General features: G+C 33.7%; 1 long non-coding RNA gene across 1 annotated transcript; it reads right to left on the reverse strand.

Moving 5' to 3' along the window:
• Window positions 1-19,633: 19,633 nt before the first annotated feature.
• On the reverse strand, window positions 19,634-51,521 carry LOC116592347. Its single transcript, XR_004286456.1, has 3 exons — window positions 51,463-51,521; window positions 20,144-20,276; window positions 19,634-19,877 (listed from the first exon to the last, which is right to left on the reverse strand). It is a non-coding gene; the product is annotated as an uncharacterized LOC116592347 (long non-coding RNA).
• Between the last annotated feature and the right edge of the window lie 20,568 nt (window positions 51,522-72,089).

The raw sequence follows: 72,089 nt of genomic DNA on the forward strand, positions 1-72,089 counted from the left end.
ACAAATATATATATATATTATATATAATTTTATATATATAAAATATAAATATATATATAAATACATAATACATAATACAAAATACATATATATATATATTTAAAGACAGACTACAGAGGGAATTATAATTATTGGAAAATAGGACATACTTATATTACTGAATCAAACATATTTCTTTTTTTTCATTTTGTCTTTGTGTTGTGGTCCTTAATGCAAAATATGGTAAAATCAAGAAATCAGGTAGAAATATGATTATTTTTACTAGATAGAATCTTAGTGATCATTGGGATTTTGCTTGGAAATACATCCTACTTGAAACAAAAAGAAGGAAAAAAAAACTTTAAAATAAAAAACCACTTTGGAGAACAGTTTGAAACAGATTGAGGGACACCTGGTGGCTCAGTGGGTTAAGCATCCAACTTGTGATTTTGACTCAGGTCATGATCTCAGGGTCATGAGAGAGCCCCGCACTGGGCTCTGTTCTCAGTGTGGAGTCTGCTTGAGATTCTTTCTCCCTCCCCTTCCATCTGCTTGCATTCTCTCTCTCTCTCAAATAAATAAATAAAATCATGAAAAAAAGAAACAGGTTGAAAAAAATGTGGGTTTGAAATAATTGAATTATATATCAACTTATTATCTTCATACTAGGTGAGAAATAAACTGAAACACTATTTTATTGTTAAATATTAATTTATTTCTTTAATCCTTATATTCATATATAGGATTTATGTTTGGCAAATGAATAAAATGTCAACATAATCAATTGAAGAGTAAATTGTTCATCCAGCACTTTGTAGAAAACCTAACAGATAATGGTGTGTCAACCCAGGACACATTGTAGTTTAAGATCTAAACTTTATATAAGCACATGCACAATTACAGAATAAGACAGAGATAGTAAGCAAAGAAGAAGAGAGGGGAAGAGAAAAGAAATGGATGAGTAATTCTTTTTTTTAGTGACTTAATCTTTGCCTAAAAACTTAATTAAGAAAAAAGCCATGTCTATGACATATCATAGTCCTTTGATAAAATATTAGTCCCTTTTATTGTTGTCGTTGTTGTTACAATTACCTTAACACCTTTGACCTGTCTGTCCTTTGGCATATAACTTGAGACCACTCTCAAGCTCTAAAATAATATAATATATAGACCTAAAATATTTATTAGCCCTATTTTGATACAATGTAATTTATTTCTTAAGTTTTGTTAAAATATTATTTTCAGTCCAATGGGACAAAAGATATTTAAACAAATTCTTTCAAAATTGTTGTTGTTATAATCCATAATTATATGACAGCTATCAGTTTAATCGTGTGATTCTTTGGAGACTCATTGGCTTTTATTCTTTCTTGATAGGCACTGTACAATTAATAGTGTGGTTTACCGTCAATATTCTATGGGGATTATTCACAAACACTCAATTAGTTAACTCATACAAAGGGATGAAATTAAATTTGATAATTATCTTGTTTTGCTAATTGTTTTCCAGACTTCCAGATTGCATTTTGATAAGCCTTTTCATTTCAATTCCATCAGCTTTTTTGAGCAACTAAAGTTAGTGTAAAGAGAAAGCTACTTAGGTCCTGATAAAAGAGAATACTTTTACAGAACAAAATTCTTTAAACATTTTAATGGAAGGCAGGCAAACAGAGCTGTGAAGAACTCCCTCAGGTGTTATAAAGCAAACATCCATAACACCCTCTTGAAATTTAAGGCAGGGGAAAAAAAATCAGAGCATCAAAATACACCTATGGGAGTTGTCAGTAGTTTCTTGTAGATTAGCCGTTCAAGAGGTAAGAATACAATCTTATTATATAATTATTATTATAATCTTACAATATAAGATGTAATAGCATTTGCTGACTACTGAATAATAAGAAAATGGTAACTTTATTTGGAAAACAAATGCTTAAATCTATTTAAATAAAATATTTATAATACTTTTTGTTAAGCACAATGAAGAAAATTGATATACAATAACTTTAACCTATGAATGCCATTTTTAACTGACTTTAGGGAATTTTTCCTGCATGTATCTATATGTTTTATCTTTTTGGGGGGGAACAAATACATGTTTTGTCTATTACCATATGATTTATGTAAAAATATGCATATGCCTAATTATTAAAATAACAGATTATGTTATCAATTGGTATAGACAAGCATAGTGCATCAGTAATTTCTTACCCCAAAGATATTATGACACAGAAGTACAAGGGCCAACTTAATTAAAGGCTGTGATATCCCTATCTAGGTTGAAGTGACACTGACTCACAATACATAATTAAATCTACTCTATGGTGATCTTGACATGAGAATTGTTGTAGACCACTTTCAATGATCCTTTTAACTGTGCGTTTAAAAATATAGCTGTTGGTTTTTAGAGATAGGGCACTGCAGTCACCTACTTAAAATAAAATAATTCCCATATAAATATACTTCAGTGTACTTAACCATAGTTGTAAAAGCAGCTATGATGACAAATATTTTAAATCATTTTAAAATATTCTACTTAAAAAACATTCCTTATCAGATGGAAAAATCACACAGAGATACAAAAAAGATAAGTGTGTGTGTGTGTGTGTGTGTGTGTGTGTTTTAGGGGCTGCCTTGTTTTTATTTATTCATTTACTTAATTTTAAATCCAGTATAGTTAACATAAAGTGTTAAATTAGTTTCAGGTGTACAATAATAGTGATTCAACAGCTCTGTATGTTACTCAGTGCTCATCATGATTTAAGTGTAGTCTTAATCCCCTTCATCTATTTCATCCACCTCCCCCACCTACTACCCCTCTGGTAACCACCATTTTGTTCTTTATAACTCAGAGTATATTTTTTTGGTTTGCCAAAAATGATTATTTTCTTAATGAATGGATCAAACTTAAAGAGAAACACAGTGAACACATAGTGTTTCATACACAGATGAAACACATAGTGTATTCATCGACAAGATTCCGGAAGCAGAATTTAACAAAGATTTACTTTTGTTAATTTTTATGCTCTGATGTTTTTAATGGTTCTTGATTCACCTTAAAATACCCAAGTACTAGGATATCAGAAGTTCCACAATGTATATCTAACTGCAAATACAAATGGCTAACATCCCTGAAGTCAGACTACCTTTCTTCTGATTTTTTTTTTCTTTTAATGAAGAGGGAGCCAAGATTTTCCCCTCTGAATTATTTGACTGATTTTGCAACCTCTTATTTTAAGAAAGGAGGATAACAGGGCTATTTCCCATGAGTGACTCCATCACTTCACTCATGACTAAACTATTTTTATAGCTTGGCCATAATCCAGAAACCTAAAAGCAAGAATACTGACAAACTCTTGGTGCATTTAGAACTGCCTGGCTGCACTCAAACCTTTAAAATTCACCAAAGGGTGGGTTGATATGTGAAAAAAAAAAAAAAGGTATTTTGGGTCATCAGGCCCCCTCAATGTTTCATATGCTCTGGTTTCAATAAGATCTCAAAGATTTCCCAAACCTTTGAAGTCTTATTTTAAAGAGTGTGCACATACATATACACACACACCCAATGTAACATAATGTGAATTTCTGAATCATCAACATGGAAAGCAATAACCTAGGCAGTATTTTGGCAATATACAGGGACAGACATTTGAAATTGCTTTAACTATGGCCACAGCAGCTAACTATATAGTTTACAACCTGTGCGGAGCATGCTACATAAATATGTGTATTCTTTCATGAAATACTCCCCATAGCCTTGTGAGGTATTTTAAAAATTATTGGACTGTAATTTTAGAATATAGAAGTATAATTAATAAAAATATAGAAATTATTATATCATTTAAATAGATATCATAAGTAAATAAAGAGAAAAATTTAAGTAACCCAAAGTCAAAGACATAGAAGAGTGGTTATATTAACTTGGGTAGTCTGATTTCAGAAACTGTACTTTTTTACAACTATATTATTCAGTTTCCCTTCTCTAATCCATGAGGCCATTTGTTAACAAAATATTTCATGTATTTTAAGAAAAAAGGTCCCAAATGTTAATGATTCTGATGTCAAAGTATGGTAACTCACAGATGTTTATTCTATTTACTTTAAAAAATATTGTATATCCTTTCTAAACAAGAGATATATGGCCTAGCTACAGATGTATAATTATTCATTCTTCTTATGCATTCTAAGGAAAATTGTTTATTTTTTACAGAAGTAAGTATGTTTTTTGAAGATTTTATTTATTTATTTGACAGAGAGAGAGAGATCATAAGTAGGCAGAGGCAGGCAGAGATAGAGAGGAGGAAGCAGTCTCCCTGCTGAGCAGAGAGCCCAATGCAGGGCTTGATTGCAGGACCCTGAGATCATGACCTGAGCCAAAGGCAGAGGCTTAACCCACTGAGCCACCCAGGTGCCCCAGAAGTAAGTATTTTTTTTTATTTAAATGTTCAAACCAGTTAAAATGTTTGTATCAAGTGAGTTTATGTAGTTAAATAAACTTCATAAAGCTTATCTAACTTTCAAAATTTAATGTTATGATTCATTTTCTAAATTGTGCTATATTCAAGGATAAAGGGAAGTTTTTTTTTTTTTTTCCCAATAAAGACCACATTTAACTCAGAAGTTCTATACATCTTATATTAATTTTATTAAGCTGGTTTTAACTCAAAATTAATAGGGGAATTAATGTAGGCCCATTTCAAAATGTTTTATCTCTAACATAAACACATTGTGGTTTATCATCTGTTATTATATGTACATTTCTGGTAGGATTATTTTATATACTTTGTTTAATGTTTACTGCACAAAATTTGATTCATGTTATTTTTGTCTGAGCTATGCTTTCTTATGGTTGTGTGACTAGAGTTACTGCTATTATGTAACTGATACCTCCTGTCACCTTGTGGTAGTAAACTCTGAATGCTCAAGTTAAAATATAGTTAGTTTTCAAAGTCTTATTACAATTTCCATAGAATTAAAAAGTCAATTAAAATAATGATAAAAGTATATTCTTGAAAAGGGTATTAAAATTGCAATGACATACTTCTCGAAGATGTAAAAGAATAACCTATATCCTACAAATAGAAGTTTTTGGAAATAAATACTAAGTTACGTGACTCTTAGAAAGCATTGGGACTCAATATGACAACTTCTGCAAGACAGATATAGAATTAACGCCGAAAATTACACAAAAGCATTAATTTTTATCTATTGACAATGACTCAAAAGTTTTTCTCATCTTTTGAACAACTGTACTTATACAATAGTGTGTAAGTTGTTGTACAACTGCATATTTTTGTAAAATCCTTAGGATTAATTAACTTTTATTAATGTTATTCATATTAGTGTTAAACATAATATGCAAGCTCTGAAGAAAAAACTAGAAATTATTTTACTTGGAGTAAAGTCAAAAGTTATTGATTGTATTCTAATTTTGATTTTGTCTGAATCATTTTGGGCAAGTTAATGAATTTCTTTGAATATAATTTTTTATCTGCCAAATTAAAAAAATAACATTGTCTTAACCTTAAAATCTGACATTTGATGTAAATATCACTCAAAAAAGTAAGATTGACAAAATAGATTTCAAAAAATAACCCAATCTTAGGGATCACTGCTGGTGCTATACATTTTATAAGTTTGGGCAAATGCATGCCGTACATCCATCATTATGTCATGCAAAGTAGTTTCACTGCTCTAATATAATTATTTTTTATGGTCTTCATTTCTTTGAAGATACTCTCCTTCTGCTCATTCATTGTTTCCATCTTTTCTTCCAGGTCATAATCGGCTAATTTCAATATCTAGGTCATAAAGTGGTTCTGCATTCATGTGTTTATGAGTTCCATTTGCTTGATTTTCATTTGTTTAAGTATGGAATGTTTACCATAAGTTAGGAATAGATTAACAGTAGGAACTGATACATATGATTACTTTACTTTCTTCACTACTTTGCTCATGCTTGAAAAGTCTGTTCCTTCTTATGTCTACTGACTGAACTTGGGAGATGATCATTCACACTTTACCAAGTGCAGGTTGATCTGGAAGTGGGCCATAGGTTTTAATAATTGAGCACACCTGCTATGATGTTGCCACAGCTGCCAGCACCAGTGAATTTGATCACATCAATGTTGAGTCCAGGGGTAGGGCCAGGATGTGCCTGCAAATTCATTAGGAATGGCCTCTAGTTTCAGAGAATGTTGCAATACACAAATACTATGCTAACCTTTCTGACTTGCAGTCTCAACTTCCCTGAACAAACAAAAAAAAAGTGGAAATATGGAAAAGACTGAGGTACTGCAAGATTTGGCTGGTGAAAAGTCCTAAAACAATTTTAAAAAATTAAAGTTATCCTTAACGGTAACAACATCTCTATGTAAAATTCATTTTTTAATAGCAATTACCAGGGTAAAGTGGTACTTTGCAACTGAAATTACAGGGTTAGATGAGGATGAGTTATAGAAAGTCCTCTAATATAACAAAATGTTATAGAGTGAAACTGTGTTTTCCCAAATGTTCTTGGTTTTTAAAAGGGGCAGTAACTTTTTACATTCTCCTAGAAAACAATAATTCATCTTTTCACTGATAAGGGAAAAATCTTTGCCACTTTTTTTTTTGTCCTTGATTTCTTCTCTTCTAAGAACTAGCAAATTATTTTTTATCTGAAATCCAGTTCAGTCATGGTACTTTCTTTCTGCCAGTAAGCTTGTTTTGTTTCGTTTTGTTTTTTTTTTACCCTTGAACAACGTTTAGTTTCACACATAAAATCATAAACTTTAAAGATTTATGAACACTACAATTCTGTGTAAAGAGAAAAGCTATTTGGAAAACTAATAATTATGCCAGACCCCATGGTTGATTTTATTCTTATTGACTTTATCAATTATTGTTTTATATTTTTCAAAAAGTCATTTTACATATTTTCTTATTGTTGCTATTTACCAAAATACATTTTGAAGAACTTTATGAGCTGCAAAGCTGTTAAAACTGTATGATTATAATTATATAAAGATTTTATGTATGTATATATGTGTATCTTTAGTTAAGGACAGAAATAGCACTAATGACAAAGTCTTCAGTCCTCATATTTCCAATCCCTATTTCTAGGATTAAAAAAATGACATAATTCTATACACAGAGGGATAGATAAACTATATATTCCAATATGCACAAGGTACTGTGGTTTTAAAAATTATCAAACTTTAATCCTATTGATATATTTTATATAATCTGCAGAAACAAAATTATATGTTTCTAATACACAATGAAATATATCTAGTATTTTGAAAAGAACATGAAATTTGTAGTTTAAGGAAGCTGAAGTTGGAATCCAGCTCTGCACTAGCTTGTGATAACTGATAACTTGTCTTATTTAAAATATGGATAATAAGCCTTATTGTTCAATATTCTTAGGAAAAATACATGAGATATGCATGCAATATGACTGATGCATATTAATTAATTACGATCCCATAAGTACTAGTTTTCTTGCCAATATAATTTTCAGCAAGTTCTATGATCCACGGTTAAACAAAACCTTTGTTAATACAAATAATTGTGTTAGAAAAATCAGAGGAGTGTTCTGAACACATTCAGAAATACAAAACATTAAAAGGTGCAATTTTTACTCTGGCATTGATTTTCTGTCTGCTTCTCAGCTTCTCCATGACAACTCCGGAAATATTTAACCATCCCACAGAGTTTTCATGTGGATTAACTAGTAGTAGGCGGCTTTATGTTACTCTATTAAGTATACTCAGGTGGTGAGTCCCCTATCTTACTAAGAAAATGATGTGATGCTCATTTAAGAAGATACAACATCCACAGTCACCACAGGCATTTTGAACTGCCTACCTATAAAGATAATTTATTTATTTAGCACCATGCATGCACCTGATGCCTCTTGTACCCGGTAACTTTCATATCTGGGAATAAATTTTCAGCAAGTGACCACAGTACATAAAACAGAGAAAAGGGCTTTCAGTTTTTCCTATGAGTCAAGCTGTTTGAAAGCTTCCCTTGTTCTTATTTTAAAAAGGGGTTTCCTTTCATTAATCCAGTTTATAGTGTGTGCACATGGTTTTATTGAAACAGAGTGCACTACTCATGAAAATGTCTATTAGACAAACAAATTCTTTCTTGTTTTTGGTCTGTGGAAAACTGAAGGAAAAGAAGAATTCTTTAGAGAAGGACTTTATGTAAAGTCCTCTGTAATTAGAAGACATGAGGCTGTTTAGAAGGTAGTTTGATGGAAAAAAAAAAAAAACATAAATAAATTTCTAGAGGTTAACCAAAGGAATAATTAATATATTCTGGCATTGCAAAATCAGATATGACAATGCCTGTGGTTTGTATGCTATCCTATTTATTTACATTACAGGAGAATTCAAAAAATAAAAAGTTACATTTTTTTGCTGCCATATAGTCATATATTTAGAAAAACTCCTGTCTTAATCACCTGGGCCAAATATAATAAGCACCAATAGTTTGTGTGTATTTGCCAAAGCAACCCTAGCTATTTGGTTGTTTTTCATTAGTTGGTTTCCATTGAGGGAAACTTCAGAGTCCATTTTTTCTAAACCGTTCCTTTTATCACATCTTGGAGCAATTCATCCTGTTTGAGTATTTCTTAGTGGGTAGTTCATTAATTTTCATGACATCTTTTATTGCTGAGTAGCTCTCATTTAAAACAGAATAAAACAAAACCATCAATTTTTTAAAAATTTTCCAAAACATACTTCCTTATCATTTTTTCTAAATCAACCTATTATCTATCATCTATCTATAAGTATATATAGATACTTAAATCTGTGCTTATGTAGCTCTATTTATATGTTTGTATCTATATCTTCATATAATATAATTGTGAGGCTGTCAGATTACTTACAAGAAAATTTATACACCAAAGAGGAAGGCAAAATCTGAAGTCCAATAAGTGAACATTTGACTGGATGAGTGACACATGAGATAGCTGATGAATTAGATTTTGACAGGCTTTATGGCAGCTACTTGCTAAATTTACCATTGTTTAACTGTGGATCATAGAACTTGCTGAAAATAATATTGGTAAGAAAACTAGTACTCATGTGATCTTAAAATATCTAAGAACATAATAGTAAAATCAATGATTTCTGTTGAATAGAAACGTTCTGTGTGTGGTATGGACTCAGAGACTCTGGGCTGATTCTACCTGTTAACAGAGACTACGTTGCCATATTGTCTGGGTGTCTTCCAGGTTAAACTGGCTGAGCCTGGACTATGTTAGTGGTTCTATAGTAGCAAAATTGCATCTGGAGACCATACGCACACTTTCTTTCTTACCAATTTTCACTTGGTTCTATTTATTGAACTTATAGAAGTGCTGAGTGAGTCGTGGCAAGCTGCCCGTCAAGTGAAAGGTGCCATCCAGCCTGGCTGAAGTCAGCAAAGGGACTCAATATCTTTGTACTAAGTGGCTGGTGGGCAACAGCTTTGCAATTTCACAATTGCATATGTAAGCAATAAAATCACTTTTATTAGATGTACAAAATTTTAGTTGTTAGGGATTGTTGGTCATTTTATTTAAGATGGGAATGCTTTCCATCTAACCTTCCACTGAGGTGTCCATTCAGACTCTGAATGTTTCCTATCCAAGTCTACATTAGTCAAAAACTTCCATTGCTTAGCTGTTCAAATTGTTGGTTCTTTCTTAAATTTTTACTTCTAGATTAAAAAAAAAAAAAAGTAGGAAAAAACTAGCCTATCTGCCAAGGGTAGAAAGAGGAATTAGATAAATAACATCCATGGGTTCTAGGTACAGGTGAATTTTTTTAATCAAATTAGAAATTTTATGGAATAAACTTAAAACAGCTTTCAGCTGTGATCTTATCATTCTATAACACTGCATGTTTCTGAAAAATAACATTTCCAATCTTTTTATGTGATATCTGTCTCTTGCGCTTCCCAGGTATTGAACTCAGATCTTTACTCTAAACCGATGACTCTCACGTTGGGGGCGGGGGTGCAATTTTGCTTCTCAGGGGCCTTTGGCAATGTCTGGAGATATTTTTCGTCGACATAACTGAGGATAATGAGTGCTACTGGTATGTAGTGTGTAGGGCCTGGTGATGCTGATGAACATCTTACAATAAACAGCATGACCCCATAAAAAATAATTTCCTGACTCAAATTATCAATTGTTACAAGGCTGAGAAACAGTGATCGAAGGCAACACAGAATTAATCTAATTATTTTAACATATATACCTTTAAATAGATATTATATAACATATATACCTTTAAATATTATCTTTATTTATGAGAGTGTATTAAGAAACAGGAAAATGACTTGAGGAGTGTCAGAGCTAGAAAATATTCCCTAGTTGAACCCAGATTTCACTGGATTCATAGCCAGTGCTTTACCTGCTTTATTCATTAGTATGTAAGACCATGCTTGCGTCTATGCCAAAGCCATCAAGAATTCAGAACTCAATCTGGACTCTCCTTGTTGCTAATTGGTTCCAAGACAGTCAACCAGAATGAGAAGAATTTTGGAAAGCCCTTCACCATATTTTTACCTCTCTAGCTATAGAATATATATAGCTATAAATGCTCTACTTATAATAATTATTGCTAAAAATAATTCAATATTTTCTTGCTTTTCTACTTTATAGGATGTCTGTCAATGACTTCTTATCTTCATTCTCTTTTAGATGGGAGGAGGGAATGAGAAGTGAAAACTATGAGTCTACTGTAGTTTACTTAAGTCTGTGTCTAGCAAAGGTTCATTCCTTGTTTTAAGTATTAATGCACCATTCCCTTATATAGGTATTTAATAGATCACTTGTTACAAATTTGCACGAGAATAAGACATAATTCTACAGGCCTATAGTGAATTTATACTCACAACTGTTAACTTTTCTTTAACTTAGTAAGTAAAGACTCTTTTTTCTTTTTTTAATAACTCAGCAAAGTAACAGAGCAGAATAGCTAAGCATAGTTAAATATCACTGACATTATCTGTGATAGTAAAGAAGCATTAGAGACAAATGTGGGACTTGCGTCAAATTCAATTTCTAGGGGGTATGAAAATTTCTGTAGGAAAAAGCTATGAGAGAAACTCAAAATCAGAAATGTAAATTGTCAAACATAAGCTACCAGTCTATTTTGGTTTGCACTGTAATGTAAAAAATAGATTTTTTATTAATAGAAAACAATTCATGAGAATTTTGGTAGAGTCAACTCAAAGTGACTCTTTAATCATAACTTCTCCACCGGGTCTGCGTTCTGTTTGCATACACATACATGCCAAAGTTTTAAAATTATTGTAAATATATTTCTTACTCTTCAGTATTTAATAATTTGTTCATGGAGACTGAAAGTTGTATTAAAATATTTCTATATTTTTAAAAAATACAGTCTGAAATTTCTTGTAAAATATCTCTTTTGTTTGATTAAAATTTTTTTTTTTGAAGATCAGTGTAACTCTTCAGGTATTTCCAGTAGTCTGTGTTCCCCTCACTCTTACTCCCACCTGCCCTCTAAAACCTTCTCCCTGATTCAGCTCAGCCACAGTCATGTCCAGGAAGAATAATTTTTTTTTTTTAAATGCTGGCAACAAAAGTGAGAATAAGAAGCAGCTGAGGTGGAGGCTATTTGGCAGCAAATACAAGAAGTGTAATGTGCTTTGAAGAAAATATAAGGAGCTCACCATAAGAAAGGTAGCTACCCTGAAGCAGGGAGTAATAGTAGTTTTCCAGAAGAGGGTTTAGGTTCAGAGTCACAGCTCTTGAATTTGCTCTACTCAAACTTGTCCCTTCAGGCTGCTGTGATCCGGAAAACTGAATTCCCTTCTGTCAGCATTATGAATGGTGCCATCGTACTAATGCTAGAAGACAATGCCCAAAGGCAAGTATTATTTGGCAATATAATTCAACATCTAACAACAGGTCATTTTCCCAACTCTCTTTTCATTATCTCCCTCAGGGAAAAAAAAATCTCTGGTCACAAAAAAATTAAATTTAATCTTTGATTTTTTTTTTTTAAATCTCTATTTCTACACATTTTTCAAAATATATCTTACTCGTTTTTCAAAACATCTATTCTATTGTGCTAACAACCACAATGGTGTTATTTGATCACTGATCATATATTTTCTTCTACTGATGATAGGATATGCTCTACACATATCTCAAAATACCATAATATACATTGATAAACTTTAATATAGTTTGCTTAAGATTTTTTAATCTTGAAAAAAGTAACATGCTCCTTTTAAGTTATTTTTAAATTCATATCTAATCTGTGAGTGGTCTATGAAAAAACAAATACTCATTGCTACAACAAACACACAGTGATAATCTACATATCATCCTACATTGCCTTAATCAAGAGATCAAATAGCTATTTATTGAGCATCCACAAAATTGCCTGGGGATGTGGTAAGAACAGAAGATGAAGAGACAAACAGTACAACATGTCTGCACTTAGAAAGATTATATACTCTTGTGGGAAACACCAAAAGCAACAACTACAACACAATGCATATACAGAACATCTATATTCATAAAATATTCTGTGAGCACAATAAAAGAATATATTTAATTTTAGCTGTGTGGGAAAGGAAAGACTCTGCAAGTATAGAAAAAAACAATCTTGCTTTTCCAGAAAAATTTGCAACCATCCTAAAAGCCTAACAAACTACAATCTTACTTTTTTGGTTTAACAACAACTCTGATATTATTAAGTAGACTGTTCAACTAAAATTATACAATCTTGGATAGGTAAAGTATCATTGCTTTGTGTGGTGTTCAGGAAACAAATAAAAATCACTATTTAAATGAAAAAGCTGGTGTTATCAATCATTTTCATGTCAAATTCAATGAAAAATACATCAATACAAGAGACTTTTTCTTGTTTGTATGTGGGGCTATTATATCAGAAGCCCATAATATGAGTATAGAATTCATTATCTTACTTTTTTGTACAGACTATTGTCTCTCAAAACAACTCATTTCATTTTGAGATAGCTGTAATTTTCAGTCCGGAGGCTTTTATAATTTTATTAAATTGTAATATGATGAGTCCAAATAAAATTGCACTTTAATTGTTTTTAATTTAATTTCAACAGATCCAAAACCAAGTTTAAAATGACATGTTTTCTATGGTCTTTTATATAATGGCTTACTCATATTTGTATCCATTCAGATCTAATTCAGTATCTAGCCAAAATCAAGCATTAGATATATGGTTATTTAAGCTTTTATAGTTTGTGAAAAATGAGAAATTGAGCATTTCAAGAAATTCACAAAGCTGGAGGTTTATATTTATGCCCATAATTTTAAATTGAAAATGGATAAGAAACAGCATTTCTCATTTGAATTTTATAAAGACAAACCCACAGCAAGGCTCAGGTACACAATCTTCAAGAGTACTACATAATTTGTTCAAACTTTTTTTTTTTTAACTTCTTCTCAGATTAAACAGACTTCTTCTTTATCTATTGCATCAATGTATTCATTGGCTGTCCAGACTAATCAGAAGTTGACTTTATTAATTCACTAATTTACCTAACTAATTAGTGACTCCTTGAAAATAACAGAATCTCTTGTTTTATGTAATCTGGAATTAATTTGGTGATACATAAACAGTAAATGGAAACTGAAATAGTTCAACAAAATTTAAAATAAAATGTTACCTTTATTGTCATAATTGACCTAATTTCTTTAACCTCTCAAGTCATTATTTCAAATGAAAAGAAGAAATACTTTTTTATTTAAAATAAATAAAAGTCAAACTGATGAAATATCAAAAGGCTTTTAGAATCTATTAATACTTGATGTTCTTAAAACTTAATGTTTTTAAGCTCAGATTATTTTTATTCATTATGTATATATTTATGTTGTTTTTATTTAAGGTCTTGGGTTTTAAAATAACTTCTTAAATTGCTTTTGACACTATCTTCTATTCAATTTCTTTTAGTCTTTTCTTACACATCCTCTTATTTGGAATTTGGTTGTCATGGATTACTTAAATATCTGCTAAACTAACTTCTCTAATTTTGGGGACAGTGGATGAATGGGTTGTGATCTTTGTTTTTCCTATTGCCATTTACCATGGCTTCCACTGCCCTGCTTTATAAGTCAACATACTTCTGTTCTTGTAGGTTACAACCATTTTCCTAGCAATGCCCCCGCCATGGTGTTCTTTTTGTTGATGTGGATATGACCCTTAAAAGAATTTTAATGAGGTTCCAGAAGGGCAAGTAGATAAACTGAGTTTGTAATCTTGAACCAGAATCCCTAATTACCAATTTAATGCTTGTTATTTTCATTTGTCTGTATCCTTGGCAAGAGGATCCTACTTATCTTTTCTCAGTACTTGGCATAGTGTTTGGCCCAGAGCTGGCATAAAATGATATTCATTTGAGGAATTAATATTTAACTGCAAAATGCTCCTTTACATTCTTACTGTTCTTAAGACCATGAAAGAAAGAAAGTCTCTATCTTAGGTGTATATTTGAATTCCTGTTCTTCTATAATTCCCTAATAGGGCATTCAAGAAAATGTCACCAAACTTCCTCTATTTAATCCCAATTTTGTTAAAACACATTTCACATTATGGACTTTGGAAGGGGAGTAAATTATGAATACCAAAATGAAAGTATTTTTAATGTGACTGAATTATTAAATGTTCCTAAATGAATTATGTAAGTGATCAAGAAATCTATAGATTTAGAATTCCAAACAATTCGACTTTGAGTTTTCTTTTTTTAAAATTTTATTTATTTATTTGACAGAGAGAGAGAGAGAGCGAGCAAGCGCACATGTGCACAAGCAGAGGGACTGGCAGTGGGAGAGGGAGAAGCAGGATCCTTGCTGAGCATGAAGCCCTACCCAGGAGCTTGATCCCAGGACAGTGGGATCAGGATCTGATCCAAAGGCAGATGCTTAACTGACTGAGCAACCCAGGTGCCACTTGAAAGAGGCTGAGAAGGAATCAGATATTGTGGGCAAAAATGAACAGATCAAAATTAAAGGCAAAATTAAGGCAAAATCATCATTAGTACAACTTAATGTTTGTGCTAAAAGATATATTAGTGTATTTTCCTTAGTTTATACTAAACTCCATAACATATACATCTATATGGAGTATATATTGGAGTATAGGAGATATATATATAATTCCTAAACTCCAAACATATATATATATATATATATATATATATAGAGAGAGAGAGAGAGAGAGAGAGAGAGAGATAGAAACGTATTTTTGAAAACAGAATTATAGTGACTATCATTTCTGGTGATAAAATAGTTCAGGAGGATGCTTGATTTTGTATTTATATTATAAAAAGAATTAAAGACATATCAAAGACAACCAAGACTCTGCTATTCACAAAAGGTAATTCTTGCAAATTTAAAATAGTCATAGAAACAAGCACTCATAAACTTGTCTAAGATTAAGCTGAACTTTGAAACTGCAAAGTTGCAGTTCTAAAAGATCCTGAGTTACCCTTAGAAATTATTAAGAGTAAAACTGATAAGCAAATTCAAAGTAAAAGGAGTCTTAAGAACAATAGCATAGCAATAGCTTTACACTACAGAGGTGACTATTTTGCTTTTGTCCCGAAATAATATTCTTAAGTAGTATAACCTCTATTGGCTATTTCGTTACAGCTATTTAGTATTTGGTGATACTTCTCCTAAAATTTGCTGCGTACTGTATTGTTCTCTCCTACTATAAGGATTAACATTTCCTCTATTAAACTTCTTCAATTCTGGTAGAGAGCCAAGACTATATTCATCTGTGTTCCTTGGGAGGGATCAACTATCTCAGCCCCTTTCAGCAGAATCAGTAGTTTGTGGGCCAACTGAGCCATAGCATTTAATATGAGATGTTCAATGGTGAACATCCAGTGAATATCCAGGAGTATTTTAAAATAAACTTTCCCATTATTTTTCTTTCAATTATATTTAGTTACTTTAATCTTGCTGGATAACAGAAGGGACATAGTTTATGAAAGCACACTGTCCTGGATTTCAACCCTGGCTCCATCATTTCTGTTATCCTGGAAAATTTACTTAACACCTTTGATATTCAATTTCCACTTTGTGAATGGCTGATATAATGACTGAATGATAGTAGAGTATTTAACACAATGATTGGCATAATAGGCTCATAAAACTTGCTATTTCTCTCCAGAATACCTAAGGCAGCATTTAACAACAACAAAAGCCTTGTTTGAATAGTCATTATCTCTGCTCAGGTGGGGAAGCATTTCCTGTCAAAAAGACATTTTGTAATGCAAACAACCAAACAACCCATAATATATTTGCCACTTAAAACTCTTTCACTTCCTTTACCATAACTCAGTGAAGTCCGTTCTACACGAGGCTGAGCTCTCACTAGTTTAAAACTGTGAGAAAATATTCTTGAATGCAAGGAAATCAGGAAATGTCTTAGTTTTGGCGTTAGCTCCTGAAAAAGATAGTCGTTAAGACTTTCCAAAGGACTTGCTTTAAAATAAATACATAACCAGGAATATCTGAGAAAGAAACTTTGCTCCATTGTAGAGAGACTTTGGTTTCTCTAATTGGAGAAACTAAGCAAGTTGCTTAACATTTGTAATGTGTGACTATAAGGGATATAAATGATGTGGGAAACAGAGGCAGAAAAAAATTATTAAATTTCCTGACCCACTGACAAGCCCTTGAAAAAGGCAGAGTGACATTCCTCCAGGGACTGAACTGCCTCCATCTTGAGGCTTTGCTAAGGGCAAAGGGCAATCCTAGCCTGACCCCTACCCCCAACAGGGATCCTGTAAGTCTACTTTAACAATTCCTCTGGAAACTTCCTTTATCTCTAAACCCTCCAAGATAGTGTTGATAATCATTCCCAAGCATATGGCCCCCGATATACACCTAAAGGGTCTCAGACAAAGGTTTTATTACCAGTAATGAATAACCTTTTCCCAACAATAGCTAGCCTCTCAAGAACCTGGAAACCTTGCTTCCAAAATTCCTTAGAGATTTATGCCATCCCTAACTGCTCCCATCTTGCAAGCATATAATGGACCACTCCTCACAGCCCCAGGACAGCAGCTCTTTCGGCCCATGGGTCCTGTCCCCGTGCTTTAATAAACAACCATTTTGCACCAAAGACATCTCAAGAATTCTTTCTTGGTCTTGGTCTCCAGACCTCACCCCACCGAACCTCAGTTATATCCCAAGACTTCATCATGTATATATAAATCTGTCTAAACATACTTATGAAACAAATATGTATATTATATATAGTATGTATGTAATGTCTCTACATACACTTATATATACATTTACAAAGGAAGAGGGAAGGAGGAAGAGAGGTGTCAATGCCTATCATTACCGTTACGTTGCACTCAATAACTAATAAAGGATAAAAAAAAAATCAAAGCAGATGAAGTCATAGGAGCAGGCAAACCACAAAGTGTCAGAACAAACAGCAGGTTTGATGTTTTTGGAAGATTTGCCTATTGAGAATGAAGATACTATTGTGATGAAAATTCTATTATTGAATCCAAACAGGATACTAGAAAATAGGAAAATAAAGTGAGAAAATAAAGTTGAATTTTAATGTAATGGTGTTTTTTTTATTTATAAAAGCTATGTATTTGATTTTTGGAGCAGTTTTAGGTTTATAGAAAAATTGAGAGAAGGTACCAAGACTTCCCATATAGCTCCTGCCCAATCCATGCAAAGCCTCCATTACCAACATCCCCTACCAGAGTGGTACATTGGCTACAATGAATAAAAAGCTATGTATTTTTATTGCTTAAAATTTAAAAATAATAAACCTTTGAACATTAGAGAAAAAGAGTACAAAGGAGAAGACAAAAATCACCTATAATGTCATGTTCCTAAAAAAGATGAAAATGTCAGTGTTTTCAATATGTGTGAGTACATATATGTGTGTATTATATATATATTTCTTCATCTGAAACTATTTATATATATATATTCTTTTATAAAATTGAGAAAATTACAGATAACTTTTTAAAAAAAATTTTATTAACATATAATGTATTATTATTAGCCCCAGGGGTACAGGTCTGTGAATTGTCAGGCCTACACACTTCACAGCACTCACCATAGCATATACCCTCCCCAAAGTCCATAACCCAACCACGCTCTCCCTATTACAGATAGCTTTTAATCTTTTTTTGTCACTTGAGATCTGTATTATGAACATTATCTTAGTTAAATTCTCTTCTAGAACACCATTTTTAATGATTTAGTAGTATTTAATTATCTAACTTATATCTTTGCTTTTATTTCTATTTGAGAGTAATTATCAATGAGATTATTCTTCTCAAATACTTGCTATCTTATAATAGGATTACTGATAACAATTTATTGTCATGTGACTTTGCATTGACTCTCAGTAAAGAAATTTGAATATAAGCTCCTTGCCCCTTCCTTCCATTAACTTGGACTATAGTTTTGGGACTTATTTTGAAAAATGGAATATAGGCAAAAGTGTGATAATGCTTCCGTTTCCAGAAAACACTTTAAGTGGTATCTAATTTTAAGCTCACTTCTCTGTCACTGATAGTGGAGTTTCTTCAGACTAATATCAAATGAGATGACACATCAAATCCAAAAGTAGCTCCTAGAAGCACAGCTGGCCTGTAGCCTCATGTGCATTATATAAATGCTTGTTTTTACAAATGAGATTTTGAGGGTTTTTTGTTTTGTTTTGTTTTTTAACCAGGTAAAAGTTGATGAATGAAATTATTATATAAAATGTTGTAGTGACACTCTTGTAGACTTACCTTTCTGTGCATTTCTTGTTTCATTGTTAAGTTTACATTCCAATAATCTAAACTGAAGCTTTAAAAGACACTTATATTTTTAAGGTCTTTAATTTGACTTGCTAAAATATATTCAGATATACATTAATCATCCTACTTCATCAAAATGTTTGAGAATATTCATTCTGTTGCATCTTAAAAAGGGGAAAGGGGTATTAAAATAAGTGCATATAACACGATCTATTTACTGATGATGGCATCTTTACAAAAATTAAAGTATGCACCTGCAATATTTTACAATTTTCATTTTTTCCTTAATTAGGCACTTATGTTTCAGAATATTCCTTGGGAAATGATTTTATTTGACACAGATGGTCAGATTTTATTGTCCCATTGCTGATTCATTCCCAGTTTGAAGGACCCCAAAACTTTAGGAAATATCAAAATGACTTTCTTATCCTTGCATGAAGTAACTGAAACATGACTCGTATTCTTAGCATGAAGGCATGTAATTGAACACTTTGTACATCAGAGGATGCATCCATTGCTAAAGATCCCAAGAACACCATTAAAGGGTTAACTAAGAGTATTGGGAGTGTTATACCACTAGTAAATGTCATTAATTCTTCACTTGTGCCAGTTTCAAAGTTAGGCCATTCTCTGTTTGATATACCTTAAGTACCATGTACAGTGTAAATAGAGTAAGAAATTATGCAGCCACAGAACCATAACACAGCTACTAAACTGGGGGTAAGTGGTCTTATTCTTGGTTTCAATCCAAATGATTCAGGCACAGCATGGTAAACAACAAAAAAGACATTGATTAAGTAAACATTATTTGTCAGCTGCTATGCCACGTGTTTTACAAATATTGACATAGCTCTTGTTCTCTCCCTCTAAAGATTCTCCTTCCCTGTATAAGAGAGATTAAAATGCATCACTCTACTAATAACATTTCTTACAGCTAGATGTGACCATTTAGTCATTAGCATCTGAGTTTATGCAATGTCCACAATTTCCATATCATGTTTTTGTATCAAAAAATCACATGCCTTACACCTCTTTCATTCTTCCCATGTGGTGAAATGAAGTCATGGTGTTGTGAGCAACAATAACCATGTAGGTGAGAATAGAGGCTATCAAAGAAAAAGAAGAGAAGGAAGTTAAATAGTTGAATCTTGAATACCTGTAGAACAAAGTAGAGACCCACTGTCAACCACTTGCCCATCTATGAATACTTACTATGAGAAAACAAACAAACAAACAAACAAACAAACTAACCTGGTTTAAAATACCTTATTTTGGAATTTGTTTTCTTAATAGTATGGTTTAATATTACTAATCATTCTAAAAACTATTCTCTTGCCATTTTTTAAAAATATCTAAAATACATAATACTGACTTAGAACTTGGGAGGACAGGAGGTATTGCAGACCGAGGAGCTGGTGAGTCTCATTATATTATGGTAAACATCTGGTTAAACTGCTGTTGTTCGTTAATCTTGAAGGCAGACCACATGCCCATTGAGACTATAGCTATAAAAGAAATGAATGAATATTCAATAACTTGAAGTCTTTCATAGGTTGGGAAGAGCTATTCAAATGTAATTAGCAGGAGATATTATTCTTGTTCAGATATTTTCTCTGAGACCTCTTATTAAGAATTTCAGCCAGATTTTGTGAGTCAGACCCATAGCAAAGATTAGTCTAAAGGAGGTGTTTCAGATGGCTTATTGCTTCACATGTCATCATTAAATCCATGATAGATAGATGATCTAAGCACTGAATTCAGTAAACAAAAGAAGAGAACTAGTAGGTCTGTGAATCACCAGGTTTACACACTTCATAGCACTCACCAAAGCACATACCCTCCCCAATGTCCATAATCCCACCCCCGTACCCCTGGGGATAGAGTATTATGCCTCCATCAGAAAGGATGAATAACCAACTTTTGTAGCAACATGGACGGGACTGGAAGAGATTATGCTGAGTGAAATAAGTCAAGCAGAGAGAGTCAATTATCATATGGTTTCACTTATTTGTGGAGCATAACAAATAGCATGGAGGACATGGGGACTTAGAGTGGAGAAGGGAGTTGGGGGAAATTGGAAGGGGAGGTGAACCATGAGAGACTATGGACTCTGAAAAACAATCTGAGGGTTTTGAAGGGACGGGGGGTGGGAGGTTGGGGTACCAGGTGGTGGGTATTATAGAGGGCACGGATTGCATGGAGCACGGGGTGTGGTGCAAAAATAATGAATACTGTTATGCTGGAAATAAAAAAAAATAAATAAATTAAATATTAAATTAAAAAAAAAAAAAAAAAAAAAAAAAAAGAAGAGAACTAGTAGGCTTCAGTACGATGTGAAGAATAAACTTTGGGTTTGATTACTCAATAGTGGAAGTTTTTCTAAATAATCACATTTGAAGCCTGCTACATAATTTTACTGCCAAAGAAACAAGACTGGATTACAAAACTGTCTGTGTTTCTCTCCTATAAGGGCCCCCAGACTCCCAAACCAGCCCTAGCAGGAAGTAAACTCCAAAAGCTCACCATCTCCTGGAAAAGACACACATTCCAATACTAACTTTAATTTGGCTACACAGAAAATGATGCATCGGTCAGTGCAGATTGAGTTTTGTTGCAAAATCAAAATCTCTATAGCATACAACACCACCACTACCACCACCACCAACAAAAAGTTTTATTTCTTGGACCTAAAATGTCTGATGTGAAATTAGGTTATCTCCAGGGCAAATGGCCCCCATGTCAACAGATGTTTCCACCATCATAAAGATGCTTCCACATATTTCACTGGCCCAAGAAAGTTATGTGTCCACCTCAAAAAGTCATGGACAAACAATTTTCCTTCTGCCTATAAACAGAAGTATGATCACTAATATTGCATATTAATAATATCTACCCTAAATAAATAAGAAAGTATCTCTCCAAGAGCAAAACCAAGAGACAGAGAAGAAGGTACAAAGATTTCCAGAGCTAAGAATCCTGTACAGCCAGATGGGCTAACAGCAGAATTTGTTCTATGGATAAACAGGATTCTCCTTGATTCCTCCCTAAAAGAAATTGCTAATTGAATGTGTTTCCATTTCTCCTTTTTCCTAGGTCAGTTTCAGAATTATATGCAAAGTGATGGAAGAGATATCACATTGTTCAGAGATCCTGGGTTTTGAAATGGATGAAGCAACTATGTAGGATTTTATATTTTCTTCATTAGAGAGGGAATAAATGTACCTCTGTAACAGGGAATAAATATTTAGTGGAACAAAATTGAAGACATTTACAGAAAAAGCTAAATGCAATCTTCTTCTTATGGGCCCGAATCTCTAAGATTTTAGCTAAGTACATGACCACCTATGCTATTACAGGTCCTCTGAGATGCATAAGACGGGGCAGAATAGAGGTGAAGCAGATATGACCCCCATATAATTGGAAATGGTTTAAAATCTGGCAAGGAGCACCTTTAGAGTATAATATAGTGTGCCATTTGTGAAAGGAAGAATGGAAGGTAAAATGACTTGGGTAATAAGAGTCAGAGCTGAGTGCACCATTGAGAAAGTCTGTGCCAAGCCAATAAGAAGCACCCCGACTCCCCAAGTGATCACCCATTAGAGAAGTTCCAAATTAAGCAGAAATGACTAGCCACAGTAGCCCAACAAGTATAATCACTGGCTTGGTACAGGCCAAGGAAAGCATGACCCTGACTAGATTGCTATAGTGAATCCAAGTACATCAACTTAGGTGTTGTGAGCTAATTATATTCCTCATAGCATTGTCTATTAAAGGGAGATATGAGTCATGTATTTCCATAACTGACACATTACTTAATTACAAACTGTCATTAACAGCTTCTCTTGAAGCTTGGCTGGGCCATGACTGATTTGGTCAATGGAATAAACGAAGTGATTTATGCAACTTAAGTATAGCATTTTATAAGGCAGTTTCTTGCTTCTCGTTTCCCATTTCCCTCATTACAAAGGTTAAAATCTGGATGATAACATGTGAAATAAGGTAAGACCTTAGATGATGATAAATCACAAAGATAAAAGAAAACTGGATCTCTTTAAGATCTTCAGGTGGGCTATCGCCATGCTGGTTTATCTGCGCATTCCTAAATCAAATGCCCATCTCTAGACATTACTTGAGAGACAATTAAGTTTCTATCTTACCTGGGGCAGAGATCTTGGAGTCTCTTTGTAATAGCAATTAAAGCTATCTAATACAAAAAAAAAAAAAAAAAAAAACAAAACCAAAAACAAAAAACAAAAAAACCAATAACAACAATGCTCTAATGCCTCATGCAAATACTATCCCAATATAAAAGCAGAGGTAATCAAATTGAGATATTAATTCTCAAGTTTCCATCACTAGTAATCAACAGAACTTGTACTCAAATTCAAACTGTAGAACAAGCCCTAACCAGAAATATGATAAATGCTTAAAATCCCTTCCTAGATTCAGACAACTGGAGTTCAAATTCTGGCTCTACTACTACAAGTTGTATGATCTTAGATAAGTCATTTAACCTTTCTAAACCTCAAGTTCCTATCTCTACTTTGGCATGGTCATTATTATTGCATATATTTCATGAGACTATGAAAATTAATTAACTAACAGGACAATATTCCTGATAAATATAATGTAATATTAATCATAATTGTTCAATGTTATTAGCATTTTCTTCTGCAACTCCTGCCATTACTCTTTTGTTCCCTAACTGTTCTAACCCCACATTACTTATAGATTCACCAATATGATTGCTAATATTTTTAGATAACCCCAGTTATAATTCCAAATGGGATAGTATTTTTCTATCTATATTTATTTATTTATATGAAACACGAGTGTATTTTATTAATTTAAAATGAACCAAAATGACAGGAAAGTTGAAGGGGTATGGAGACATGTCAGAAAAGAAAGTTTAAAGTATTTGGGGTTCAATTAAAAATGTGACTAACAATGAACTAGCTATCAATAACCATATAGGTCTGTTAACAAAATATAACAACTGACTCAGAAAAGCCATCAGGAAACACAAAGTATGTCAAAGCTGTTTGCTTGTGTGTGAGAAAAATATTATCCATGGGGGGAAAAATAGATATGTTAGGAAAAGTAAGGGTTTTTGTTTGAGCAATTGTTCAAGCATATTTTTAAGAATATAGAAATGGGAAGGAATCATAAATAGCTTCCATAGGAGACCAATTAATCACTCATATCTGTTAAAATCAGATGTGTTTTAAATGTATTTTAATCAGATGTGTTTTAATTATATTTCTTTATGTAAGAGACTGAATTCTGAGGATACTGATACAGGTAAAGGAGGCAATTAAATGCTTATATAGCTTATGAAAATGAGTTTCTGAAAGAATGTCTTTAAAAAACGCCTAGTTTTAATGCGAACATTGGGTTAAAAGTACACTTAGCATCTTAAGAAAAGGACTGAAATTGATTTGAGGTGTTTTTACTTAGAGGAATCATGTTCTGGTACAGACTCATACACACCATCTACGATTAAGTACACAAATGCCTATGCTCTATGAAAGGTTAACTAGACTCTCTTGATCTACATTATTTTCCTTTAAATTATTGCTCTAATTTTTTTTTAACCACCTGAACATTTAAATTTGTTCTTTTCTTTTTCTTTTCTTTTTTATTTGTCTCCCATTAAAGATAAACCTTAAGATCTATATTGGTTCTGTTTTGAGCAGAATGTGGCTATTATGATCAAAAACTTATATCATTTTCTTGTTTAGTTATATAAAGTGTTGCAAAATTAAACTGACTCAACATCTTTGCTTCTTTTTCTCAAGTAGAAGTAGAAATATCCATTCCACTCCCCCCTACACCTCGAGTAAGAGTAATCCCACCATCTCTACACTGTATCCTTTTACTTTCTCTCTATGCTTTGTACTGTCTTTCTCATCATTTAATCATACACTAAATTTTTAAAGAAACCCTCTCCCTTAAATCCACATGCCTGTTGAATATAAAGACAGTCCCTGACTGTATGGTTGGTTCAATTTATGATGGTTCAACTTATAATTTCTAACATTATGATGGTGCAAAAGCAATACTTATTCAGAAAGAACTATACTTCAAATTTTGAATTTTGATCTTTTCCCAGGCTACTGATAAGTGGTACAAGTACTCCTTCACAATGTTGAGAGGTGGCAGCAAGCCACGGCTCCCTGTCAGTCATGTAATCACATCTAATACAACTGCTCTGTACCCATATAGCCATTTTGTTTTTCACTTTCCATACACAATTCAATAATTACATGACATTCAACACTGTATTATAGATTTCATGTTAGATGAGTTTGCCCAACTGTAGGTTAATGTGAGTGTTCTGAGCATGTTTAAAGCAACCTAGCCTAAGCTATGATGTTTGGTAGCTTAGGTGTCTCAAATGCATTTTCAGCTTATGTTGGGTTTATCAGGACACAATTCCAGAGTAAGTCAAGGGAGATCTTTGATTCTTTCTTTCATTCACACCTAGGTGACCAATTGCCTCTTTCATTCCCATGAAGTCTTGTTTCCAACTATTCATCAGTTTATTCCTCAAACTCTTGCAACCTGGTATCCACACTCAAGTCTTAAACTGAAACAAGTCTGGTTAAAGGTGTGAAGGATCACTTTGTAGAAAAATTGACTTTTCAGTTGCTATCTTTCTTGGTTTCTCTTTGACTCAACACTATCAACCACCTTCCTTCTTCATGTGCTTTCTTGCCTTGAAATTTGGAATAACATGTTGCCACATTTCACCTACATTATAGTGTAGTGAATGGGGGGAGAGGCAGAGGTAGAAGGAGAGAGAATCTCCAGCAGCTTCTCTCTTAAGCACAAATCCCAATGTGGGGCTCAATCTCATGAAATCAAGACATAGGCCAAAATCAGGAGTCAAGACACTTAACTGATTGAGCCATCCAGGCTCTCCAATTTATTGCCTCATTTACCACAGAACCTCTTCATTTTCTGGTGTTAATGGTAAAAGATATTGTGTACTAGCCAGTGTCTACAGCCAGAAATCTAATTTCAGTTGTAATTATACTCTCCCTTTCATCCATGCATCTAAGGACGGAAGTCCTCTCCTATTTCCTTGAATCCCTTGACACTCATTTTACAAGACTGTCACCTCCCACAAGATTAATTCCACAGCCTCTAACTATTCTTTGTTTTTCCTATATATTCCTTTTGTCCATTCTTCTCCATTCTATACATTGTTGTCCCAATGTTCTTTCTACCAATATAATCATATCCCTCCCTTTCATAGTTCCTTATTGATGAAAGGATCAATAATAACACAAAATAAACTAGAAAATTTTAGGAAGAGCACATTACCACAGGTTAAATAAATAACCGTGTCAAATTAATAGAATTATAAGAAAACTCGGTAAGCAGAGAGAAATAAAATTCCCCCATATGATCCTAGAACATATCTTGTGTCACAATAGCAATTTCTATCAAAACTGCAGACACATAGTTTTAATGTAATGCAATGGGAACTGGTTTGGAGATATAAAGAATCCAATGAAAACTTCAGTCATGTTCCTGTTTCAAAGCATTGCTATAAAAATAGAATATGAAAAGGTAAAAACATTTTGCACTCTATATAAATAGTTTTAAATATAAATGTCATTGTAATTCACATTTCTCTACCTCCTTACACTAACTTATTATGGTTATGGTTTCCTTGTTTCTTCTATCCCTACTCTTCGTTGTAATTAAAACCTGATTCTCTCCCAAAATCTTTAGATAATCTTAAAAGTCACTGTTCAGGATTATTTAAGACTTCCTAGAATATAACAACAGCTGTTTCACATTTTCTCCCTGTCAATCCCCTGCTATTGTGTTAGCAACCTGACAACACATTATTTTAACTGTTCAGAATCTAGGACCGTCAAGTCATTTAATGCCTATCCAGACATCTTCTTTCTTGCCACATTAGGAACTAATATTGCATATCAAACACCAACAAAAGATCTTTAATTCATGTATAACACCTGCTTCTCTCAAGTCATCATTCATTTTACATTTGTTCAGATCCAATTTCTACTCTAGAATCAGTTGTCATATAGTATGACACCAAATATGTATTATTGAATGAAGTCAAATCAAGAAGTGCATTGAGCCCCTGTAATGTGCTCTGCTTGTGGTGTGGGTTACAACTAAAATAGGGATAACTGAGTCAAGACTATGGAGAGGTTAACATAACAATACAGAGAATATGTATATTTTAAGGAAATTAGCACTAACTTGGATAAACTAAGATATAGATTAGAAAGGAGATAGATGGTAGGAGGAACGGAAATAAGATTATATTCTACACAATATAAGATCAGAAAGAAATGAGATTTAAAAACATTTTCTCATTGTTCATTTTGTATGCGTTTTAAAAATTCCTTTTTTTCTCTCTCACTGGTTAGAAGAATACCTAGCACATATTGGACACTGATTTTTTTTTTAAATAAATTGTTTCCCCTAGAGATGAAAGACAAGTCTTTAAAGAGGATATGAAATCTGAAAAAAAAAGAATAAAATCCTAAAATTTCAATAATTAGATATAGAAAATGAGAAAATTCTAGGTTCATAAAAAGGTGCCCTCCTACCAGTCCCTCATCTTACCACAGAAGAAAAGCAACTCTGGATAAAGAAATCCATTTCTTCCCCTTTGTTATGGAAATATGGATGGTAGGAAAGTCAGAAATATAGTTTGCTACCCAAGCTTTGGAATGCAGATTGAAGACTCTCTACCTATTCAGAGAGCAAGGGAAAATAGTAATGATTTTCAAAGCAAAGTAAGATCACGGGTTGAATTATACTTTCACAGAATAATTATATGAGGAATCTGCAGATGTGAGGGGAGAAATATGTAGAGGGAGAAACCATTAGCGAAACATATCGAAATATAATTTTTTCTATCTCAGAGATAGTTTAGAATAAAAAAGGTCAAGACTAAACTATAAATCAAAATACCCATACTTTCTAAATAAGTTGCCAAACCATCTATGCAGGATATGCTTAAACAATATGAAATGGTTCCACTAGCATTAGTTTTCCACCCTCCACCAGACAATACAGAAAAGGCAAAAATTCATGAGGCAATTGATGAAACTAGAGAGTGAATCTTCTTCACAAAAGAGCTGTTAGTGTATTACATAATATGTGGATTATTTCCACCAACTTCCAGTCCAAAAATGTTAAAGAACAAATTTTAATAATGCTTGATCAATAGAGTTGAAGCTATGGTTGTAATTCCTCATCAGTCTCACGTTTTTCTTTCCTCTTCAGAGTTAAATATTACTGCATATGTTTTTATTATTTATTCCTTATGCACATGTCCATATATGCACAAATCTACATAAATATATCTTATATTCATGCATGTACAAACAGCAATAAAACATTTTTGTGACTTTCCTGTTTGCATTTGATTATAATGATACTTTTGTCATATACATATTTCCTGAAATGTTTAAGCTCTGTTTCTGTACTTTCTATTTTATTGTATTAATCTATTTGCCTATCCTTGGTCCAACATCAAAAGTCTTGAATTTTATAGATTTAATTTGTGTCTTAGACCTTTATAGGTCATATATTTCCTCCTTAGGCTCTATATTATAGTGTCTGGGCTATCCATGGCCTTTAAAATTTCACATGTACTTAAAGAAGGGTTTTAAATTTTAATAATAAAAAAAAACTTTGGAGTATTGATTTCATTGGTTTGAGTTTATAGGCTAATCTATAGAGAATTGACATCTTTGAAATATTGAGCATCCCATTCATGAATATATTTTTCCATGTAATTGTCTTATTTTAAAGCATTCATTAAAAGATTATATATGCCCATACATATCCTGCCTTTTTTGGTTTATTCCTATGTAGTGAAAAATGCTATTACTATGATAAATGAGATATTTTTAAATTATACTTTCTAATTTGTTGTTGTTAGCATATAAAACATTTTTACACAAGTGTATACCCATCAACTTGCTGGGCTTAGTAATCAAAATTTTTTTTTAGAATTTCTATTGGAAATAAATATATTATCAATAAATGAAGAAAATTAATAATTCCTAATATGTGTATCACCATTATTATTATTATTATTACTACAACTACTACTTTATCTAAGACTGCCTATGTAATAACTAAAGAAGTAAAAGCATTGATATTTTTATTTTTATTGATAATAAAGGAAATATCTCTTATAACTCTCCATTTACTAAAATCTGGGCAGTAAGGTACTGGCTTGCTCAGTTGGTGGAGCATAGGACTCGATCTCAGGGTTGAGTGTGAGCCTCATGTTTAGTGTAGAGATTACTTAAATAAAAATAAAAAAAAATTTTTTTTTGAAGATTTTCTTTATTTATTTGTCAGAGATAGAGAGAGCCAGCACAAGCATGGGAACAGAATAGAATGAGGGAGAAGCAGACTCCCTGCTGAGTAAGGAGCCCCATGCAGGACTAGTTCTCAGGACCCTGGGATCATGACCTGAGCTGTAGGCAGAGGCTTAACCAATTGAGCCACCAGGCATCCCAAAATTTAAAACAAAACAAAACAAAACAAAACAAAAAAAACTTAAAAAAAAAATGTGTTCTGATTTTCTTTTGTTAGTCTAATTAGAGAGATTTTGCATCTATTCCTTCTTTGTAAAAATTATGAATTCAATAATAAGTATGCAGTATTTATCAAATGACTTTTTGCATGTGTTTAAAAATTATCAAGTTAGTATATTTTAATTTTATAATAAGGTATATTTTATTACCAAAATAAAGATTCTAGTGTTAAATATTCATCCCAATACTGGTTGCCCAAAATATATGCACCTTCTTTGTGTGTGAATCTGACTGCTTCATTCTCATTTATACTTCTGAGTTTCTATCATTGAATGGAATTTATTTTTTTCCTCCTCTAAAAACTTGGAAGACTATATCACTTCACCTCAATTACAAAATCTTTTCTCAGACACTTAGAATCCATGCCAGTGCCAAGTTTTCTTAATTGATGTTGCCTTTACAATCATTATACCATGTAACTTTTTAACTTACACAGCCTCTTCTTTAAGTTAATAATAAACTGCTTGAAGGAACAAATCTTGCCTTAGATTCCTAAAGATCTCTTCCATTTCTAGCCTATTGTGGTATAAGTTGGATAACAAACATTGCATGGGGGGGCCTGCATGTTTCAGTTGGTTAAGTGTCTGCCTTCGTCTCAGGTCATAAGCCCAGGGTCCTGGACCCTGGGATGGAGCCCCACGTTGGGCTCTCTGCTCAGTGTAGCCTGCTTTGCCTCCCTCTGCTGTTGTGTGTGCTCTCTCTCTGTCAAATAAATGAAAAAAAAAAATCTTAAAACAAAACAAAACCCCAAAACATTGCATTGATTTGATTAAAAGAGAACAGGGATAGTGATAAAATATGTAAATGAGGAGAGGCACACATCCAGAAAAGTTATGTATTTGAGAGAAAGGAACAAAAGCAGGAATAAAATGTTAAAATGTTTTAAAAATATATCTTAATAACCAAGAAAAAAAAATAAAGAGTAGAATAGTTAGTGGATATTGTTGGAAATGATTTTGGGAAAATTTAATTTTCTATTAAATTATCATTGCCGGGATGCCTGGGTGGCTCAGTTGGTTAAGCAGCTGCCTTCGGCTCAGGTCATGATCCCAGCGTCCTGGGATTGAGTCCCACATCGGGCTCCTTGCTCAGCAGGGAGCCTGCTTCTCCCTCTGCCTCTGCCTGCCATTCTGTCTGCCTGTGCTCGCTCTCTCCCCCTCTCTCTCTCTGACAAATAAATAAAAATCTTAAAAAAAAAATTATCATTGCCATTTGTCCACTAAAAGAAAAAAAAAAGAGTTCACAACTCAATAGCTCTTTTCGTAACATGAGGCAATGAATAAGGTACTAAATAGATATAAAGAGGTACATTTCAAACAAATTTCTGTCTTTAATTATTTGTTTGAATCACATGAGTAAAGCACCAAATAGATTATCTCTTTATCGTTTTTTTTGATTGGAGTGAGTTTTAGAGTTTACCTATAGCAACATTTCTTAAAGTGTGTTCCGTAGAGCAGCAGTCCCATAAAATATCCTCAAAAAAATGTGTATATATGCAGATGATGGATAATTATATATATATGTGTGTGTGTGTATATATGAATGTATATGTACATACATATAAAATTCACACACACACACACATATATATATGCATGTGTGTATACACACAAAAAGTATACACACACAGACATGCACACACACACTTTTTTTTTTTTTTCTGGAATCGCTGCCTACCATATCACCCCTTACAGATTTACAATACACCTGAATATGTTATATAAGACCTGAGAATTACTACTGTAAAGAAATTTTGACCATTTTTCCAATATTTTGTAAAGGTACTTGTAAAATACTGAACAATGATATTTTCAAGATCATCGTTTTATCATTATTGTTCTTATTTGATAATTCTACTCCAAGCAAACTATTTTGAGGGAGAATAATTATTAAACTGCGAAAAAATGCCCCACATAAAAATCTCACTGGTTGTAATTACCATGACACATATTCCCAGGCCAAAGTTTCTTAATATATAAGATAGACAATTAAATTGAATATAAGAATATCTAAAGTTATCATGGCTGAAATAAAAAAAAAAAAAAGTCTTGGGCTCGATTATCACATTAAGAAATAATCGAAGGGGAAGCTTGGGTGGCTCAATGTGTTAAGTGTCTGCCTTTGGCTCAGGTCATGATTCCAGGGTCCTGGGACCTAGGCCTGCATCTGGCTCCTTGCTCAGAGGGAAGTCTGCTTCTCCCTCTGTCTGCTGCTCCCCCTGCTTTTGAACTCACTTTCTCTTTCTCTCTGACAAATAAACAAATAAAATCTTAAAAAAAAAAAATGAAAGAATCAAGGTTCATTTGTGTGCATATCTCAAGAAACAGCAAAAGATATACTCAGCAAATATATATTGGGTTCACTGATGCTAATACATTAATTATTTGGAAACAAGAAGACATTTTTGAATTTGCACATAATCTTTGATTGATAAGATATTTCAGAAAACTGTTTCTTTTAAACATGATATAGTTAAACTTTATGCATCAATGTATTTCTTTTACAATAAAATTAAGCAAAAGTAGAAAAAGGCTTAAGTGTTATGATTTTTTTAAAGATATTTTTATTTATTCCAGAGAGAGAGAGAGAGAGAGAGTGGGAGGCAAAATCTCAGGAAGACTCCCTGCTGAATGCCAAGCCAACATGGGGCTCGATTTCACGACCCTGAGATCATGATCTGAGGTGGAAGCAAGAGTCTGACACTTAACCAACTGAGTCACTCGAGCACCCAAGTGTTATGACTTTTTAAAACTATCTTGATGGGTGACTGGATGGTGCTGTTGGTTAAGCATCCAACCCTTGGTTTCGGCTTAGGTGTTATCTCAGGTCATGATCTCAGGGTCTTTAAACAAACCTGAACAGGGCTCTGCTCAGCGTGGAGTCTGCCTAAGACTCTCTCTCACTCTCCCTCTGCCCCTCCATGCTGCTCTCTCTTCAAAATGAATAAATAAAATGTTTTTTTCAAAAAAGTATCTTGAGCACTGATGTTTTAGATTAACATTCTGAAACATTGTTCTCAAACACTGATGTTTCAGATTTTTCAGCAAAAAATGAGAGTACAGAATGAAAACATGACTCAGGATTCCTTAAGAGATCTCCTTAGCACTCTCAAAATTATCAGAAAAGTCACCTTGATTCTTATCACTTCATTTTAAAGAAAATATTTCTTTATTTCCTAAAAAAATATAATTAGGTATTTTTATTATGTAGATTAAACTTTACTTATGATAGGTAAGTTATAGAAATTCATCTTATGCAAATGGATTGAAAGAAGAAAAAGCAATCAGGAAAAAGAACATTATGAAGACAGAATGAGAGAGCTTTTCATTATCTTAAGGAGAAAATAATATCTGTAAAATAAATGACGAAGGAACAACTACAAAAAAGAAAGTTTAAAGGTAATAGGTGTGATTTCTTTAGGTTAATTATCCAAGTCATAAATGATCATGAACAAAAGGAGCTGGAAGGCCTTGGAGACCACACAATGACTTTAACAAAAAAGACTGAACATGTTCAGTTTTAATAGGAGTAACTACTACAATTTATTTTTATCATGTGATTATTGGTATTTTACCTCATTAGACTGTAAAGTTTAATAATATTTATGATAGACAATCAAAGGGTGAGGGTAAAATGGGTACAAATAGTTTTCTATGTTAGTCAGCATGGGGAATAATGAGTCTGAGTCTAGGAAGGTAAAGAGAATCAAGGCACTCTCATTGCCATGTCAGGAAAAGCAAATAGTAACCTTCTGAATTTTCATATCTCTGGGATGCCTTGTGAAGTTTTTGTCTTCTTGTATCTACCATGTATAATATTTGAAGTTTCTGTCTCCTTGTAGCTATCATATGCAATATCTGAATTATCTAATGGATTTTAACTTGTTATTACTCAATGAGTTGTATTCTACAATGGTGATTTATTTACATTTATTCTTAGTTGTGAGGATTACCGTATGAGTTGTATATTCAAATTGAAAGGTATACAAGGAAAATAAATGGTTCTGAAAAATATTTGAAAAACAACTGTTGGAAAGCCGAATTTGCTAATCTGAAGAAGAAATAACTCAAAATGGGAAGAGTGGTAGGATACCATGGTTGCTTTGAAATAGTTAAAAAGCAGACTAATAGGAGGGGGACTGGATACAATGGTCACTACAGATATGACTGGCCCTAAGTAAAAGGGTTAATGATTTCCATGTAAAAGAAGGATATATATTCTCATTGTCTGCCTGAGCAAGCAGTGAACTTCTATCATTGGTGGTCTTACAGCACAGTCTGACAAAAGCAGACATTTGCCGAGGAATTAAAGATTGGAAAGTTATTATTTTTTTCGGGTCTCATCTAACCTGATATACTATAAATCTTAATTTGTGGTTAACCTCTGCAAATTAGGTATAGACATCTAAGAGAAAGTCATATTCTCACTGTATAAATGTTCTGCTCATTCACTGGTGTCAAATTATGGAATCAGCTTGTTTCTTTCTTTGAATTACTTGGAAATAAAATTTCTTTAAGGTAGTCATTAATCTTTTCAGCTTTGTTGTAAATCTGTCACGCCAGAAGGGCTCTTTTATTTTGGTAGAATTTGTATTTTATCTAGAACTTTGAAAAATGAATTCTCTATCACATGGTGAAAACTGTAGTTTAATAATTCATCAAATGTGAGTCAACCAATGGATCTTTTGAACCCTCCTTTTTGTCTTCACTGGAATTCTTTTGGCCTTTGTTCTGCATCATAAAAAGGGTCTTAACATGTGGAAGAAATCATCAGAAACTTGAACAAGATTTTATTCTTAGACATGTAAACTTGAACAAATTCTTGACAATGACAGGGCTATCAAAGGAATATGGCACGCATCTGGGCAGGTTCTCCCGGATAGCCCCCCAACTGACTGATCTTCAGGCAAGTTAATGGACACCAATATAAGTAAGCAATGTGTGACCAGTCACTTTCTGTAGTGCCAGTCAGCCAAAGATCCAGATGTTCCTTCTGCTGCTTTTGCTCTTGCTGAAAAAAAGTGTGTGTCAACGAAGTAACTGGGACCTGAAGCTATATTATTCCCCTTACATCCATTACAGTTTTCATTTTATTTCAAAAGAAAAATTAGAATAATAAAATCCAAAGAGTTATATATGATGTGGAAAATATGGGAATTAAAAAGTGCCTTGACTCACCAATCACATTTCTAACTCAAAACAATACATTGATCCCTTGTTAATGTTCAGTGTATTTGACTAGTGTATGTGATACCCGTTCATTGTTGTGGAGGTCACGTTTCTTCTCCTGTGGCTTTAACAGCATCTAACTTCATACTTAATGATATGCAAAGGCATGCCTAATACATCTGGCCACATCAAAACAATAAATCCTCTTGCTCTATATAATGTTAACACACTCAAGTTTCAATCCTCATCAGTATGAGTGACTTAAGTAATTTATTCTAAGAGTTTGTTAGAATGTGTTCTACCTATTGTGAGCTGCTTAAAAACTGGTGATAAGCTTCTCAATTATTAATATTAAACAGACACCAAATTTTGCCTGGAGTTTTATTCCAGAGTACTATTTTGCTCAATCACATCCAAGAAGGTGTGATTTCTAGTGTATGTTTTAAGAAGGATGGTTAATTTATACTGTTTTTGGAAAAATAGGTTGCAAATTAAATCAATTTTCAAATTTCATGTGTAAATATAGATTTATATACACATGAAATTTACACATAATGCTATAAACATTATTATCCTACTGTAAACAAATTTAATTTTACTTTTCCTTAAAATAAATGTTTTTAATCATAAAATTATTCCTTAGTAATTTAAATTCTCCTGAATTATCACATTTATCTATATTTCTTTTTTTTCTTTTAACTATATTTCTTTTTTTTTTTTAAAGATTTTATTTATTTATTTGACAGAGAGAGATCACAAGTAGGCAGAGAGGCAGGCAGAGAGAGAGAGAGGGGGAAGCAGGCTCCCTACTGAGCAGAGAGCCCGATGCGGAACTCGATCCCAGGACCCTGAGATCATGACCTGAGCCGAAGGCAGCGGCTTAAACCACTGAGCCACCCAGGCGCCCCTATTTTAACTATATTTCAATAAATTTATAAATATTTTAAAAAAACAGTTTGCAGGAAGGTGCTTCATAGAAAATCAACAAAATATGCCAATACACATTTTTTTCTGTTTTAAGTTATTTTAGAAATATACTTAGCAAGACTATATTATTATAACCATTCATATTGAACATTATATAGGGAAAAAAGAGCACTTGTTCTTTCTTCTTAAAAATCTGCCATTTAACTTCATTAAATAAATTTTTACTTAAACTTACTTGTTTAAAAAAATGGTTTTGAATTTCAAACAAGGATTCTCTGCTCATCCCCTAATAGCTATTAATTTCTCCAAGAATAAAGCCCAATCCCTTTGAAGAATCTTAGGCAAAAGGCTTATTTTATATAACTTGTCCTATCTCTGTGTACTCTTTCCTTTTTAATTCATTTTTTTAACTGGCATTTACCAAGCATGTGTCTTGGATTAAAATCCATTTAGGCCAAAATAATTAAAGCAAACTCCTAATATATTAATGCATTTTTATAGAATTTCCAAGGAAAAGAAAACTATAATAAGCAGTTTTGTTTAAGCTTATTTGGCCACAGACAACTTTCATTGCTGAGCATTTCTCTGGAATAACACTTTAAGGACCACATTCTGCAAAATGCTTTAACTGCATTTATGGCTTTTATTTTTAACACCACGTGTTGTCATGTCTCTCTATGTGTTACATGGAAAACCTTGATATTTCCCCTGCTAGTAAAACATTGTGCATCCTTCCAGACTGAGTTCCACTGTTATGTCTCTTTCAAATACTCCCTTGAACTCTGCAAACTATGCTAATTCATTACTCTCACTCTATCTTGCATAGTTCTTTTTCCCCCTTTTTTACTAGTTTTCATGTTCTATCACCATTGCTGTATTTCATCAAATCTAAGCCATCATTGGGTGTATCGATCATGTATTGAGACTTTCAACCCTTTAAGAAATAAAAACCTACTCTTGAGTTTTTATATATAATTTATATGATGTTTCATTCTACTTAGAATTACCTTATACTAATATGCATAGCTATTCTAGACTTATTTAAAAATATTTTATCATGTGATACTCTTGGACACACATAAGAAAGAAAAAATAAGTGACGTAATGAAAGCAAAGTATTTTTAAAAGTATTGCGTATTCCAACTTCAACTTCGGCTAAATTGACTTTTTTTTTTACTCAGGATTGTTCATACTTATTATACAGTATCATTCCCCATGATCAAAAACATTGGAAAACTTTTAAGAGAGAGCTTTAGTGCTGCCTCTGGGATATTCTTCCAAGCCATATCCTACGTTTCTTTAAATTTCTTAAAGATTTTATTTTTAATTCATCTTTACAACCAATGTGAGGCTTGAACTCATAACCCTGAGATCAAAATTCATGTGCTCTACTGACTGAGCCAGCCAGGTGTCACTTACTTCAGTCATTTTTGATGTTGGCATTTTCTTCATCATACAGCAAGGTTTCATGTATGTGAAAACAATGACAACTATATGGGAACATCAGCTTGGCAAACAAATTGTTATTGGCTATTGATTGTAAAACACATCCTAATTTTAGAGCTGTTACAATGTGAAATGTATATACCTTAGAATTGATGATTTATAATTTTCCACTTCCCCAGGAAGCAATGCATCTCTTGAGAGAAGGACCTTATCATCTTTAGAAACCTTCACTGGAGGGGCGCCTGGGTGGCTCAGTGGGTTAAGTCGCTGCCTTCGGCTCAGGTCATGATCTCAGGGTGCTGGGATCGAGTCCCGCATCAGGCACTCTGCTCAGCAGGGAGCCTGCTTCCTCCTCTCTCTCTGCCTGCCTCTCTGCCTACTTGTGATCTCTCTCTGTCAAATAAATAAATAAAATCTTTAAAAAAAAAAAAAAAAGAAACCTTCACTGGAGACTACAGACACACGCACACACAACACATGCTCTCTCTTTTTCTCTCTCTCAACAGTTTTGCAAACAAACAAACAAAAATGATTTTGTTGACTGCTTTTGTATAAACATCCCCTGTTGAGTTCTGTGGCATATATTTATTAAATACTCTTGAAGTTATAAACCCTAAGCTGAATGATGGATAGATGAACAGGTGTGTATGGGTTGAGAATAGCTGAACAATTGTTCAGTGAGTCTTAAAGATTTACTCCTCATCATCGATAAATTTACAAATACTGAACTAATTTGCTTTTTAAAATCCAAGAGGTCTCGTCATTTATTTGAAGCCAAGAAGAAAAGAAGTTACTGTTATCCATTAATTCTGTCTATAGTAACCAAACAATATCATTACCTCCTGATGAATTCTAAGCACACTGACAGAACTTTTTTTCTGCATAGCTTACACAGGAAAGAGCTCTACCAGGTTATGGGAACAATCTCCCCATATACATTTTTAAAACAAATAGAATTTTCCTCCTGATGAGTAAGATTACAGACAGATGGAGTGTTGAATAAAGTGAGCAGTTTTAAAAACTAACAGAAAATGTTGCCTAAAAAACATTTTTGAATCTGACTTTGTTCACACAATTCAGCAATCTCTTAACATGTATTTAATGATAATTTAACATGCTGTTAAAATCTGCCTGGGGTTATTTCCAAATCCAAGCACAAAGTAAAGTAAATACTCTTAAATAGATGTTTTTATCTTAAAGGAATCATTGCTTCCTACAAAGCCACAAGAGCTACTATGGGTCCAAGTATCAAAAATCTGGAATTTTTATTTGAATGTTTGGAATTTTTAAAACTGGTCATAAACGCTATTCATAATTGCTTATCTTTGTTTTTAAATGTTGATGAAACATTTAAAGTAAGTTAGGAAACACTCAGTTTGAGACAAGAAAGGAAATATTTTAAAGGCACTACCTTGTCTCATAAGCTTTAACACTCAGTGTTGTTAGACAAGTGTCTTATGATTTGTTTACTGAATTTAACATGAACAAAATATGGCTGGGTGCCAAAATGTTACATAGGAGTTAAAATAAGGCAGTTATATTTATAATGGCAAATGAGTAGTGGTGCCTGGGTGGTTCAGTGGGTTAAAGCCTCTGCCTTTGGCTCGGGTCATGATCCCAGGGTCCTAGGATTGAGCCCCTTATTGGGCTCTCTGCTCAGCAGGGAGCCTGCTTCCTCCTCTCTCACTCTCTCTGCCTGCCTCTCTGCCTAGTTGTGATCTCTACCTGTCAAATAAATAAATAAAATCTTTGAAAAAAAAAGGCACATTAGTAGCAAGCAGTACCTCTTAAAATAATGAGAAACTTTTAAAAAGAGAGAAATGAAAATAATAGGTTAAATACTGTGGTCTAGTGAGTTAGTAAAACACTTCCGTTGAAAGGAACTACATGTATAAATGTAACAATGAGAGCACGATTTGGAATCTAAATATAGAATAGTTCTGATGACGGTTTTCACATAGTGACATCTTTTTCAATCTTGCTTGCAGAGTAGATCTATGATATATTAGTTTGCTGTAGTCCACAAAGAGTCATGATAGGCAGTGTGAGTGTATATGAATATGTATATGTATATGTATATGCATATGTATATGTATATGTATATGTATGTGTATGTGTGTATGCCTATGGGTTTGGGTGTGGGTAAACATACCAAAACTGAGCAAACCCCAAAAGAACAATGTTCTGAAATATTTTGCAATTAAAGTCTCTTCCTAGAAACATCTCCAAAGGCAGGGAAGTAAGGGCAAAAATGAACTACTGGGACTTCATCAAGATCAAAAAGCTTTTGCACAGCAAAGGAAATAGCCAACAAAACCAAAAGACAACTGACAGAATGGGAGAAGATATTCACAAATGACATATCAGATAAAGGGCTAGTATCCAAAATCTATAAAGAACTTATCAAACTCAACACCCAAAGAACAAATAATCCAATCAAGAAATGGGCAGAAGACATGAACAGACATTCCTGCTAAGAAGACATCCAGATGGCCAACAGACACATGAAAAAGTGCTCCACATCACTCAGCATCAGGGAAATACAAATCAAACCCATAGTTAGATACCACCTCACACCAGTTAGAATGACTAAATGAAAAAGTGCTCCACATCACTCAGCATCAGGGAAATACAAATCAAACCCATAGTTAGATACCACCTCACACCAGTTAGAATGACTAAAGTTAGGAAATGACAGATGTTGGAGAGGATTGCATTTTCCACCTATACTGTTGGTGGGAAATGCAAGCTGGTGCACCCACTCTGGAAACAGTGTGGAAGTTCCTCAAAAAGTTGAAAATAGAGGTACCCTATAACCCAGCAATCTCACTATTGTATATTTACCCTAAATTTACAAAGGTAGTGACCTGAAGGGGCATGTGCACCTGAATGTTTATAGCAGGAATGTCCACAATAGCCAAACTATGTAGAGAACCTAGATGTCCATCAACAGATGAATGGATAAAGAAGATGTGGTATATGTACACACAATGGAATACTATGCAGCCATCAAGAGAAACAAAATCTTGCCATTTGCAAAGAAATGGATGGAACTAGAGGGTATTATGCTAAGTAAATAAGTCAATCAGAGAAAGACAATTATCATATGACCTTTTACATGTGGAATTTGAGAGGCAAGGTAGGGATGTAGGGGGTGGAGGGGAATGAAATAAGATGGGATCAGGAGAGACACAAACCATAAAAGACTCTTAATCTCAGGACGTAAACTGAAGGTTGCTAAGGGGTGGGTGACAGGGATAGGGTGGCTGGGTTATGGACACTGGGGAAGATATATGCTATTGTGAGTGCTGTGAAGTGTGTAAGCTTGATGATTCACAGACCTGTACTCCTCGGGAAAATAATACATTATATGTTAATAAAAAAAATAAAAACAATATTTTGCACTTAAAAAAAACAAAGGAATCTAAGTTAATGTCAGGATGTCCAAAACATATTGTATAAGCTTTATTGTAAGTAATGTAATGTTTATTACTTAACAATTTTGCAGTGTTCATTTCTGTCTTATAGTAAAATTACTTAATTTGATTGTATCATTTCTGATATTGACTGGGTGGGAGAGCAATACATACTGAATGAACTGCTCAGAGTGTGTAAGTGTATGCATATGCTACACACTGAAACATAAGTGATTAATCCTAATATCAATATCATTCTTAGAAGCTCAGAAGGTACAAAAACTAAGGCCAATGTTTTAAACATGAAGAAGTTGCACTTAAAAAGACCAGCATTTCATCCTGTGAATACATCCCTATATTCTATACCATAAAATAATTTAAATATTTGATTAATTAAAATATTTGAATCACATAGAAATATCATGATGTTCAAAGAGAATATGATTATTATTTTCTGTATTCTTAATATTATATCTTTTATGTATGGAGCAAATCAGAAGGTATAGTCAGAAATAATTATTATTTAACTGACCAGAGTTTTTACAACGCAAAAATCCAAGGCTACCATATGAGGGAGTCATCATCTGGAAATTGGTTATTCATTTCCCATTCTAATCTCTTTATAAACACTTCTGAGCTAATAAACTAAACAAATAAAAAACAATAAACCAACTAAACAACAATATAAAACTCCACCAACAGGAGGGCCTGGGTGGCTCAGTCAGTTAAGCATCTGCCATCGGCTCAGGTCATTATCCCAGGGTCCTAGGATGGAGCCTTGTGTTGGGCTTCCTGCTCGGTGGGGAGTATGCTTCTGCTTCTCACTTTGTCCCTCATCACCACGTAAGCGCTCGCTCTCTCTCTCTCTCTCTCTATCTCTCTCACACACACACACACACACACTCACTCTCTCAAATAAATAAATAAAATCTTTTTAAAAAATCCACCAACAAGCACACAAATAGAAAAATAAAAATCTACACATTTTTAAACTCCTTTGCAGCTCAACTGTTCTGAGAAAATGAGATTCTAAAAATCTGTGATTTTCAATTCAGAACTGAATTAAGTAGGACAGAGAAGTATAGTATAAAGGATCGATTTATTGATACACATTGCAGCAAGCTTTCTGAGGTGGCAGCTTCCTGAGGCCTCATTAGCAGTTTGGTCAATACCAGGAAGCTTGGCCTAGAACGTGCCACTCTTGGTCTCCCGGTGATTTGTAAGCCTCATAGGACATGGTTATAGTCATTCCTACAAAAGCACTTTCTCTTGTCTGCAACTGAACCGAAGTATTACCCAGTTCACTGCCAGGAATGGTTATGTATATCATTCTCACATAAAATGAGTCTTTGGGAATGGCAGTCTGGCGCTTTTTTAGATATAAATGTAGTAAACACTCATCAGTATGAAAAGATGAGACATGGCCTGATTTACATTTTTAACTGGCTCTCTCTGGCTGCCGTCATATAAAAGGCCATAGATGATCAAGAGAGGTAGAGAGACAAGTTAAAATGCAATTGAAAAAGAGAGACTACTTCAAAATGAATCCTATGAAGCTAGCATTACCCTAGTAATGCTAAAACAAAGAAATTACAGTAACAGTAAACTACAGAACCATATTCTCATAAACATAGTTACACAAATAATGAATATGGTTTCAGTAAATCTAATCTAATACATCATGACCAAGTTGGGTTTACCATAGTTCGAAAAATTTCAGGGCTTAAATTTTGAAAAACTAAGGTGTAAGGTGTGTATGTAAGGTAGAAACTTTTGAAAATTGTCTGTATTAAACTAAAAAGGAAAAATTTAAAAATATATATTATTTCAATAGATGCAGAAAATCCATTTGTCAAAATTAAAAAACAATGTATATTAAACATATTATATTTAAAAAAAACTTTCATAAAATTTGGAATAGAAGAGAAATTCCTCAGGCTTTTAAAGGACACATATAAAAAGATATGGCTTCAATGTCAGCCACCTAAATGGAGTGAGCTGCCCAAAGACAGTATAAGGAATGAAAAGAGAAGTTGTTGGGACAATCTCCTGTTAAATTTAAAATCAGGCAGAGTGGGGATGGCTGGGTGACTCAGTTGGTTAAGTGTCTGCCTTTTGCTCAAGTCATGATCCCAGTGTCCTGGGATCCTGTACCGCATTGGCACCTTGTTCAGCGGGAAGCCTGTTTCTCCCTCAGCCTGCCATTCCCCCTACTTACTCTCTCTCCCTCTCTCTATGACAAAAAAAAATCAATAAAATCTTTAAAACAATAAGATAAAATCAGGCAAAGTAATGGAAACTGTAATAAGAAATTTAATAGTAAATTTTTTTTTTTTTTTTTTTTGAGAAGGGACTATTAAATCCTAACAAATATCCTAATGTAAGAAGTCCGGTGAAATAAAATATATCAATTTGGTTATTGGCTGTCTTTGAAAAAAATAATTTGAGTAGAATTATAGAGGAGGGGTTAGATTGTAGGAGACATGTAGAAGTAAGAAACTGAGACAATAAGCATTAAATGATAGTATTAAGAATTTTGTTGGTAGGGGCGCCTGGGTGGTTCAATGGGTATTAGCCTCTGCCTTCAGCTCAGGTCATGATCTCAGTGTCCTGGGATCGAGCCCCGCGTCGGGCTCTCTACTCAGCCGGGATCCTGCTTCCCCCCTATCTTTCTGACTGCCTCTCTGCCTGCCTCTCTGTGTACTTGTGATTCTCTCTCTCTGTCAAATAAATAAATAAAATCTTAAAAAAAAATTTGGTGGTAAATGGTGGGTTCTATGGAAGTAGAAAGTTCTCTGACTCATTTGAAATCTTTATTTAATAGAAGAATGATAGGCAAATGTTTATTTCCTGAGAAGTGTCATTAAGAAGAGCTTTAAATACACAAAAGGGCGATGCAAAAAAGCATCTTGAAAGAGGCAGGATGGCAAAGGAGCAGAAATAGATTTTTTAGCAAAGATTTAAAGTTCTTTGTCTTTAAATATATGAAGTAAATATAACTTTACTTGTGTTCTTTCAGAATGGTATCTAGAGAGCTGTAGGTTCAAAACTACTTAAAATAGAGTAAAAAACTGTATAGATAAATCACTAGACAGACAACAAGTTTCTCCACATTCTATAAACTTCAGATTAACAAACAAGAATGGAATGTAACAAAACAATAGCTTAGAATAGATCCACGGTTTCATTACAGACAATAGACTCTTGGGTTTTTTGTTTGTTCTATTTATTCCCCTGCAGTCTTTTTCTAGGTCATAGAACACATCAATATTTGTGTTCCTTTAGAACCAAGAAAGATGTTTTAGAATTATTGTAGAAATCAAAGCAATAACTTCTTTTAAGCCAACAGATACTACCGTTCCATTTCACTCTACAATGTTCATCTAAATGTCATCATTTTTTATGAACTTAGTATGCTAACAGGAGCTGCCTTTTACTGGAAGAGACTCAATTGCATTAGCATTGTGGATACTTTGGGAGTTATTTAAGAATGAAGAATATATTATGTGGCCTAAGTATATTAAATTTATTAGATGGGATTTTTGTTTAAAGCAACATTCTAAACCACTATTGTATTCTTTAGCACTTTATATTTGAATGCCCTTTGTTTAGAAAAAGTTTGGATATGAATTTGACTTAGAAAGCAGAAGCTGCTTAAAGAGAAAGATGATATTCCTTCCTACAGATTTTTCAGAAACGATAGACTTCATTTTGCTAAGAACATCAGTGTCATTTTTCTATTGTTTATTTTATTTTTACTAGTCTTAAATTTATCTATTCAAAGGTAAATAACTTGTTCTATTTGTTTAAAGCCAAGTGGTAGTTTACAATTAGAGCTTCTAATCATTATAATTAATTAGACTTTACTACTGTATAAGTGACTTCTATAATAAGACTAGCTCAAATGAATGCAAGATTTTTTTAAATACTTCAACATGAAGTAACAATATAATACCATGAGCTTAAGGAGACACACCTCCCTGAAACAACTTTATTTCTCCTATATCACAAGTATACACACTCATACACAAGCACAAACATATACATATGTATATATGTTAAATATCATGAAATGTAAGAAAGCAGCACATTATACAACTTCCTACCTATGATCTTTGGGTCTTTTTCTGTCTCATGAAACAGAAAATCTGAATCAGAAAATATATATTGAGCTAAGCGGTATAGCTACTACTGCTGTATTGGGAAGATACATTGAGCTCAGCAGTGTAGCTACTATTGGTAATGTGATTAATTATATTAATCACATTAATCACAATGTGATTAGGATTTTCTTTCTCAATTTCTTCTTCCGGCTTTAATTAGGTTGACCTTTTCATATCTTCCAACTTTTTTGTGGTTTCCAGATGGTTGTAGCCACTCTGCAACCCAAGAGTTTCTATATGCCCACAATTAAAAAAATGAATCTTGGCATCTCTTTTTGTATTAATCAGTGGTCTTCAACTGGAGGAAATTTTTCACCAATGAGAACATCTGTCAGTATCCAGACATGTTTCTGCTTGTTATAACTGGAATGCAATGGATAGATGCTACTAGAATCTAATGAACAGAGGTTAGGCATGTTGGTGAAAATCCTACAGTGTGCAGGACAGCCCTCCCCACAAAGAATTACCTGACTCAGAGTGTCAATAGTGTCAATATTGAGAAACCCTAGGCTAAAATGAATGGTATGTTTATATCTGAGCCAATAACTGCAGAGAGGGGAAAAGAATATGTTGATGGCCATAAATCTACCAGTGGTTACTCTTGAAGTTGAGAGCAGAATTCTCTCATGGCATGTGAAAGAGGGAGATGTGACATGCAAAATACTGAGCACAGTCTTGCCAGATGTGATATGCACAAATTCAACAGACATCTACCATAGCCTCTTCTACCACCACTGTTTGGGTAGAGATAACTCTTTATGGTTTAAAGTGTTTACATTCTATTCTGTAACAATAGTTTACAGCATTTTGATTTATATGGAGTCAAAACTTTTTGTATCTTCTCCATTTATCACACAGTCGTAATGAAGTTTATCCTCGAGGGGGGACAAAAAAATCTGAGTACTTTAGGTTTGAAAATTGCATTTTTACCAGAACAGTAGTGCACTATTTTATCTATCTCTATATAAAAAACCACTATAAAGCTCAATAGCCTGTAATAAAGTAGATATAGTAGTTGTTTTTGCTGATCAGTTCCAAGTTCCAGCTTTGCCTCAGCTTCAAATCCAGTCTTTTCTCCCTACTCTGGGATAGGAAGGCTGGGGTTCTGTGAACCACATCTTTCTTGGCCCTTGGCTCTTTGTTAGGCTCTGACCAATGGATGTTAGAGGCACTCTGGAAGTCTGGAGGAAGAAGAGACCGTCCCCAACTGCTTGCTTCCAGTTCTTGAGAGGGTCATCACTGCAACACGCCATCCTGGGCAGCTACAACATACTCTGTCCTGTGAAACCAGCTTCTTCTTGCCTCTTCCGATAACCAGAAAATTCAGCACGAGTTAACTGTGCATACATCTCAGAGGACTGGGTTCCAAGACTGCCTGGCATCTAAGCTTCTAAAATGCAGTAACTCCAGCCCCTTCTCCCAGGGTGGTAGTAGGTCTTTTCAGTTACTCTCTCAGGGCTATCTTTGTGGTTCCATTTTGGGTTTTATTTCAGTAATAATACAAAATATTTTACAGTAAATATCCCCTATTAAAATAATTGGTGTGGTATTGTCTTCTGGCTGGACCTGGCTTGGTACTGTTCCTCTCTATAGTACTGACCTGCTGTTGAGATTTCCTTCCCATAATTGCTCCCTTTTCAAAAATCACAACTGAATTACTTTGGAAAGGAAGTGGGGGGAGGCAGAATAGAAATACAAGCTTATTTTCCTCCAGGAGTTTGGGACTCAATACAGCAGTATCATAACCACAACAAAAAGTCCCTACTGGTGTTTTTTCTGGTTGAGCCAATCACATTAGTGGGGGTACTTGGTTGGCTCAGTGAGTTAAGCCTCTGCCTTCAGTTCAGGTCATGATCTCAGGGTCCTGAGGTCAAGCCCTGGATAGGGCTCTCTGCTCAGCAGGGAGCCTGCTTCCCTGCCTCTCTGCCTGCTTGTGATCTCTGTCAAATAAATAAATAAAATCTCTAAAGAAAAAAAAAAAAAAGAAACAGATTTGTGATCAAATATTGCAGGTGTTTTTCTTCTATCATGTTCTGTATATTTATGCAGTCAGTCACCTATTGACTGTTAATACCAGATGCCAAACTCCAAATGGTTTGGCCTGCAGAAGGAACTTGATATGCCACTTATCAATTTTTCTGTTGCAAGTCATGTTTTTCACATAAGAATTAAACTCCTTATCTTTCTGATATTTTATTTATGACATGAGTAAAAGATGCCTCATTCAGTCTTGCCAAGTCTCACCCTAACACGATCTTTAACAGTTCACTTTTCTCTGTGTGCCGTACTGCTTTTACCTGGGATATAGAGTCCCCGTATTTTATTGTGCAGGGAAATGATAAATATTTACAATCACATTTTGGAACTATTGCCAGATTTAGGCAAAATGAAGACCCATACCAAAGTATTACATTTTTTTTTTTTTAAGATTTAAGATTTTATTTATTTGACAGAGATCACAAGTAGGCAGAAAGGCAGGCAGAGAGAGAAAGGAAGGGAAGCCCGCTCCCCACTGAGTAGAGAGCCCGATGCGGTGCTCAATCCCAGGACTCTGAGATCATGACCTGAGCCAAAGGCAAAGGCTTTAACCCACTGAGCCACCGAGGTGCCCCCAAAGTATTACACTTTCTAAACAGGTGTTAGATAGAGTCTGACATCATCTCTGCTCTTTCTGAAGTCATCATTTCAATACTGTTCTCATGTTCAGTAGTTTTCTTTTCTAAAATGTAGTATTCTTAGTGTCTCTAAATTTGGTTGGAAAAACCTAGTTATCTCCCTTATGAGTGTAAAAACCTGGAACTATAGTTCTGAAAGCTTTTGTCTTTTTGATTCGTTATTAGTTTGTTTTGTTTGGGGGAGATTAATGGCGCCCACATCTACAGGTATATTAATCACATCTCCAATAGTTGGATTATTTTCTCTATACTTCATAACACACATATTTTTGGGAGAAATGACTCAGTGTCTTCAATTTTCTCAAAGAAGTGAGGCTGTTTTTCAACTAGAGGAGATATGAGGAGTATGACTCTATGATGGAAAAATAGATAAATAAAATGCTGTTAAAGTATTTGTTGATTTTCATGGTGTTGATACTCCCACCATGGACAATTTTAAGTTACTAATATGTTGTTACTGAACACAGAATTGGGACAAAGATCTCTGTCAAAGGAAAATGTATATTGGCTCCAGCATACCACTGTGAGACATAAAATATACAGATATTCTGTTGTCCAACTTCATTATGTCTCCCTACTGATTAATCAGAACTCATTTCTAGCAAAGGCAGCCATCCTTAAATATGAAAGTAGATGATAAGTTTCAAGTTTATAAATCATATATTTGATTGTTATTTTTTTCTTACTTATTCTGAGACACTTTGTTCCAAGGAATGCTTTTTAAAAGGCAAATTACTGCAATCAACATGCTTAAACCTACAAAAATCGAATTACTTTGAATACTTCCAAATTTATCATATGGTTATGTGATATCACCTACTGCTCAGAACCTGATTGTAACTCTTGTAAAACATCTGTTTTGATCTGAATCTACTAAATTTGTTGATATCAGAAGTCTGTTGACACCATTTTTAAAATTTAGTTTTTACTATGATTGCTTATAAATTAAGTGACCAGTTTGCATTTACATGATAATTAGTAAAAAGATTCTAGTAGACACTCTAGGAAGAGTAGGTTCAACATCCGATGCTGACCATTGAACAGATAAACTGACAGATTACACATCTTAGGCTGTTTTTCAGATTTCTTTTTATTTTTCTATCTACAATACCATTCTCTCCCACTCCCCCATCAAATTTTCCACTCATTCTCATTGTTTCCTAAAATTTTTGTTGAGCATACACTTGATGTGACTATCTGTATGTGTCTTCCTTTCATGTTTATAGAGCTTGAAATAGTTCCATTTCTCTTTCAAAGGCAAATTCTTTGTTTTTCAAGGCACGAGGATATAATTTCTACATAATAACATGAAAAATTTTAAAGATTATAAGGTAGCAAAAAATGGATGTAAAATATAGATGACCTAGAAAAAATAGAAGATATTGTCTGTTCTAAACAATGGTAATGATAGGAAATCACTTTAAATTGGTCAATGATTGTTGGAGTTTTATTGTGATTGCAGCTCAATTACGGTGTATGATAGTGGTCTTCTGAATTACTTAGAAGGAGTTTTTTCTAATAAAGACAATTTAATGTTCACATTATAAATTCCATGTAAACAACAAAAAAGTTGGAATGTAGGTGGCAATATATAATATTTCTATTAAAAAACAGTACATTTTGTTAGAAAATAGTTTATTGTGCTTCTAAATGCAAATAAAAATCAATCATATTAGATATTAACAATGTGTACTAATTTTGAAATATTTCTTATATGACAGATACTGTTTTGTATATATATATATACATATATATATATATATATATATATATAAAATTCATTTGATCCCTGAATTAAATCCCAAATTAAGACTTACCTTCAGATGAAGAAACTGAGGCACACAGCAATTAAAACACTAATAGTAAATGACAAAACTGAGATTCAGTGTTGCTCTGAGCTAGGATTCTTTTATTTATTTATTTATTTATTTATTTATTTATTTATTTGACAGAGAGATCACAAGTAGGCAAAGAGGCAGGCAGAGAGAGAGGAAGGGAAGCAGGCTCCCTGCTGAGCAGAGAGCCCAATGTGGGACTCGATCCCAGGACCTTGGGATCATGACCTGAGCCAAAGGCAGAGGCTTTAACCCACTGAGTCACCCAGGCGCCCCAACTCTGAGCTAGGATTCTTAAAAGTAACAACATCCTGCATCTTTGCTTCTACTATTAAAATATCAGGAGGGTGCTGAAAGACATGATGTGCTAAGAATTAAATGTATTTTATAAATCGTTCCACTCAGAAATTTTCCTTATACTTCACAAAAATTTCAAAAAAATTTTCTCCTTTAGTTCTATGCATTTGTGCTTGTTCATTGTTTTCTAGAACCATCTTTTCCAAAGAGATAAGGTTAGCTTTTAGAGGAATAAAGAATTTTTCGCAAAGCTCATGAAATTACACATAAGTCTTATGAATTAATGTAAAGACATCATTTAATTTGTTTTAATTTGAGAATTACTGTGCTATTATCATTTCTTTCAATTAATGTATGTCCATTATATAAGATATATATCTATTATAATATATCACAGTATATTATCTTACAGTATGATAATATGCATAGCTTTATTTCACATTGTAATATATAATACTGTTACTGCTTCTGTATTAATTCATATCCGTATTACTTATTCATTGATTGGTACAGAACAGTCATTACAGTAGTTTACTATTTGGCTATCCTGGTTACAATTCCTAACTTAAACTTTTACAATTCATACTCTTAGTGGTCACCAGATCATTCTTAGATGAAAAACTCTTTTACATATATAATAGTACCCGGATTTTCAGCTGGAAAGCCATTTTTTCTCTATTCACTCCATATAATTGAAGTGCTGAAGATCTCACCTGAACTAACCCAATTACAGAACATTTTATCTCCTGGCCTTGAGTATATATATACCCCATGGCAGGGCACATCTCTAGCTCATTGGGTATTAATTTGTTAACAAATACAAAAACATATAACTTAATGTACAGCAAGCCTATGTAGTACTAGAGATACAGACAGCACAACAACAAACAGCGAAGTGGTGAAGGGAAGCTGGGCCTGATGATCCCACTTCAGTCATGACTAAAGCCAGATGTCTGCGTATCCGTTCCACATATCTAAGCCACAAACATGTTTTCATCTAATAAATATTAACATACATATATACTACAATTCAATCCAAAGTTTAAAATTGTATATCATACATATATATCTTATGATTTTGTTATTGTTACGATTTATGTAAACTAGAGTTGACTTTTTCTATTTGTCACAAGTAAAAAATCCCTAATGAAATACCATCCATTACTATTAAGATACTAATTTTGTATGAATTTGGCAATCATTTCAACTTCATTTTACTAAATTTTCAAGCATTTATTTTTAATTCCTTTTACATTCTCTCTCTCCCTTTTTAAACGTCTCTCATTTTCCTTATTCCTCTAATTACACAAGTGATGCTTTAATTCTAGGTAAAATTAAAAAATACAGAAGGGTAAAATAATATCACCTTAATCCCACAATTTATAAATAAAAACTGCTAAATTTTAACTCCATATTAGTCAATATTTTTCTACTTCATAGAGTAGTATGTATACTAAGATACAGTATTTTTAAAATGGTATATATTCCACATAAATAAGTATGATCTGTATACTTCATTTGATTAATACCATAAATATAATTCTATATTTATAAATATACACCTCAAACATTGTCTAATGGTTACACAGTGTGCCCTCATTTGGATAGAACAGTTTGTTTAATAATTTCCTTGTGTTACCCATGTGGGTTGTTTCCAGGTGTTTACTATTATAATTAATGCTACATTATACACTGATAAATAAAAATATGTTTCTCTGCTTCTTAGATTGTTTTCTGTTTGTTTGTTTTTTTAGATTTTATTTATTTGAAAGAGAGAGAAAGTGAGAGAGCACAGGTGGAAGAAGAGGCAGAGGGACAGGGAGAAGCAGACTTCCTGCTGAGCAGGGAGCCCGATGTGGGACTTGACCCTAGAACCCTGGGATCATGCCCTGAGCCACAGGCAGACACTTAACGACTGAGCCACCCAGGTGTCCCTAGATTGTTTTTGAGAACTAAAATTTTAGAAGGTGAATTACTAAGTCAAAATTTATACACATTTCAGAGCCCTTTCTCTATTAGCAAGTGCCAATGGCCCAGAACCATCTATCCCCTTTCCTTAAAACTCTTGCATTCTTTTTTTCCCCCATGGAGTTGAGTTCAGACCATTTTGGGGTCTCTGTCTCCTATCAGAATAGTCTTGAATAAAGTCTTTCTTACCTGTATATCTTTATCCAGTGCAGTTTTTCCTTGACAAATCCTATCCACATGGAAAACAGATTCTAGAAGAGAAGACAAAAAGAGCATGCATTTTAAAATATCAAAATGTATTGAAAGAACATATTGGTAAGAACATTAATATTCACCATATTTCAACCTCCCCCCTTGTAAAATAGAAATGATAATACAGTATGGGATCTATTTCAAGCTATAAATAGAACATCAAATTGTAATGCTAATTGGCCTATATCAATCATTCAATATAGCTTTTGTTTTCAATATATACCGTTGGGAATGCCACAGGAATGTTTCTCAGCAATTTACACATTAAGTTGTTCTTCATCTCTCCAACTTTAAGACAAGGTCCAACTTGACTCCAAACTCTGACTACACATCTGGACTAATTATAGTTTTATCCTTTGGTTGATCCTTCACAACACTTTCCTTTAAAGTTAGATGTCAGGTCAAATAAGCATCATGATTTTTATATTCCTGACTTTCTGAATATCTCACTATTCATGTATTGATAGTTTTCCTGTGTGGAAATATGAAAGGCTATCTATGGTTATCTTGCCAGCTCAAACTTCCATTACAAGGAATAATTACCCAGCCTGACAAATTTTCTCCAATGCTCTTAATACAAAATCCTGAAATTAAATGTAGACTGTTGTTGAAAAAAACCCATGTTACTGAAACCACCAGCTAAATCCAGATGTGCAAGAAACCAAGTTGTGGCCAAGTTATACCAGAGCTTTGTAGGACATAATAATTTAGGAGCATGGACATAGAATCACAAATATTCAAAAATTCCCGAAATGATCTCCTTTTTCCTTCCTTGTTCTTTTGTTTTTGAACAGATATTTTGAAGTTCACCTTTTGATCCCACTTTCAAGGCTTTTTCTTACTGCTATAATTACGGGTTTCTTTTTAATAGCATTGTCCTGAGTAGATTTGTATTACACCCATAATGTATGAACATTTAATAATTTGACACAAGACAGTAAAGGATATAGAATGTGCAGCACATTTCCCTATTATTATTTTCTATCTAGTTTGAGCTTTTTCTGTAGGCCATTACTGAAATGTGGAAGAATCCACCAGGGACAATTTACTATGCCATTATTATTTCTGTTTATTAGTAGTTTCCTTGAGCATAATGTAGGGTACAGTAGAGTAATAGCTTTTAAAAGAAAAAAAAGTAGAATCCTCAATGAGTTTGAATATTTTCAGAAAATCTTTCATTTCAAACTCTTCTGCTTTCTTCAATTAGATTTGTTCCTTGAGGAAAAAAAAAAAAGATTTCTTTCTTGTAGTTTATAAAATCCATGCTTATATATGTGACATTAACATCTGGCTTACCTGAAGTAGTAATAAAATGCAATTGATTTATTCTTTTAATATATAACCAGCTTTTATTCACAATGACAAAATTAAATGAACTATCATTCGCTAACAACTAAGGTCAGTAAAACTATTATCAGTATGGATACCTGAATTATATACTTCCTCCAATGCATTCTCCATACTGCTACTTAAGTGATGGCTCCAAAACACATGTCTAACATTTTGTTTTATTATTACAAATATTGAATCCCTACTATAAATAGGACAAAATCTTAACTTTTTAGTGTTGTGTACAGATTGCTTCAAGACCTACTGGTTTCTGCTCATCTTTCCTTCCTTAATGCAGGAGGCTTATAGGAGGATTGCATAAATCAATGTGGCTGGCAAATAATAAGAGATGCATACATCTAAATTCCCCTTCATTGTAGACACTAGCCAATCTACAGCCTGGGGCTGCATAGAGGAGGGGTCCTGGAAAGACTGCAGGGACCCTGAGGCTAAGCCAAAATATTCGGATGGGTCCATCCTTTTGGAGCTCCAGGATTCCTCACGACCATCCTGTATTGCTTCCTCTACCTCTCCTCCCAACCATACCCATCTATACTGACATCTTATTTTCCAGAGTTACTTCTTCCATTTTGGGCAGTAACATAAACATATCATATTCTTTCGTGAAATTACTTCCACTCAAAGTACTCCTTCTTCTTTGGATTCCTTTGCAAATCTCTTATTCAGTCTTCAAAATCTCCCTCTGATTTCACAGTGTTTCCAAAGCCTTCCTTCACATCTTTCTTGCACACTAGGATCCTTCTGCCACAGTACATTGAACTTTAGTCAATCATTTTTTTTTTCATATCATCCCATTATTGAATTATATTCTAGGTTTATCTTTCTACAAACCTGGGAACAACTTGGGGACAGGATAATGTCATATATATATATATATATATATATACACATACACACACACACATACACACACACACAAACACATGTATATGTATATATATAATACTTATTCAATATACAGAAAAATATATATTCAATATATATTCTTTCTATATATTATATATAGGTATATTCTTCAGCACTTAATGTAGTATTTAGAAAAAGCTAAGCACATAAATCTAGTTGCTGAAGCTGAATTTAGAGGTGTCTTTTGTATGTGTAGTATTAGGTATAATTACATGAGCAACCAACAGTAAATGGGAAATTTCTGTTTAAAAACTGAGGGTTGGAAGGATTGATGATGGTGAACTATTATGATTAACCAAATTTTCAATGAAAATAAAACAGAAAAGGTAGAATAAAGATGACACTAAGTTAGGTGCCAATAGTGTATGCTCTTGTGAGTTAAAAATTTAGATAATTCACACATTTAGTTGATCAAAGTACCGTGTTTTATTTTCCTAATTGCAATAACTACATTTAAGTAGCGATTTATCTTGGTACTTAAGTAAACCTGTATAGGGGAATGGCTAGTTTGGAAGACTGGCTGATTCATGTTCCAAAATCTGTTTAGATGGATTCTGCCAAATAAAAATCAAGGAAAAGTTTAAAACTCTTATGACAAAACATTTCCAATCTTCCAATCTCAGACTAAACATAGCTTTATATTTAACACCTTTGCCCTTTGCTCCGTGTCAACCTATTTCTGGCAATCACTCATTCTGTTTTACTGAATTCTCTCCAAATATGAAATGCTTCCACACACTCTTTTCTTGTCATGCTCTATGTTCTTCCTTCTCGATTTGTATAATTGAAAAGTATTCTTCCAATGCCCTACCCAAAACTCCCTTAAAGAATTTGAAAAGCAATGTATAAGCTCACATATTTTAAAGATAAAATTGTTCATCTGGTTCCAACAATTATAAAGGAATTATGTAGATTGACATATTAAACTGTTGCAACACGTCTTAAATGCAAGCAATGAATGCCAAATACTCTAACCACTTACCATCCATCACCCTTCATTTAAATATCCACGCCAATAACTTCTTGGACAATTTGAAATTTCAAATTGCCAGCTGAACTCATAGTTGTAGGTTTTGAATTTCCATTTTACTTTTCCAAAGAAATTTACCCTAATATATTTTTATGCTTTAAAATTAAAACTATGTACATTTAAATACAAACTATTTCTTGAGAGCATAAGTTCTTCATATGTTCATGTGTGTGTATATTCTTTGCACAGTTGTACTCATATAGTCACTGTACAAGTAAACAGTTAAACAGTTAAACAGGCTATTTGGTTAACTTTTCCACATTTGCCAATTTAATTGTGGAAAGGGGAAGGAGGAAAGAACATTCTGCAAATGATTGCCCCTGTAATGAATCGCCACATGCTTTCCTTTGGCAAAAACACTGAGCCTCATCTTGTGCAGTATGCTTTGGTACTCATGTATACACACAGACATACAAACTCAACGCTCACTAGAACCAATGTCTTAAAAAAAAAAAAAAATCACTCCCTTCTAAAGTCTTCAGAGAATCCTACAAAGCCATATGTTCAAGTTATGCACTGTGATAAGAGGTGTGGAAAGATTGAGAAAGCATGCCAACATGTTAAATAGTAATCAACTTAGTGATTCCATTTATGATTTTGTTTTGAATAAAACCAAATTTAAGGCATTTTATTGGTAAAACAGACATGTTTTACCAATACATGGTAAATTCTTCAACAATGAGTATTTTAAACAGCAGGTGCATTATCATTTGCCTAAGCAGCTTAGAAGTAATTTTTTTCACTTTAAAACTAAAAATCATCGGGGCGCCTGGTGGCTCAGTGGATTAAGCCTCTGTCTTCCGCTCAGGTCATGATCTCAGAATCCTGGGATGGAGCCCCACATCAGGCTCTCTGCTCAGCAAGAACCCTGTTTCCCCCTCCCTCTCTGCCTACTTGTGATCTCTCTCTCTGTGTCAAATAAATAAAATCTTTAAAAAAAAAACCTTAATATTATCTAAAAAATTCTAATACTGATGTCAAATACAGGACAAAAAGTATCAGGGAAGGTAGTAGAATAAAATTATACTTTAATCTTATTAATAAAATAGATAAATGATTTCTAAATAACTGTGGAATTAGATTCTACATGGGATGTGGGTATTGTCTTCTTTGTTCTGCCTATGTATAACTTATATTTTATGTATTTAAAAAAGTATAGGACTTTTAGAAATGGTACAAATTCTAATATTACATTTAAATATACTTTAATTTTCCTAAGTGAAAACAGACATGGTCTCTAATAACTTGAAAATAAGAAAAAATGAGGCTGGTCTTTGGCGAATATTATAAAGTCATTCCATAATTAATCATAGCCGAACTACATAAAATCACTTTAAACAACAAGAATGACACACAGAACATAGATACCTATGAGAACAAGAGTGAATAAAATAGTAACATCAATTAAAATATGTTAAGTACTGTTCCTGCTGGTACATATGAGTCAGAGGGAAAGAGAGACAAGCAGACTCCCACTGAGCAGGGAGCCTGATGCGGGGCTTGATCCCAGGACCCGGAAATCACAACCTGAGCCAAAGGCAGCTGCTTAACTGACCGAGCCACCCAGGTGCCCTAGAAACATTATTTAAACTTTAAGTTTGGGTTATTTTCATCACTTCATTTCCCCATTAAATTATAATAGTGTCCTTAAATGAATCTCTGCATATTAAAAAATAAAATTAAACCAGCTAAATTAAATTCATATCTATTAAACTACTTTCCATATTTTAAGTATTTCTCACTGCTTGTCATTATTAAGCAATCAAACAAAATCACACCAATATGCACAGTCAGTTGCTAAATTAAAAATATGTGTAACTGTGAAACAGGTGACATATGACTTTTAAAACTGAAAATGCAAAAAGTTGATCAAAATAACCAGAGATCAACTTTTAGATGTTTGCTTCATATTATAAAGAAAAGATTATTTTTCAGTGTTATAAAATAAATGAAATTGTTGAATGTTTTGCTTTATTTCACGGCTAATTTTTTTTTCAGTAATAGAATTCACTTCATATCTATATCTCTCACCTCCTATTTCAACCTTAATAATGTGGCTTCTCCTCACTCTGGCAAGCTGCTATCTGGATGATTTACAGTAACCTTGTAATTGGTAAATCAATTTGCATCTTCTCTGTCTTTATCGCTCTTGACTTCTACACAGTATTTATCAGCACAGCCCTTGTCCTCTGTGACATTTTCCAGTCCAGGCATCTATAATGTTATAACTTTACAGTCCTACAATAAAAAACAAAACAAAACAAAAACAAAAACAGAAACAAAACAAAACAAAACAAAAAAACCCCAGAATTTTCATTCCCAAGTATTTCTTCCTTTTTCTTGTTTCCTAGTGGAATCACAATCCAGGTTAGACAGCCTCAAAACACTAGAGACAGCATTTCCTATTCATGCCAAGTCTTATGGTGCATTACTGATAAGACTTGACTGAGATTTTATATACCCTAACTAAAATCTATGTCTTTCCTACTTAATGTTCACCAATTCCAATTAAAAATGGACTAAAATTCTTTACAGTGGCTTACAAACGTCTGTTCTACCTTGTTTCACTTCCTTTTACCATTCTACCCCTTGCCACTTAGGCTGCAAGCGTATAGAGGTTCTTTCTGTCCTTCGAAAGCACCAAGCTTCTGCATTTCTACTTCAATAAGGCTTTAGTAATGGTACCTTCTATCTGAAAAGCACTTTCCTTTTATTGTTGCACAACTGGCTGCTTATTAACTATCACATTCCATCTTCATTGTTATCTTCCTAGAGAACCTTTCCCTGACCAGTCAAATTTAAAACATAAGCTCCCTAAGAGTAGGAAAACTGTTTTGTTTTGTTTTTTAAATCTCTCTGTTACCAGGTGCTAGGATAGTGGATGACATGTACTTGGTATTAAATACTTTTTTTAAATAGTGAACGAATATTCCAATATGAAGAAATATCTTCATTCACCGTTCCTCTCAACACATAGTAGCTCTGAGTATGGTTGCCTTTTCCCTTAGAACACTACCCAGACTGCATTCTTCCAGATATGGCCCATTTGATCATGGTCCTTCCATTGTCAACAATCTACATTGACTCTCCAATGCTCAAAGAATGAGGCTCAAACATGGCATTCCCTTAATAGACTCATGCTTGCATCTCTGGTGAAATGTACCTTGTAAATCCCCAGTCCTCTTCCCTGAAATCATGCTATCATATTCACTCCTCTTAATAGATGGAACTTGTCTGTCTCATGAACATATCCTATATGTTTTGTCATCCATGATTTTTATGTCTTTCTAAATTCAGACTATTTACAAACTCTTGCTGCTAAAATCATACATGTGCTAGTGAGCTCAGTTCAAATCCTATCTATTATATATCTAGCATATATTCAAATAGCCAAATAGAGAGTAATTACTTAAAATTTTATCTGCCCTTTTAAAATTATTTTTTAATTTTTTTTTTTTTTTAATTTTTGAGAGAGAGTTGGAGGGGTGGGGCAAGGAAGAGGGACAGAGAATCTTAAGCAGGATACACACTTAGCATGAAGCCCAGTGTGGATCTCCATCTTATGACCCTGAGATCATGACCTGAGCTGAAACCAAGAGCAGAATGGTTAACCGATTGAGCCACCTAAGTGCCCCAGCTTCTCTGTTTTAATTGTTCTTTTTAGGAAACAGAGCTGATTGAATTTGCCCACCTAAGTTCTTTGTACTTCAGTTATAATTATAACTCTCTTTTGAAAGTATTTCTATCTTTACTAGCTCTGAATGTTCTAATGTTACTGAGATATAAGCTGCCCAAACACCACCGATTCATCAGTAATTCAGCATTTGTTATCCATAGGACAGTATCATTATGCTTATTTTGGGATCCATAAAATTCAATTGTAAAAATGAGTGAAGTAAAAGTATACTTCTATCCCAAAAATTTAAGGTATCACATCGCACACACAACTCGTTAGGTCTGATATAGAAACCTTGAAAGACTTTATTAGAAATACATACATGTAATTAATTATTTTAATTAAAAATTTTAATACAGTAATGCAAATTATGCAATCTTGAATAAATACATAGGTCATGCTTGGCAGTAATTCTAACAAAGGCTTTTTGTAATAATTCAGATCCTAGTGTAAAAATACTTCTTTTCTTAAAAACTTAATCCAATTTTTCTGGTTATTGTCAGTTTGAGAATTTAGATGCTTTGGTTGGTTGCACTTTCAGGATGTGTCATTCCTTAAATGAGATTTAAAAGTTTTATATATTCAGAGAACTACAAAGCATTCAATATCTAATTTCCTTGTCTCATCATTCTGAAATGTATTACCTGATGTCACATCTCTAACCAGTCACAGCGAAATGTGGCAAAGCAAGCACTGTTTAATGGCTCCATTTACAACAAGATTTTTATATCTATTCCATTTATCTGTAATTTCATATGCCAAATGTCTTCTTTAGAATAAATTAGGTATTGAGCAAATGATCAGACACCTTAAAATGTGCACTCTATTTTAAGCTACTCTGAAGTCTTTTAGGGCAATATTTCTTTAAATATTATAAAATAAAAATGTTACTAAGAGAGTGTTCTTTCAGATTATCTATGAATGTTTTCTCCAATTGGAAAATACAGGTTGTGACACTAAGTCTTCTTCATTTGCTATCCTTAAACAGAAAATGTGTCTTTATTTTTAGAATACTAAGTTCTGTTAATGAACGAGTTCAAAGGTAAAGCCTAATAAAAGTAAAATTTTGATTCTTTTTAATGGGCTTACCAGTACAACTACTACGATGGGGATAAGTACTGACCCAAGTACTGGACTAATTAATTTTCATTCCTTGCTTTATTGAATACTTAAAATAACCCTGGGATAGAAATGTAGAGAGATTTAGTATCTTACACAAATTCTGAAAGTAAGTTGCAAAAAAAAAATACTTTATTTAATATCTAAGATAGAGCTAATATGAACTCTTACTTCCTTATAACTCTGCTTCTTCTTCCTTCAGACCAATATTCATATATGCATGTATTTCTCACACATTGCATCAATTTTTATACCTATGCACACATATGACTACACACACACCCACACGATTCAATGTGGAAAACTATATTTTTTAAAAAACACTGGGAAACCTACCAGTATGCCGAAGGGCTCTGTAAATTTCCAGTTTTAAATTCACACATCTCTGAAAGAAATAGTGATCTTTTTTCTTCACTACTCAGCATAAGATATCAGAAGAAATATTGATGATTTATGACCAAATTAACCCATAATTCATTCTCAACTCCTCTTAGAAAGCCATAGAATAGTCAGGAATTAAGTGCTATAACTGTTTTCCTAGCCAAGTCGATATTTATTTACTATGCTTTTGTTACTGAATATGCAGCATGGTGTTTCAGGGAAATTTACTCTGGCCAAAAGAAATTTATAATTTACTTAGGAGGCAGATATTTTGTTTTGTTTTGTTTTCCCCTTAATATGCATTGGTTACCCCAAATCTTTTTCTTTTTTCCTCAGCTTTGTTTCTTAGTGTTTGAAATACTTATACTGGAAAGGAAATAATACAAGTTGTATATGCATATATTTTTTTAGGATATTAGTTTTTATAAGATTTTAACCAACTTTCTAAATTGCTTTCCTTTTTACTACATGCATTCTATAAGTAGTAAATGCGGTGTCTGCTAAAGTGATACACATACACGCATATTTGTAAACATAGTTAGTTTTCCATCCTCATAGTTTAAACCCTGGCAACACAATAGCATCTGAACAGGCTAATTCTCATTCACAGGTCAGAAATTTAGTTAGAAAAAATACCCCTTGTAGTTATTAGGAGAAGAGATTTATTTTAACATAAAATGCTTGATATTTTATTCCCTCTGAAAAGTTACAAACCCCCACTGACTTTGACTTCAATGTTGACAATCCAATCATATTAAATTTTTAATGTGCATAGGTAAGGAAGCAGGGGACATGTAGGTAAAGAATTTGTAAATTTGAAATGTCCATCTAACAATTTTTTAGTCTGTGCTAGGAGTTACAGTTGAAATGGGGAGCAAGATAGATGTGGTCTTCACCTTTGAGAACTTGCAGTAAAAAACAGAAAGCAAGCAATTGAAACATAAGTACCAGAAAAAATGTGGAAATGATGTCCAAGTCAGAACAAGCCTAAAAAAGGTCCTGAAGACTGCAAGGGCCAGGTAGGGAAGAAGATCATACCCGCTCCCCAGATTTGCCTCCCTGTGAGTCTGAACTGAGCCAACGAACGATGTGAGCAGACATTGGGAAGAACCGTGATGACACCGAGCAACAGAAACAGGAAACAAAACATTGTGGGTTTTTTTTTTTTTTTTTTTTTACCTTGGAATGGCAAGTCATTACTCATTGACATAATGACAAAATGCAGGAGAGAAAGGAAACATTTAAAAGTTCTTGTATCATTCAACAGAAAATGACAGACTTATTTGCTGTTACCCATTCCTCTTGCCTCATATTTTGCCTTAATGTATATGCACAGCTGTTCTGACCCAAGAGACGTTATATTCAGCCAATTAGTCTATGGTTTTTAAGGGGATATTTTTTTTCATAGTTGTCATTCGCCAAACTTTTAAAGTAATAAGCTTAGTTGAAAACATATGTTGCTATTCCTCATGGGATAATTTCTCAGGTAAATTAATATTGTATTGCAAAACAGTCTAAGATCTCTAATATAGCATTTAGTAATCAAAATCTTTAAGTCATTTGAAAATCATTACCTATTTCTTAATAATGTATTTTTAAATCTTATATAGGATTTTGCCTAGAATTTTAAAAAATAAGTGGCAGAGGGGAACTTTATTTTGCAAACTGCTGCAAACTGTGTTATACTGGCACTTAGTATTTAATAAATATGATTGCTTGGATTATTGGGACTTTAGCTTAATCGTTAAATATTTCCTGCAGCTTTCAAGAAATATTATAAAATGATAATCAGAGGAAGGATCTGTGAGTGAAGATTTTGGGGTCTAGAAAGTGTGCCACCTCAGTGAGGCAGTTTCTCACATGATTTTCTTACTACTTGACCTTCCTGCACACCTCTCTCCAGCCAAATTCCCACTACATGCCAATTTTAGTCACATCAGATATATACCTATCCTAAAAATTAGAGGAAATATTATGGAAGGTTTAAGAGTTCAAGCTAACTCATAATAGTATGAGTTTGATTTTATATTCAAATTCTCATTCATTAGCACTTGATTTTGTACAGGTTACTTATTTTGAAGTTTCATTTTATTCAACTTCAAAGAGGAAATTATAAAGCCTATCTTAAAGTAGGGTTGATAATTAAAGGTAATAATTTAATGAGGTAGGGTACATAAAAGCCTTAGTTCCTACTTCATACATAGTAAATTATCAAGAACCAATAATATTAACTGTTTTATTACTATTGGAGTATTTTCTGCCCATATTAATTTCACTTTAAAAAATGCATCTGGGAAACTGAATCTCTTAAATAGAAATAGGTGGTTGTAAGTTAAATAAAAATTGATCTCTTACAGGTTAGCAATAAAAAAAACAAAAATATCCCAATTAAATAATGGACAAGGAACCTGATGGACATTTCTCAAAAAAATTCAAGTGGAGAATAAGCACATGAAGAAGTGAGACCTCATTAGCCAACAAGGAAAAACAAATTGAAACCACGACGAGATATTACTTCATTCACATCCATCAGGATGACTACAATCAAAACGATGTGAAATGAAGAGTGTTGGTGGGGATGGAGAAGAGATGGAAATGGAGATGGAGAGAATTGTTCTGCATTGCTGGTAGGAACGTAAAATATAAAGTAATATTATAACCCCTTTTACACAATCTGGGAGGTCTCAAAAGGTTCAGCACAGAGTTACAATTTCCTTAGATATTCCATTACCAAACAAACTAAAACATGTCCACACATGTGAACTTGTAACTTGTAAATGAATGTCCAAAGAAGGAGTATTAGAAGATTTTGGGGGTTCTTTGTGATCTTGTGCTCAAACTGCACTTAACATTACGGAACAGTCAACAGCCTTAGGGCAAAATAAAGGCTCACCATGAGAAATTTTGCAATATGTGGGACTAGCACACATACCCAACAGACTGAAGAGTCATAGGCGATGATACTCCTTTTCCCTGTTTTACCTGGTGTGTGTCTGCAAAGCAAAGTGATTTGGCTTAATCCAAACATAGGGGGGCAATCAAATTGCGTTCTGAAGGATGTTTTCTGACTTGAAAAACTGGTATTGTTGTGAATTGGCACATATGCCATTACCTGAAATTATAATGCCAAAATATCACTTCTATAAATATTTTTTGAAGTATTTGTTTTGTTTTGTTTGTTGTTTGTTTTGCTGGCCCCCCAAAATTGCTCTCAGAAACCATCTGCCTCCCAACCAGAGTTGGCATTCCTATTCCAAAAGGGTTGCAGGAAGTCAGAAGGGGGATGCAGAGGGTTGTTGATAGTTAGATAAATGTTTGCCTCCTGGGTCAGCACATCTAATCTTGAATTAGATTTGCTTCTAAATGGATTACTGAAAGACAAACTTCATGGAAAAAAGGTACTGACCTCCAAATATAAAGAAACAGAATTCTATCTCCTGTTGCAAAATGTTTTTTTCCTTAAACAAAGATAAATCTATGTAGATGGATTTGTTTTCCCAATTTTAAACCATTACATAATAGGTTATTTCAAATTATATAAAGACAATTATAGTCTATGGAACATTCAACACCTGTCCTTTCATATTGGCTGCTAGTACCATACTCTTCTTCCCAGCTTTCTTCTAAAAGATTGTTTTAGTTAGAGTGTATCCTTTGCTCTTTTGGATCAAAATGTCAACAACGGAAAACAAAAAACAAACAAAAAACTATTGGCACTGGTTATGTTTCTCATTCCCCTCTAGTAAAAGCCATCTTTCCCTACATGATTGTGTGTTGACATCTGTCCTTTGGTGCTAAACAAGATAAATAATTATGTTCATGTGTTTGATGAATATCCAGTAATTTCTAGTAGTTTCATAATCATAATCTAAGTAATATGAAAGAGGCACAATCTCAAATTGGAGTTTATTGAAACTCCAAGCTTACTTAACTGTTTAAATAAAGAATTTCTACTTCCCCTTATAGATTCACAGTTCTCCTTATAGATTTCCAGTTATTTTAAAATCACTTTAGATTTGAAAAATTACCTAGAAAAATGGAGTTTACTCACAAAATTGTTGCACTGATGATGAAATTTATCCCCTTATGTTTCCTAAAGAACACAAAGCTGGTGTGAGTGTTGCTGTTTTTCCGCTCTGTCTTAGGCGCCTGTGCTTTCTTCTCACTAAGCATTCATCTGCACCTGTTTCTGTGCAAATCAACACACATCTAGAGAACGTGTGTCTAGACACATAAACTTTTGTATAAATTCTATTTTCACCTAGTCTTTCATAAAGAGTTATGAAGGCCCCAAAAATGCATCTCAAATTTGAGATTAACTCACCTCCGTAAATATAAGAAACTTTATAAAATATAATGAACAAGTGTGTTTATTCTTCAGGTCAAATGGAAAAATTTTCTAGAAGTAGTAGGACAGTTGCTTCTCTTCCTAAATAATAAATTTTTCAGTACTGTGAAATGATGCCTAGGTTTTTAGTATATTTTTGTCAAATTCTTATACGATATGAGCCAATCAGGATAACATAACAGTATGAAATGTCACATATCTATGGTTCATTCTTTTTTTTTCTCCAAGCATATAAATTAAAATAGTTGAGTTTTACAAAGACTTATTCTGAAACAACAGTCTTAAAAATATACACGTGATAGCATACAATTTGCAAAGGAAGAAATGGTATATAGATCCTTTAAGGTCCTTAATGACCTAAATTCTTGATTATAATAAGATATACTGAAGGTGAAAGAAGCAAAGAAATAGGCTACCCATATTAGGGAAAATTAGCCTCCTCTAATTGTCTTTATACTATACATATATATGTATGTGTATACTATACATATACTTTATACTATACACGTCTTTATACTATACACATGCTACCTAAATATGAATGCTCTCTCCTCTCCTACCCTCTTTCACCCTTTCTCCAAAGGATGAAGGCTGCTCATTCCAGGTCCAAAATCCACCTATTTCCTCCTTTCTAGCCTCTAGTTAATGTTTCAGTACATAAAATCCAAGTTTACACATTGCAAAAAATCATCAAGGTACCCTTTGCCTATTGAAAAAGAAGTTCTTCATTTTTTTAAAAAAGATTTTATGTATTTATCTGACAAAGAAAGACACAGCCAGAGTGGGAAAAATGCAGGGGAGGTGGGAGAGGGAGAAGCAGGCCTCCTGCGGAGGAGGGAGCCAGATGCAGGACTCGACCCCAAGACCCTAGGATCAGAACCTGAGCTGAAGATAGACCCTTAATGACTGAGCCACCCAGGTGCCCCAAGTTCTTCATTTTAATACTGCTTCATTCAGGTCATTTTATTAAGTTTACCTAGTTCAATGACTAAAAAAAGAGTCTTCACATGAATTTCAGGGACTGTTCTTGTGTATGTATGGATATGTGTGTGTGCTTTGCTTTTTAAATTTTGATTACTCTTTTGGAGTCCGTTCTCTTTTCACAATTACTCATATAACCCATGTTACCTGAGAAGTAAAACTAGAACATGCTTATGATATGTGAAGATAGTCAAGCATTATTAGGTGTCAGCTTGTGCTTTGTCTTCAGTTAGCCTTCTGCTCCTTCATCATTTCCCCCTTGAGCAATTTTGACCCTTTAATCTTTAAGGTGTTTGAAGGTGGAAAGTTACATCTTTTCTAACTTCTTCCTGCTAAGTAGGTGCATAGAGATGTCCCTACATATAGGGACAATATTTGTCAGTTAGGGACCATATAGGGGAGTTACAAAAGGGGAGGCAGCTGAATCCAATGCGGTCGACATACATGAACATCCTTGAGTAGAATGGATCATCTGATGTTGGGAAGTCATTATAGGAATGGAGGCCTGGCACCAAGAGGAGAGATATTGAAAAAAGATAATGCATTAAGATTAGTATGGCTATAAAATGAGAAGTCCAGTAAAGAGATCCCTAATAGTTTACCATAATTTCCCTCCAGTACAGGAGTTTAAAGCAATCACTAAAGGAAAGAGAGATTATTTAAAGCACCAATTTGAGTATTCGTGTCTGTTAGAAATCCATTAGTATCTTGTGGTAATCTGGACTGTATACACAGCATTCTCTTTTTAAGGAGCACAAGTTTCATCTTGTATCACTGTTGAAACAATACGTCATTCTATTATGTAGAACTGCTTCATGCTTTTCTGTTACTTTAGCATTTAAAAGAAATTCTATTTTGAGTGTCAGTTAGGACTTTGACCATGTACATATTCAGTATTCAGAGCATCCATGTGCCAAACAATATCTTCCAGCTTCAAAGAGAAAACAAAGATGGATGCTAGGCGGTTATACCAATGAGACACAGAACATGTCCACCACTGTTTTACATTTAGAAGGTTAGCTAGGTTGGTAACAGTTTTAATAATGAGTCTCTGCATCCAGACAAAACCCAGAGTGCAGCAGCCTATCCACCCTGGGGGAAGCTATGGATAAGTTAGAGTCACATAGCCATTGGGTCTCGATGGCTGTCCTTTTCATACTTTTAAGAATCCTGATTACATTGGGCTCACCCTGACAATCCATGATAATCTTTCCATCTGAAGATCAGCTGATTAGCAACCTTAATTCCACTAACAAACTTACTCCTTTCTTGCCCCGCAATTACTATATTCACTGATTCTGAAGATTAGAACATGGTCATCCTTGGCTTCATTATTCCACCCATCATGGAACCCTTCCCATGATCCTCATGTTAAAATCTAATATTGGTTGTGGTAACGGTGAAGGAAGGTATGAGGATGTTGATCATCAAGAGCACACCCTGTTCTTAAGGGTTTGTGGTCTATCCAAAGAAATGGTAATATAAACAATTGATTATAAAATAATCCACTCATTGAAGTATGCATTTTATTTTAATTGTGAATCAAAAGAGGTATGAAGATGCTTTCAGAAAACAAAACAAAAAGGAAATCTTAATTAAAGCAATGTTTGTAATAAGACTTGCATTTAGAGAATGGCTTTAAGTGAATTATATAACCATATTTTACTAGCTACTTAATACCATTTGTTACTGAAGTTGCCCTTGATTTTCTTCACAGATCTTTCAAAGAGCATAGATTCACTTGATTACCATTTGGAGCTATATCTTGAGGAAAAAAAACCAAAAAAACCCAAAAAACCAAAACAGCCCACTCTTTACAGCTGGAGTTGAAATAGAGCATGGAAGAATTATCTGCGATATGAATAAGTCTACTCTCTATTCTCCTCATATAAAATAAAACAGAGATGTATGTATCATAGAAGTAAAAGGTGTTTAACTTATTTTAACTTAACTAGGAGGATAAGAAAGTTAATATCAAAATGAGTGTATTCTTCAACTTTCTCTGCCTCCACCTGAAGGTGGTTGGCAAGCAGGGGTCTTAAAAAGAGTAAGAGGACAAAACAGCCATGAGTAATTGTGAAGTTACACTCAGGTAGACTCTGGATCGTTGAGTACTGAAAGCCTTCAAAGTATAAGAGTAATGGGCAGTATGTATTTCTGGAAGGAATTTACAAGTTCATATAAGAGAAGGAACAGAAAATCCAATGTTTATAAGAAAAAAAGGAGGAACATTTAAGTAACCGATACCTAGTTACTAATGCCTTTTTTTTTTTTTTTTTTTTAGATTTTATTTACTTTTTTGAAAGAGAAAGATCACAGTTAGGCAGAGAGGCAGGCAGAGAGAGAGAGAGAGAGAGAGGGAAGCAGGCTCCCCGCTGAGCAGAGAGCCCGATGACGGGCTCGATCTTAGGACCCTGAGACCATGACCTGAGCCGAAGGCAGTGGCTTAACCCAGTGAGCCACCCCGGTGCCCCACTAATGCCTTTTTTAAAAAAAGATTTTATTTATTTATTTGTTAGAGTGAGAGAGAAAGAGCGAGCAAGCACAAGCAAGGGGAGTGTCAGACAGAAGAAGAAGCGGACTCCCTGCTGAGCAAGGATCCGGATGTGGGACTGGATCCCAGGACCCTGGGATCATGATCTCAGCGGGACGCAGATGTTTAACTGACTGAGCCACCCAGGCGTCCCCCTAATTACTAATTCTCGTATAAGTCAGGATGTCTTCTGATGAAGACCATCACCAAACCACAATTCAAACTGTTTTCACAAGATTATAAAAATATATTATTACACCGTGTAGCCAGAGAGTTTAGAGACAAGGGCACATCTGTATTGATTGATTCAACAATGTCATCATGTTTCTAATTATCCCTTTTGTACTGCCCCTCTGCCCAGTGGTCTGCAGTCAAAAGTAGAATGTAGGGAGAGGGGCTACATACTATTTCATGGGTAGCAGAAAGAAGAGTGTACATTTGTTATACAAGAAACAAATGCCCTTGGTTTAATTCTGATTGACCTTGCCTTTATTGACTCCAGAGAAATGCAGAACACTGATAAGCCTTTTTTATAATTGCATCCTTGAACAGAACCCTGTGTCAGGATTGATGGAATTACTTAGATTGGCTCAGATCATCAAAGCTTATCCATGGAGCATGGTGTCATTCCTCTTAAGGCACATGAAACTTGCAGAGAACTCATTACACCAAATCAGGGTACCAAAAGCAAAACTGGAGCACAAGCTGCTCAGAAATCATCTGGCAAATATTCTCTACATTTTATACCTTAAATATGATTTTTAACTGTACCCAGAAAGTAAAAATGTATGGTCTGTGCCTGTATTTATAAAGCAAGGAAATGAAACAGATCTAGGCCACTGTGAAATATCCTTGGTGACATTCATAGATAAAATGCACACATAAAAGTGAATGATTTGGCAGGACTGAACTAAATAAACTATGAGATGAAAACTAACTAAGGTGTTGAACACTTCTAGAGAATTCTAATCACATGTTAGGAAACATCAATCGAAGACTCCTTTGCAAATAGAATAGCAATAAAGGAAAAACAACATCATTTCATATATATTTGTCAAAATCCCAAATTAAATGATCTATGCTTAAGTTGAAAGAGTGATTGAGGTCATATGTCAGAAGAAAGCATATTATCTCACTACTTTAAACTATAATTATTAAAAAGAATTGAATTCTGGTTTTAATTTTATTTAATGCATTTTACGGGACTCTATCTATTCTTGGTGCATATTTCAAGTTGAGATACATGAACTTGCATATTAATTGGACAATAATAGTATAAAAAGTAGAAAAGAAGATTTAGTTTCCCTAAGAATGTTAATTTGAAGAAACTTAAGAAAGATACAATTGGTGGCATAAACTAATACCAATAAAGTGAAAAATTAACAGAGATTTTTTAATGATTCCTGAAACTGAATTTCCTGAGATTCAATTTTCTATAATCTGATGCTATAGCCAAAGCTCAACTCTACTGTCATCCTGATGGCAGGGTGTGTCTCAACGCATACACACACACACACACACACACACACACAAATTTCTCTTTCTGTCTTTAAACTTTATCTTACTCAATTTTTCTGTTCAAATCTTCTCTGTTGTCTCTATAATAATACTGTATACCCCTGGGGCTTTGGAGCGTTCTCCTGATAAAAGAATGCCAGGTAGACAAAACTAACATGAGGTCAAAAAGCCGTCATTAGATCCAATATGAATATTTAATTTATTACAAATGCTCAACATTTTCAAAAATCAATTCTGATAAAAGATCTAAAGCTAAAAGGACTCTGCCAGCATTGTGTTATGGTTCTTAGTTCTTGAATTATTGAAAATGTGGAGTTTGGTATACAAAGTGGTTTAGTATATTTATCATTGAATTGCTTTAAAATGATATAAATAATAGGCCTATCTCAAATTTCTTTTTAATTTTTTAATTTTTTTTAAAGATTTTATTCATTTGACAGAGAGAGAGAGAGACATCACAAGTAGGCAGAGCAGCAGGCAGAGAGAAAGCGGGGAAGCAGGCTGTCTGCTCAGCAGACAGCCGGACACAGGGACCCTGAGATCATGACCTGAGCAGAAGGCAGAGGCTTAACTCACTGAGCTACTCAGGCGCCCCCCCATTTCAAATTTCTGTGAATTCAAATTTCCTCTCCTTCTCACTCATCTACCCTCTATCTTTGCCCCTCTTAGACATTATTCTGTCAGTCAATTAGGTTTTTTTAATTCATTTATTCCAAAAATATTTAGGGAACATTCACTATGTTCCAAGACTGTTCCATATTCTTGAGAGAATACAAATGAAAATGGGCCTGATTCATGCTGAACATCTAGTTTCAAAAACAATTGAGTAACTAAAATAAAAATGTAATGGAACAAACCCATAGCGCTACAGAAATAAATAATAAAAACCTCTGATGCATTCTAAAAGTGAGAAGATGTTTTTCACTTTAGAGACTATGAACTCTGAGAAACAAACTGAGGATTTTGGAGGAGAGAGGGGTGGGGGGTTGGGTGAGCCTGGTGGTGGGTATTATGGAGGGCACATAGTGCATAGAGCACTGGGTGTGGTGCATAAATGAATGTTGGAACACTGAAAAGAAATAAAATAAAATAAAATAAAATGAAAATTTAAAAAAAGAAAATGAAAATACTAAAAAAAAAGATTAAAAAAGAGCTATTATTTGACTTCATGAAGTAAACAAACAAATAAAAATAGGAGAAGGTCTGTTTGCTTAACTATCTAGAAAATAATTTGGAACTTCTAAATGCATGCAAGCTCTGAAGTGAGACTGTGGAGGATATAAATTTAGTGCAAGTTACTTACTTTAAATCTTTATCTTTGTAATGAAGAGAAGGACATTACCAACTCCACAGAATTCTTGTAGGGACTAAATATGCTAATGAATGCATAGCACAAAGAAATATACTTGGCATAGTAAGTGTCTGATAAACTTTAACCAGTGTATTAATGTTATTATTAGTGTATTCAGCTACATGTCCCTTTTAAGCTAAATGGATGAAGACAGATCTAGGGAAACAGGTCTATACTACAATCCGACTTTTATCAGAGTGAACAAAGAGATGAAATTCTTCCATTCCATATATAGAAAAACTGTCCATGGTGGAAGTATTTATAGATAAAGTAGTACCTTTCCAGAAGGAGAACAGAAATGAATATTTGCTTAAAGGAGTAATGGATAGGAAGTTCTGTTGTGATATTAAATACACACTTCCTTCCAAGTCTCTCTCCCAGCGCATTAGTCAAAGAACCTTTCCCTAAATTTCGGCTTCACTCAGAATCTAGTGTACAAAGACAAGTGACTTAGAACAAATCCCAACCATATCCCAGGACTCCCTATTGCTTTATTCTGTCTTTTTTCTCCCTTGAACTGGTTCTCAGCTCTTACCAACTAGGACATACGTTTCCTGGTGGAAGGGGCCTTATAAGCTGCACCTAGTATATCTGAAACAGTACCTGGCATATAGTACTTGTTTAATAAATATTTTTGAGTGAACTAAATGTTATAGAATAGAACAAGGACAAGAGCATGAGCTCAGTCATTAAAGTCCCCATTTATTTCCCATTATTCCATCTAAGACAGAACAATTAGGATTATTATATCTGGACATTGCAAGATATATCCAGATGACCACTAAACAATTGAATTATTATTGATTACGTTTTTATGTTTGTTAGTTTGTTTCATAGATAAAAAGAAATGAAATAATTAAAAATGATTATAAGTCAAATTGTATAGCACATTTGAAAATGTGTCAGGAAGTCATTACAGTTTATATTGCAGTGAAAATTCACTGAGCAGGAACACTCAGCATTTATTCATCTTTTATACATATTGATCTATTATGTCTACTAGATGTTTATGGATCATGTAGGTAAACACACCTTTTTGTTTAATTTTAATTAATTAATTAATTATTAGAGAAGGAATAGGGAGAGGATGGGGAGGGGGAGAGGGAGAGAGAGACTCTTAAGCAGCTGTACACCCAGCATGGAGCCCAACATAGGGCTCAAACCCAGAACCCTGAGATCATGACCTGAGCCAAGATCAAGAATCAGACACTTAACCCACTGAGCTATCCAGGCACCCCTAAACACACCTATAATTAAATATGAGAAAATTGCGTGTATCTTCCTTTAAACATCTTGGCAGGAATTATATGTTTTAGGTAATTTTACTTCCTTTATTGTAATTTATAACCTAAGCCATATGGATAGATTATA

The sequence above is a fragment of the Mustela erminea genome, chromosome 6 (assembly GCF_009829155.1).
Source record: "Mustela erminea isolate mMusErm1 chromosome 6, mMusErm1.Pri, whole genome shotgun sequence".
Lineage (NCBI taxonomy): Eukaryota > Metazoa > Chordata > Mammalia > Carnivora > Mustelidae > Mustela > Mustela erminea.